General features: G+C 36.1%; 4 protein-coding genes and 1 long non-coding RNA gene across 13 annotated transcripts; 1 reads left to right on the top strand and 4 right to left on the bottom strand.

Moving 5' to 3' along the window:
• Positions 1-18,697: 18,697 nt before the first annotated feature.
• Positions 18,698-26,892, top strand: LOC110916551 (ATPase 9, plasma membrane-type). The gene is made up of 13 exons (XM_022161256.2): positions 18,698-18,811; positions 19,064-19,162; positions 19,718-20,170; positions 21,248-21,574; positions 21,660-21,779; positions 22,645-22,767; positions 22,864-22,968; positions 23,109-23,418; positions 23,832-24,346; positions 24,855-25,028; positions 25,385-25,567; positions 26,163-26,347; positions 26,419-26,892. The coding sequence occupies exons 1-13, from the start codon at positions 18,698-18,700 to the stop codon at positions 26,513-26,515; spliced, it is 2,805 nt and encodes a 934-aa protein (XP_022016948.2). The 3' UTR covers positions 26,516-26,892.
• Positions 26,893-27,454: 562 nt separating this feature from the next.
• On the bottom strand, positions 27,455-29,175 carry LOC110917329 (ribonuclease 3-like protein 1). Its single transcript, XM_022161905.2, has 3 exons — positions 28,959-29,175; positions 28,738-28,849; positions 27,455-27,773 (listed from the first exon to the last, which is right to left on the bottom strand). The coding sequence occupies exons 1-3, from the start codon at positions 29,068-29,070 to the stop codon at positions 27,596-27,598; spliced, it is 402 nt and encodes a 133-aa protein (XP_022017597.1). The 5' UTR covers positions 29,071-29,175; the 3' UTR covers positions 27,455-27,595.
• Positions 29,176-33,997: 4,822 nt separating this feature from the next.
• On the bottom strand, positions 33,998-35,254 carry LOC110918877. Its single transcript, XM_022163157.1, has 2 exons — positions 34,353-35,254; positions 33,998-34,277 (listed from the first exon to the last, which is right to left on the bottom strand). The coding sequence occupies exons 1-2, from the start codon at positions 35,252-35,254 to the stop codon at positions 33,998-34,000; spliced, it is 1,182 nt and encodes a 393-aa protein (XP_022018849.1).
• A 242-nt stretch (positions 35,255-35,496) lies between these two features.
• LOC110915861 (probable receptor-like protein kinase At1g80640) lies at positions 35,497-39,376 on the bottom strand. 5 transcript variants are annotated; one of them, XM_022160603.2, is made up of 10 exons: positions 39,085-39,376; positions 38,716-38,880; positions 38,157-38,401; positions 37,945-38,077; positions 37,800-37,863; positions 37,051-37,147; positions 36,881-36,980; positions 36,681-36,799; positions 36,198-36,287; positions 35,497-36,118 (listed from the first exon to the last, which is right to left on the bottom strand). In XM_022160603.2, exons 1-10 carry the CDS (start codon positions 39,284-39,286, stop codon positions 35,996-35,998), a joined length of 1,338 nt encoding a protein of 445 aa, XP_022016295.1. In that variant the 5' UTR covers positions 39,287-39,376; the 3' UTR covers positions 35,497-35,995. The 5 variants fall into 5 exon arrangements, with proteins under 5 accessions (XP_022016295.1, XP_035841885.1, XP_022016296.1 ...); XM_035985992.1 differs by having other exon boundaries at positions 36,681-36,808; positions 38,157-38,281; positions 39,085-39,366; XM_022160604.2 differs by having other exon boundaries at positions 36,681-36,808; positions 38,157-38,389; positions 39,085-39,366.
• Positions 39,377-42,102: 2,726 nt separating this feature from the next.
• LOC110915863 lies at positions 42,103-45,715 on the bottom strand. 5 transcript variants are annotated; one of them, XR_004884677.1, is made up of 7 exons: positions 45,177-45,715; positions 44,910-44,973; positions 44,359-44,436; positions 44,101-44,185; positions 42,992-43,444; positions 42,645-42,768; positions 42,103-42,543 (listed from the first exon to the last, which is right to left on the bottom strand). It is a non-coding gene; the product is annotated as an uncharacterized LOC110915863 (long non-coding RNA). The 5 variants fall into 5 exon arrangements; XR_004884678.1 differs by having other exon boundaries at positions 42,103-42,768; positions 42,992-43,168; positions 43,301-43,444; positions 45,177-45,676; XR_002579317.2 differs by having other exon boundaries at positions 42,103-42,768.
• Between the last annotated feature and the right edge of the window lie 18,204 nt (positions 45,716-63,919).

The following is a 63,919-nucleotide window of genomic DNA, read 5'->3' on the forward strand; positions in this document are numbered from 1 at the left end:
ACATTTGTTTAAGGCCAAACATCTGTTTATGGCCAAACAACTGTTTATGGCAAACATCTGTTTAAGGTTAAACATCTGTTTAAGGTTAAACATCTGTTTAACTCCAAACATCAGTGTTTGAATCACTGTTGGCTATCCACTGATAGTTGGTTTAAGACCAAACATCTGTTTATGGGCAATCATTTGTTTAAGGTCAAACATTTGTTTAAGGCCAAACATCTGTTTATGACCAAACATCTGTTTAAGGTCAAACATTTGTTTAAGTCCAAACAACTGATATAGAACGCCAAACATCTGTTTAAGCCCCAACATCTATTTAAGTCTAAACAGATGTTTAAACATTTGTTCAAAACACTGTTCAATCTAACATGGGTTTCCATCCAACTGTTGACTAAAAGTCAAACAGATTTTCAAACCAGTGATTGAGTTATTCAAATTTCTGTTGAATACTAAATGAGATGTTGACCAAAACTCAAACTGGTGTTGACCAAAAGTCAAACAAATGTTGACGAAAAACTAAATGGGATGATCCGACCTGGTTACATGGGATATTTTTAAACCTTCTAACTTTTTAAAGATCCTCACAAAATCTCGGTTCCTTTCTCTCTCCACGTTTCTTTGTACACTTTCTCCAGGAAACTCTGTCATCTTCTTCGATTTCTTCTGATCTTCATTAATATCTTCTTGTATAATAACAAAGGTATTGTTAAATAATCTGATTTGTTTTATATTTTTTCATGTTTATTCTTTTAGTTTTGAATTCCATAGCCGATTATGGTTTTTGCTGTTTTAATGAAGAAGTTGTAAACGACGGTGGTGTATTCATGTATCTCCCTGTTTTTTTTTCAATCCATTGTTGGTTATGATTGCGTTTATTGTTGCGGCTTATACTGGAACAACTTCTGATAGTCCTAATTTTTTTGTATATCCGATTACTATGTAGTTATTATGCATGTTATGATAGACATATATGATTCTAAAAAAAGTGATTTGCATTTCGTGTATCTACCATTTGTCTTATTTTGATTAGTAGTTGGTATACTGTTATTCTGAAGTATAATATAAATTTCCGGTTTTAACTGATGTATTCTTATGTGTATTTGAAAAGTTGAACTTATTTTGATTAGTAGTTGGTATACTGTTTTTAAGTTTTTGTTTGATATAGATACCAGTCACTATCCTGTCTTTCTATACAATTTATTCAGCTGATGATCCTGCATATCTATTTGTGATACTTAATCGGAAAAGTAGGTTTTAATTTTTAATTATATGATTTGCTGTAAAAAGTATATACATTTCGATATGATAAGAAATTACATGTATTCTCACCTTTTCGATGTTGTCTATTGTTATTTTGATATATATTAGTTGTATAATCTTTTATTTAGATGTATTGCATACCCTAATGGATTGTATTCATTTGTTTCTTAATGTTATTTATTTTGATTCTATATGATTGATATTGTTACAATTTTACGTGAGAATTATTTATGGATTTCCGTGTTACCTTGAAGAAAGTAAAAGGAAATGTTTGGTTAGTACTTTTATCCGATCTTAGTGTAACACTTAATTTTAATTTTTTTTGTATGATGTCTAGCAATAAAAGTGTTTCTTTTATTTATGCTTAGATTTTGCCAAAACAGTATCAAAATTGGATTCAACAGTTTAATTATCCAACTGGAAATACAAACATCCGGACCACAACTGGAAATGTTTTTAAAGTCAAGATCTATCCTCTAAGCAATGGCATATATTATTTCTATAATGGTTGGTGTCAGTTGGTAGACAGTTTGAAAATACCTTCAGATTCATGGTTGATATTTCATTATGAAGAAGCATTAGAAAGTTTCAGAATATTGTATGTTTATCAAAACATTGCTCTTGCTCCTTGTGAAGATTTTTACTACAAACCATCTGGTAACGAAGATTATGTGGTATGTAACTTCGAAGATTATTCATCATGTAATTTTTTGGAGATACAGTCGTTAAATTGTTGTTTTTTATTTATTTACTTAATTTTTTGATATATTTTTACTAATGTACTATATAATGTGTTTTATTCTGATTGTAGAGTATTAATCGTTCTTTTGTTCATCACAAAATGTTAAACACTATTCCTTCATATCCGGTTCTTATTAAAGGATCTGGAAACCAGAACTGATCTGTATGGATGGAAGATATCAACAATGAACTTTACATAACTACCGGATGGAAGGAGATAAAGAATGAGTTGTCATTAACTGTTGATCATCTCATTGTCTTTGAGATGATAGATCTTCAGACTTTTCATATCACGGTTTTCAATTGTGCTACATGTGATTTAGTGCTTCCACCAGAGGTCTGTGCTGTTGTTAAAGAAAAGGTGATAGAAGAGATTGTCTTGAGTTCAAATACTGAAGCTGTACAGGACATCGTTAATGTCAATGAACGTGGTATGGTTGTTGTGAATGAAGATAATCAGATCGTACCTATTTCTTTCCATGTTGACGGTCATTTTGTAAGTTTGTGATTATGAGTTTACTAATATATCATACTTTAGCAATATTTTAAAGATGTGTTAATTCTTTGTTTATTGAATTGTCCGTTGTTTGTTACAACGCCTTTTTAAAAAACAAGCTGAAGATCTTGGACTGGATCGTAAGATAGGTTTGAAGATTGTGGAGTGGCAGGTGATGCTTGGAATGTTCAAGCTGCTATAGGTTCATCTCGAGGTCAACCAAGATATTATCTGCAAGGAATGAGAAAGTTTGTGAGAGATAAAGGCATGGCTCCAGGTGAAGCATTTACACTAAACTTTGTGAAAGATAAAAAGCTTTTTATGTTCGGATGAATGTTCATGGGATTGAAAAAAGCAAATGCAGAAGCATACATTGAACCAAGTTTTTGGGTTGTAGTTCTTTGCTTTTCGAAACTGATGGTAGACTTATTTGTTTAGTTTTGAAGTTGTGATTCTAAAACTATATATGTACATGTAAATTATTAGGTCCATGTCTAACGGAAACAATGCAGAGATGTAAGCTAAAGACAATATACTCGGTTACACACTCGAAACGATTCCTTAACTGAAAATATAGTACAAACTAATAGCAAAATCATGTTCAAAGTTATAAGCGCTATTCTTTGACAATGATAAGCTGGTTAATTATGCCATTAAAGGAATAAAAACATCGAGTTCTATTCTCTGATAATCATTTCAAGCAAATAGAAACATATACAGTTTCAATTATATTAAGAAACATATCGCCTTTTGCTTGGACTGGTGTCCACAATTTCCAAACTAAAACTGAAATGGATCAAATGAGACATGTTAAATATGTATAAGAAATCATGTATGGGTCACTTCATTTGACTTTTGGTGACATTTGCTTGACTTTTGGTCAACATCTGATTGACTTTTGGCCAACATCTCATTTAGTATTCAACAGACGTTTGAATAACTCAAACAGTGGTTTTAACATATGTTTGACTTTTGGTCAACAGTTCATGGAAACCCATGTTAGGTTGAACAGTATTTTGAAGAGGAAAACAGTGCTAAAATATAAGAAGACAGTGGATCTAGTTGAACATCCGTTTCACTTTTGGTCAACAACTGTTTGACTTTTGGTCAACATCTGTTTGCCCGATCAGATTGGGTGTTAAACTATAGTTCTTTAAGTCATTGTTTTGTTTTCTTGAATTCTATTTAATTTTGTTAAGAAGTGCAAGAACAAACATTTTTACAAAATCCCAAATCACCCGATCACGTAACTGCATTGAAGTAAAAGTGGAAATGATGTTATTCATGTGGTCCTGTTGTGCTTTTGTTTGACCTATAATATGGGTTTATGATCTAATCCGGTGATGTGAAGACATTGTTGTTGAATCCAATGAGATGCTTGATGTAATAAGGTCGTATTAATAACAAATAATAATTGATATAACTAAGTTTCCCGAGCCCGGGGAGCAATCCCGGGTATTAACCTAGTGATATATATATATATATATATATATATATATATATATATATATATATATATATATATATAGGTTACGATGAACCTGTCAAACGGGAAAAAAATAGACGCGGGTTCATCGTAACGCGTGAGTCCTAGATCAACTTAGTTATTTTATTCTATATTTTACGTTTCGGCTTCGCATTAACATTGCAACTTTAGTGTCGGTGGTCGCTGGCAGTAGTGTAGCATTATTGTTCCCCGCAACGCAAGAGTTTGCTTAATACTAGTTATTTTCAATTTTGTGGGGGTAGGTCTAGAAAACATTCCATTTTCTGTCATATTTCAAATGTCACTAGTTAATTTGAATTTGAAAAATAAGATTCGAAAAAGTTGCAAGTGTGAAACCGATTACTAATTAAAACATGTCTAATTTAAAAATCAGTGAATTTAATAGATTGGGAGTTAAATAAAATATATAAACCATGCACATATTCAACATTCCTCGTTATTATTACGAAAAGTAAAGCACATGACTTATATGTATGTAGATTAAAATGTGAAATTAGTGAATTAAAAAAATACATAAGATATTTATTTAATAGTATGATGATATAATTTTAAAATACTTTTGTAAATTAAAACTGATAATTATCATGTTAATTTAAATTTGATAAATTAAATAGGGATAAATTAATAAAAAATATTTTAGACGGGAAAACCTAATGGAGATCACTCTATAGAGTGTCATGTATCATTGATTTAATTTACTTTATTTTTTTTTTTTGAAAGAAAAATTTCATTCAGCAAAACGCCACAAAAGGCCCTCAAAACAAGGACCCCCGGGCAGAAAACGACCTTACATCGAATCCAACGGATAATTACACCAAACATTCCAATCTATTCCTTCCAAACTAGATCTATACCGAATCCAAAAGTACGAATTTAATTTACTTTATTATATATAGTATATATAGATAACCAACTTGGGTAGCCCAGTTGGCCACCGACACCCACCTCTTCCCAGAGGTACCGGGTTCGAGTCTTGGGAGTGGCATATGTCGCACAGTGTTGGGATTGAACCCTAACAGAGGAACAGATAATGTAAAGCCAAAACCGGATCCCATCAGTGGACTCCTAATAAGCAGCAGTTTACTCTAATCTCTCCCCTTGACAGTGGTTATCTAACAGCTGATAAATGTTAAGTGCTGCTCAACTACAACAACTGATAAACCAAACTCTGATGATTACCTAACAACTGCTGAAGACAAACTCTGTTGCTCTATCTACTGCTGTTTCCTAAATGCTGCTGAAGATTCAAGCACTGCCCTCTCAAAGACTGATCACCTTTGAAGAAAGCACTGAAGACTCAACATCTGTGCTAAGGCTACAACAGTGGAACGTGAAGCAGTAGTTTTTCCTTATGTTTTGTATGTTAGTGAATATCAGATGTTACATAACAGTAGTTTGTATAGGACAGTATTTGTAGTTTGTTAGGTCGTTAGATGTCACTATCATGGTGACGTCAGCTAAAGTATATCAGTAGTTTGGTTTGCCTATAAGTATGACAGTACTCTGTACTGTTACACTTGATCGTTTTGAGTGAGTTCTTCTCCTCAATTCATCCTTTCATCTTGTGCAACCAACTCTGGTGTATCAGGCTGAGGGGGAGTTTAGATTGTAAGCTTTTACTGTAATCATTTGCTTTGAATTTCAATCATTTGACTCAATGAAAAGCAATTGTTTATCAATCTATACTTTCCTTTGTTTGTGTTTACTTTGTTTGCAACTCATTTCCGCTGCACTTATTAGTTTTATGCAAACAAACACGAATCATGACAGCCTCAGATCCTAACAATTGGTATCAGAGCCTGGACAGTCAAATTCGATCTTACAATCAATTTGACATAACAGTTCAGCTCAAAATTCATTGATACTAAGGTTGGTTGTATTTAGTTGAAAAACAGAGTGATGAGTGAATCATGTTCAAAATGGTTATTCAAAAACTTTGTTAATCAACCAAGATGTCATACGACACACAAATCTCACACAACGAATGTTTTCACACATATGTCACTCATAGTTTTTAAATCTGAAAAATATCTGATAAATTATGGGTTCGTTCGATGTATTCAATATTGATTTCATTTGTTGTTTCGATATTTGTGATGTTTTCAATAAACACTAAAGTATGTACCTCAGATCAGCAAAACTTGTGTTCTTCTAAGACACTAGTATACCGCTGACATAGAATAGAGGGAAATAAAACTTTAGTCAAAAATTTCTCATGTGTTCAAAAGGCAAGGTTGAGTGTCTTCAAAAGGACCAAATCTACTTTGTCCAAAACACAATGAGAAAATAAAATGTCAAAACAGTCCTAATCATAAGTAATATGAGATCTGAACTAAAACATGCTTAACCATGGTCAGATTTCTTAAAACATTGCTTCAAAGTGATTATGGACAAGGTATGTTCAAAATAAAATCTCCTAGTGAGTATTTCTGAACATATGAATAATAGGGGTAAAAAGGGAAAAGGGAAATAAAAATCTCAAAGTGTGGCTATCTCAAAACTTTTGAAATCAAAAGAAAAGAGTATTAGCATAAAACACTTGTGAGGTTAGAATTAGATCTTCAGTGGTCATCATACAACTGTGTGCATTCATCAATACAGAAATTGTTCTGGTAACAATGGCATATCCAGTGATTGTGCTTAAAAGAAATTTACAATCAATTGACAAGAAAATGACCCAAATAATGGTCAGAATAACTTGAGAATAATTTGATCATTTACTTGAAAAGAGTGTCAGATCCTTTTGATTATCTCCAAAACATCCTTGAATTTTTTTTAAGGTGTTTTCCTTTTAATAAAACCAGATGCATTTTAATCTTTATAAAATGTATTTTGTACTTTTACTCTTTTTTAATAGTGAAAGTTCATCTCTGGTCTGGATGTAATCTCCTTATTTTTGTGTGAAATTACTATCCTTAAAACTGGTCAAAAGGAAATGACTCACACATCAAGGTCATGTTAAGCTCAAGTTTAGTTTGTCACAGATCAGAAATTGATTGTAAATTCATTTTTGAACTACTAAGACACTCATGTTCTAGTAATTAGACATAAAATGAGTTGTTCTAAGTAAAGCAAGACTTCATTATCTGGGATGCTAAACCACTGTCTGAAATAATAGACAGATGGCAAAACCTTGAACAAAATTTCTGAAGATGACTGCTGACAACTTAATCTTGATATGATACATCTAAAATGTATCTTGTTAAGAATAGCATTTCTGTAAACAACAGATGATAGATAAGATATTGTGTTTTCACAAAGACAAAGATCAATATCTACATCTAAACCAACAGATGCTAAAATTATTTGTCAAAAGTCAAAACACTGCTGCACAAACAGTTGCTAAACATATGACCTTCATTTGTTTTTATCCACTGCTGTATCTAAAATGCTGTTGTGCCTTAACATCTGCTCTCTAACGTCTGTCCACTGCTAAAGTGTCAACCTCTGTTCTTCAAAAACACTGATGCTCAAAATCATTGTTTCTTCCACTGCTTCATTTTATTACCGTTGTAACTACTGATGCTTAATCCATCAATAGTTGTCAAAAACAACTGTCCTCCATCATTTACCATTTCATCAGATGTTCGACACGTGGTCAGTTTTTAGCCTTCAGATCAAAATAACCGCTGCCACATCAGCAATCACTTTTTCCTTGAATAAAACCCTGGTTAAATCCAAACAGAGGATTACACTGTCGAATTGAATTCCAAACATTCTCTTCACAAAAACAGTTTCCCTCTCATAACTTCAAAAATTTTCTTCGATATTCATCATCAAAAATGACGAAGCCAAAATCGAAATCAAAATCAAAACCTTCATCATCTTCCTCCAAAACAGCAGAAGCCACTGAAATGGCCGCTGAAACCACGGAGATTCGCTTCAAGTCTCCACACAACTATGTGGGTATACTCACAAAACCCACCGATAACCACACATTCGACTCCATCCTTGACATTCTTTCTGCATCAAAGTACAAAACTTTGATAACAGCAGATGCACCCATTTACCTTGATACCCAGAGAGAGTTCTGGAAAAATGCCACCCTTGAAAAACAAGGAGATGTCACCGCCGTTATCAACTCCTCGATACAGGGTAAGAAGGTAAAAATTTCTCCGAAATCCATCTCTGAAACCTTTAAACTCGATGATTTAAATGGAAAAACCTCTTTTACAAAAGACGAGTTGGTAAAGGATTTCATGAACGGGGGTTATGCAGAACAACCAAAGGTAGATACCCTTCAAAAGGGTTACTTCCCTTCTGCACCCAGATTTTTATTTCACACACTGCTCATGTGTGTTTCAAATAAAACAACGTCCTTCAATGAGATACCAACAAAAATTCAATGCCTGGGGTATGCAATTTTAAACGATAAAAACTTTAACTACTCCCAGGTAATATTTGATGATTTGGTAAAGAACGTTGATAATAAGGCTTTTCTGCTCTTTCCGAGATTTCTAAGCTATTATTTTGAACAAACATTTGTAGAGAAAGATGCAGAACTGCCCAAACAAGGTGTCTCATTCAAAATAAACTGTTTAACAATAGAAACTTTTTCAAGAATGATGGCACCTATAAAATTAAAAACAAAAGAGGCAGAGCAGATTTTAGAAACTGCCACTGACCCTCAAGAAACCACTGCTGAGCCCACTGCTCCAGGTGATCAGAGTAGCAGACCCACTGCTCTGAAACCCACACCTGCCACCACCAAAAAGACCAAAAGAAAACCATCCAGAAAACCCACCAAACCCAAAACAAAGGCAACTCTGGAAGATGAGATCCCAGAGCAACTGCCAGTGACAACACAAAAATCACCGGAAACCACTGCTGCTACTTCCTCACAGCAGTTGGTAGAAAGATCTCAACCCCAGCCTCAAACTCCTCTTGCATCCTCACAAAAGGATCAAGTTGTAAGCACAGTGACACCACAATATGAAGCTCTAGGTCCACTCGGATCTATCTTCCACAGTCCTGATCCCAAGGACATGTCTCTTTCAACACCCATACCCTCACCAATAATAATGCCACAATCAATAATACCCCTGTTGCATGCAGTTGATATTGCACAGACAAAAACCAGTTCCTCTCAATCACCCATTACTGAGAGCATACCTCCACAAGTGACTGGGTCTGATGTTAATACCTCTGTTATCCAAGCAACAGTTGAGGAGGTTACACCCCCTGAGTTACAAGTAACTCTCGGTGGTAGTTCAAGTGGAGCAGCAACTACAACTGATGGATCAACAGATCTTCAGTTGGACAGTTGTTACATTACTAAGACTCCCTTGAAGGCAATTTCTTCCATGGCAACATCGGTAACCACCAGCAAGTTATCTTTAGCTGCTGGTAACATCAAAGGTTCATCGGTTGCTGAAGAAAGAAGTCCCCAGTACCAAGAAAAAGGGGCATCAATGGATGACTTTTGGGCTACAACTCCTAAGTCACACATTGATACAACCACTGCTGGTGGGGATTCAGATGATCCTGTTAATTCAGGTGATGATTCAAATACAATGAATTGACGGCCAGAGTTGAAAATCTGGAATCTACAGTTGCAGAAATAAAAGATATGGTGCAGCAGCTGTTAGAAGCTCATATAGCCCAATCTTCTGCTCCTCCTGCTCAAGCACCTGCTCCACAAGCATTTGCTGCAAATGAGCTTTGGAATGTCTTCCAACCCATGCTTGAACAACAGCAACAAATGGCTGATAAAAAGCATGCTCTTCAAGTAAAAATGCTGACCAACATGGTGGAATCAAGGTTCAAAGACACTCAAGCAGATATCAAAGCTATAAAGGCTAGTATCCAAAAGACTGCTCAGAGTGAAAAAGCTCCATCTACCATTTTCTTCATGGATACACCCCTGGCAGATAATGCCAAAAAGGGGGAGAAAATCAGGTTGAAAAAGAAAGGTATAGATGATGGGATGCACATTGAACCTGAGAAACCCAAATCCTCAAAAACTTCAACAGCTGATACAACAGTAGTTACAAAAACTGCTGTCAGTAGCCAAACAGCTGCCATCTCATCAACACACACACCTCCAACACACACCTCCAACACACACCACCACAACTACTGCTCCACCACCATCATCATCTGTGTCTATAACACAAAAACCTCCACTATCATCATCTAAAATCATATCACCACCACTGCCTCCTGCCATAAAGCAGAAGACAGCAGATGTTACAACATCTGTTGTAATGACAACAGTAGTTGAAACACCAGTTGTTTCAACTACTGTTAGTCAATCACAGTCACAAACCACTGATCCACCCAAAACATCATCAGCCTCCCCTCCATTAAAAAGGAGAAGGGTCTTCATTCCTGATGATGAGTCACCACCACCATCATCACCATCACATCTTTCATTTCCTGCTCAAAGGCAGAAGACATCTGCTGACACATCAGCAGTTGTAACGACAGCAGCAGTTGAGACACCAGTTATTTCAACAGTTGTTAGTCAGACATCCACAACTGCCCTAATTCTTCCTATATCACAACCACAGCTTCTAAAAAGAAAAAGAAAGCCAATCACTGCTGATAAAGGTAGTCATGATCCTAATGCTGCTAAATATCCACTTGAACTTGAAGCCATCAAAAATGAGATGAGGCAGTTTTATACAGAAGCAGATTCCTCAAAAAGAAAATTCTCCTCTCTCATTGGCTACATGTCTCCAGAAGATATAAATGACTATCTCAGAATCAAGGCAAGGCAGGCTAAAATAAAAGCTAAGGTTGATAGTGAAAATGAAAGCTTAAGTGAAGAAACCATTGCTCAAAGACTGGATTTCTACCTTACAAAGGTAAAGCAGATAGAAGAATTTACACAAGAACTAGAAAGGGAAAAGGCTGATCAAAAGAAGAAATTCAAAGAACAACTTCTAGCCTACATCATGAAAGAAAAGTTCTATCCTGCTGAAGAACAACAGTTTGAGGAATGGCCTTTAGTAGCTTTAAAGCGTGAGGCAGAGAGAATTCAAAAGGTGAAGAATGATCCTTCAAAGAAGAAAACTGCTCCAAACTGGAGTAAGTACAAAAGACTCATTGCTGATCTCACTGTTGAGTATAAAAGAAAGAAAAGGGAGTTGATGGATGCTAAGATAGGCACTGCTGAAGCCATATCAAAATGGTCTAGGCAACAAACTGATGAAGCTTATGAAAGACTTGAGAAGCAGAGGATGAAAGCCTCTAACTCTCCTAAAAGGTCCGACTACAAAAAGCTTCAAGAGCAAGTCAAACTTTTCGAAACACAGATCAGCACAGCAGAAGATTTTGTCACAAAGCTGAGTAAAGAAAAGAAGGAAATGCTATCTGCTGGAGTAGATAAGAACAAAGAAGCTGAACAGATTGAAGAAGCTATGAAGAAAATAGCTTCAGATAAAGAAAGATTGGCTAAACTACAAGTCCTTGCCAAAAAGGTTAAAGTAGTAAGCCAAAAGTCATCAGCGGGCATCACAAACAGTGAGCTGATTGACAAAGAAGTTGAAGCAGATATAGCTGAAGCCAACAAGATCATTGAACAAGCATTCATACGAGTGTCTGAAGCTCATGATGCTGCTCTTCACTTCTTCAGGCCAATCACTTCAAGTTCATCAGATAATAAAGCTCTCCCAAGAAACCCATTGAGTTCAAAAATACTAAAGTGGATGTCTGCTCAAAAGACCCACGTATTGACTTTGCTCAGATTCAATGGTGAAGTGAAGCATATATCAAGGAATCAGGCACTAGGCCTAAGTGCTGAAGATCTACAGGATCTCCTTGAGCTTACACTGTGCAGGGATGAGGATGATACAAGTTCCAAGGGTTTTGAGAAAGAATTTAAAAGAAAAGCAATGGAACTTCTGATGAAAAATAAAGGTCCTGAATAAGGAAGGGTTTTGGCATTATCTGTTCCAGGGGGAGATTGTTGGGATTGAACCCTAACAGAGGAACAGATAATGTAAAGCCAAAACCGGATCCCATCAGTGGACTCCTAATAAGCAGCAGTTTACTCTAATCTCTCCCCTTGACAGTGGTTATCTAACAGCTGATAAATGTTAAGTGCTGCTCAACTACAACAACTGATAAACCAAACTCTGATGATTACCTAACAACTGCTGAAGACAAACTCTGTTGCTCTATCTACTGCTGTTTCCTAAGTGCTACTGAAGATTCAAGCACTGCCCTCTCAAAGACTGATCACCTTTGAAGAAAGCACTGAAGACTCAACATCTGTGCTAAGGCTACAACAGTGGAACGTGAAGCAGTAGTTTTTCCTTATGTTTTGTATGTTAGTGAATATCAGATGTTACATAACAGTAGTTTGTATAGGACAGTATTTGTAGTTTGTTAGGTCGTTAGATGTCACTATCATGGTGACGTCAGCTAAAGTATATCAGTAGTTTGGTTTGCCTATAAGTATGACAGTACTCTGTACTGTTACACTTGATCGTTTTGAGTGAGTTCTTCTCCTCAATTCATCCTTTCATCTTGTGCAACCAACTCTGGTGTATCAGGCTAAGGGGGAGTTTAGATTGTAAGCTTTTACTGTAATCATTTGCTTTGTATTTCAATCATTTGACTCAATGAAAAGCAATTGTTTATCAATCTATACTTTCCTTTGTTTGTGTTTACTTTGTTTGCAACTCATTTCCGCTACACTTATTAGTTTTATGCAAACAAACACGAATCATGACAGCCTCAGATCCTAACACACAGGGTAAGAACTCGGTAAGGAGAATTCACCGCGGAGCTAGCTTGGTCGGGTAGCGGCTCCCGGAGTGAGATCACTCCGGCGGTTGGGAGGACCGTGCACTATCCCCCCCCCCCAGTATATATAGATAGAGGGGGTGGTTCATTTGAGAAGAGAATTTAATTGAGAAGAAAAAGAACAAAGGGTACAATTGTAAAAGATTAAGTAGTTTTTCTTTTATCTCATTTATTACTATCATTAAATAATTAATTACTCATAAAGACTATCATTCTCTACACTAATTTTTTTGCCTACACACATAAAAACTTATCCTACACATTTCGATATTTATCCTACACATACTTAAATTTATGCTACACAACTCGTAATTTTCCTACACACCTACTAATTTGTCCTACACTCTAAATTATTATTTTTTTATTTTTTTTGAAAAAATATGTATTTTGAAAATAAGTTACAAATTTAATATAGTTATCTATTAAAAAGGAAGACTAGAAATTAATTATCTATATAAGTTTACAAATATACCCTTATATGAAAATTAAATGCAAATATTAAATGAAATAAAATGAAGCATTCTTATTGGTTGAAAGTTCTTCTTTTTTGTTCTTATAAAAAATTTCTTCTCATTTGAAACTCCTACTCTATATGAGTAGGGATCCTGCGGAAAGTGTGTTTTTCCTAGAAAGTCTAGGAAGCGATCTGGGCCATCTAATGGGTGTATTTAATGGTTGAGATGAAGTCAATGGCAATCTTGTAATTTTTTAGTTTATTTAATTTATTGTTTTAAAAGACTATGGGCAATTTTGTCAATGTACCGTCAATCAAACCCCCACCCCTTCTAATCACGATTTTCCCTCTCTCTCTCTCTCCATTATTCATGTCATTCTCTCTCTCTCTCTTTCTCTCTCCAAAAAACCCACTTCTGTTAAACCTAAATCATACCAAAATTAGCTTGAATCCATGGATGTAGATAAGAAATATGGACTCCAATACAAGCGTAAGATGCTTTTTAACTTGATAATTGTGTTTTAGATCTCGATTATTCATCATCAATGTGTTTTTTTTTTGTGATTTCTTTTATAGGAACAAGATTCAAGAATACTAAAAACAATGGAGAATAATTACACTCTGATTTATCCCAAAAAAAACCTTAAAAGAAGGAATCGACCGGGAAAGGTGTGTTTTTTGTATATATTTCAAGTCTAGATTTCATAACTTTGTTTTTTCAGCTATAAACACTATTTATCCAAGTGTGTTATACGAGAACTTGAACGGTGTCTTTGTCGTTACGTTTTTGTTTAAAAGGTGTTGTATTTTACATTATAGGGAAGATATTCAAAAAGCATGATGGTAAAACACGACGTCAAGAAATCTGTTGCTGTTAAAACACAGCGTCAAGAAATCTGCTGCTGTTAAAACACAGCGTCAAGAAATCTGCTGCTGTTACGTCAAGAAATCTGCTGCTGTTAAAACACAGCGTCGAGAAATCTGCTTGCTGTTAAAACACAGCGTCAAGAAATCTGCTTGATGTTAAAACACAGCGTCAAGAAATCTGCTGCTGTTAAAACACAGCGTCAAGAAATCTGCTACTGTTACGTCAAGAAATCTGCTGCTGTTAAAACACAGCGTCGAGAAATCTGCTTGCTGTTAAAACACAGCGTCAAGAAATCTGCTTGATGTTAAAACACAGCGTCAAGAAATCTGCTTGCTGTTAAAACACAATGTCGAGAAATCTGCTTGCTGTTAAAACACAGCGTCAAGAAATCTGCTTGTTGTTAAAACACAGCTTCAAGAAATATGCTTGCTGTTAAAACACAATGTCAAGAATCCTCCAGCAATCTGCTTGCTGTTAAAACACAGCGTCAAGAAATCTGCTTGCTGGTAAAACATAGTGTGTCTGTTTGCTGGTAAAACACAATGCCGATTAGTCTGTTTGCTGGTAAAACACAATGTCAAGAAAATAAGAAATCATGCATCAAAAATCATTGCTGAAAAGATGTTGTATGATTTAAATTGAAACTGTCAATTTGAATTAAATGAGATATTTAGTTTCCATAATTTTCTAATTAGTTAGTTATTAATAATATAATCCATAATTAAAATAATATTCAAATTACACAAATGCCCTTTTAGTTAAAATCCTTCAATGCCACATGTCGCGTTCTTATTACTTCCTAGACTTTCTAGGAAAAACACACTTTCTACCCAACTCCTACTATATATATATATATATATATATATATATATATATAGATTAATAATATAATAAGGAGTAAACTTCAGTTTTGCTCCTTATGATTTGGTCGTTTTAACGGTTTTGCCCAAATCTTTTAAAAATAGTCATTTTACTCCATGATGTTTCGGTTTTGCTCCCCGCGCACAACTTTCTCTTTATTGAATGATTTAACTGAGCTAAGAGTCGGGGAGCAAACTGGTGACAAAATAGAAACATCAGGGAGTAAAATGACTATTTTTAAAGGATTGGGGCAAAACCATTAAAACGACAAAATTAAAGGGAGCAAAACTGAAGTTTACTCTATAATAAGTTATTTGGGCATGTCTTTGCTTGCAATATGTTAAACGTGAAAATGGAAAAATATTAGCTTATATATGAAATGAATCCAACAAATTAAAAGTTGTTTAATGTGTACGGATGATCAGATTACATCCTTTTAAATCATTATAAAACAACTCAACAAGAAGAGTTGGGACGACTCAACTAACTAGGTTAACATTAAGGTAGCGTTCGTTTCATGTAATGGAATGGAATTAGGAAGTTTTTCTTTGTAAAATTGATCTTGATTGGGGGAGGGAGGAATTTGAAATCCTTCACTCTAATGAAATTTGTGACTATTTCAACATTCCTTAGAAATCATTCACTCCAATGAAGGAATGGAATGGAATGTTGAATAGTCACAAATTTCATTGATTAAAGAAATTCATTGGATTTCAAATTCCTCCCTCCCCAAACCAAGATCAATTTTACAAAGAAAAGCTTCCCAATTCCATCCCATTCCATTCCATGAAACGAACGCTACCTAAATTAATTGTTTTTTAATTACATCGAGTTTGGAAGAAGAAAAATTAGTGCAATAATCAGGTTGACATGACCAACTAAATTACCTAAATGACCATTTGATCGGAAAACTAGTCCTCTAGCATTTTGACTTTCAATGATACACGTAAATCAGACGGTTATCAAGCAATAACAAAATAGTATGTCGCAAAAACGATGTGACCTTGTCTAACATGAAAGACATGACCTTCTGAGATCTCATGAAAGTGCTCGATCCCACCACGTCATGATTTTGTCTTTTATTAATTTTATACGGAAAGAGAAAAAGTAGAATCGCGCATCTTGTGAGATCTAGGAGTCACTTTGTCCGAAAGCGCAAAATCATGTGTTTATATACGCGTTGTAATGTTAAAATTATAGATATACAAAATTACAAATATACAATCTTGATGCATTATTTAGCTTGATTTATGAAAGCTACCACATCATTAATATTTTGTCTTTATTTTTTATTTATTTATAAGGAGACATAAAAATGTAGAATCACTAGTAGATGCCCCGCCCGCGTTGCGGGGCGATTGGGCGGGGCGATGACCGAATAATTCTCAATCAATTACAAAAAGACTACTATAATTTTGCTATGGGAAAAAAACGATGATATGACCGTAATTTTGGGCCTCTCTCTGTATCGCTGTACATAGGGCAAAATCATAAATATATTTTGAACCGGAGGCGAAATCATAATTTTAAACTGATAGCAAAATCATAATTTTTAGCTAGGGGGAAAAACATATTTTCATTTTGAACGGTGGGCAAAAGCGTAATTTTGAGCTAGATGGGAAAACAATATTTTATTTTTAGCAGGGGGAAAACGTAATTTTAAACAAAGGACGAAACCGTAATTTTAAAGTGGGAACAAAAGTAAAAGTTAGGTTTTCAATCAAGGGCAAAAGTGTAATTTTGAGCTGGGGGCAAGAGTATAATTTTATTTTTAGCTGGGGGCAAAAAGGTAATTTTAAACAAAGGAGGAAAGCGTAATTTTAAACTGGGAATAAAATTAATTTAAAAATAGGTTGGTCCAATGGGGAAGTGCAAGGCAGCTGGCTGACACTATTCCCCCATTTGGATAAATTTTAAATTGAGAGGAAAATCATAATTTTTAGCTGGGGGGAAAAACATATTTTCATTTTGAACGGTGGGCAAAAGCGTAATTTTGAGCTAAGGGCAGAATCGTAATTTTGAGTTAGAGGGAAAAACAACATTTTATTTTTAGCTGGGGGAAAACGTAATTTTAAACAGATGGAGAAACCGTAATTTTAAACGGGGAACAAAAGTAAAAGTTAGGTTTTGACCCGAGGGCAAAAGCGTAATTTTGAGCTAGGGGCAAGATTATAATTTTATTTTGAGCTGGGGGCATAACGGTAATTTTAAACAAAGGACGAAAGCGTAATTTTAAACTGAAGATAAAATTAATTGAAAAATAGGTTGGTCCAATGGGGGAGTGCAAGGCAGCTGCCTGGCACTATTTAGCTGGGGGGAAAAACATATTTTCATTTTGAACGGTGGGCAAAAGCGTAATTTTGAGCTAAGGGCAGAATCGTAATTTTGAGTTAGAGGGAAAAACAACATTTTATTTTTAGCTGGGGGAAAACGTAATTTTAAACAGATGGAGAAACCGTAATTTTAAACGGGGAACAAAAGTAAAAGTTAGGTTTTGACCCGAGGGCAAAAGCGTAATTTTGAGCTAGGGGCAAGATTATAATTTTATTTTGAGCTGGGGGCATAACGGTAATTTTAAACAAAGGACGAAAGCGTAATTTTAAACTGGAGATAAAATTAATTGAAAAATAGGTTGGTCCAATGGGGGAGTGTCAGGCAGCTGCCTGGCACTATTCCCCCATTTGGTATATTTTAAACAGATGGAGAAACCGTAATTTTAAACGGGGAGCAAAAGTAAAAGTTAGGTTTTGACCCGAGGGCAAAAGCGTAATTTTAAGCTAGGGGCAAGATTATAATTTTATTTTGAGCTGGGGGCATAACGGTAATTTTAAACAAAGGACGAAAGCGTAATTTTAAACTGGAGATAAAATTAATTGAAAAATAGGTTGGTCAAATGGGGGAGTGCCAGGCAGCTGCTGCCTGGCACTATTCCCCCATTTGGTATTTGTAGTAGTTAGAATAGAATGTGTTTTAGGCTGGATGGGCATATGAACATTTATTGATATACACATTGTAAAGTTAACAATATAGATACACAAAGTTACATATACACCATTTTGATGCATTATTTACAACTTTTGTTATAGTAACGTTTAAAATCATGCACTTTCACTAGAAAAGACCGAGTCATTCATTCCTAAGTTAAGAACAAGTCGTGACGGGTCATACAATAAAAATGTGAATCCTTTTGAACGAAACGACCCACTTTTGATCAATCATACACGGGTGGGTTTGACCGAAAAGACTTGAAGTAAAAGTAACAAGTAGAGAGGAAAACACGGTAACGAATATATATAGAAAGTAGTGAATTAAGGCGAGATAGTATGTATATGTATGATAAAAGTGTTGGCACATGCGTGAATATAGAGTCCTAAAGTGTTGGGTCTTCTCCTTAATAACATCCACAAGTTTGAAATGGTAACTAAACAAGTACATATATAAATAATATACACATGCATGTAAATTGTGATGGTAAAATTTATATTACTTAGCTTCATCTCCTAATAATACTTCTACCTTTGTATAATAATAATAATAATAATAATAATTGTATCATAGTTTTTGTTTACTATCTCTTCCAATCCTTTCTTCACATACAAACTAAACAATGGCAGAGAGTGAGGGCATCACATGGGATGATATCATGAAGGAGACTGTAGATCTTGTATGATTTTTATATAATTTTATTATTTTTTTTTTAAAAAAAGGCATTTTTTCTTTTTTTTTTTATATATATGATTTTGATTACAGGAGCATATGCCAATGGATGAGTTATTTGATCAATTGAAATGCACAAAAGAGGGATTGACAAGTGAAGAAGGCAAAAGAAGGCTTGGAATATTTGGTCCAAATAAATTGGAGGAGAAAAAGGTTATTTCATTTTTCTCAATTTAATTTATACTTTCATAAAACTATCTCCGACGTTAACAAGGTGGAAGGCGCCCGTGGCTTGTAAAAGAGAGGAGGGCAGACGGGCCGGGTTCTAATGTGGCGAGAGAGGGAGACCGCCATAAGGAGGGGTCGGTCATCAGACGTGGGACCGGGCGCCTGGGCAGCCCGCGCGATGGAGATGGTCTAATTTTAATGTTTTTTTTTTTAATTATGTCACTTTCATGCATGCAGGAAAGCAAATTTCTCAAGTTTTTAGGTTTTATGTGGAATCCTCTTTCATGGGTTATGGAAGCTGCTGCTATCATGGCCATTGCCTTAGCAAATGGAGGGGTCAATCTCTCTCTCTCTCTCTCTATATATATATATATAGGGAGAGAATCATGAGAAAACTACATCTAAATGAGAAAACTCGAAAACTAACTAAAAAAAGCTAAAAACCATACCATTTTTTTTACAATTTTTGTATATATAAAAAAATTAAAAAAAAAAATTTGTTGTACTGTACATGTGCATTATATGTGTACTACACATGTGCACTATATCCGTAATAGTGCACATGTGCAATACAACAAAAAAAAATTTAATTTTTTTTTTTTTTGAAATTTTTTTCCATGCATAAAATATAGCGATTTTTTTTTATAAAAAATGTAAAAAAAATGGTATTTTTTTTTGGCTTTTTTAGTTAGTTTTTTGGTTTTCTTATTTAAACTAGTTTTCTGATGATCCATCCCCTATATATATACACTTGTAATTATACAAACGCATATACCATCGTCTAAAATACATGTCTCACGTACCCGAAACTTCGTACTAAAACCACTTAATACATAAACCGGGCTCTATGTTGATTTCTAAATTTGTTTATATATTATGAATATATTGCAGGGGAAGCCACCAGATTGGCAAGATTTTGTAGGAATAACAACATTGTTATTAATCAATTCAACCATAAGTTTCATAGAAGAAAACAATGCAGGAAATGCTGCAGCAGCATTAATGGCAGGTTTAGCTCCTAAAACAAAGCTTTTAAGGGATGGAAAATGGGCCGAAGCCGAAGCTGAGTTTCTCGTACCCGGAGATATCATTAGCATTAAGCTCGGTGATATTGTACCCGCTGATGCACGTCTCCTAGAAGGGGACCCCCTCAAGATTGACCAGGCTGCGTTGACCGGTGAGTCATTGCCGGTAACTAAGAAACCTGGGAATAGTGTTTTTTCGGGTTCGACGTGTAAACAAGGTGAGATCGAAGCTGTTGTGATCGCTACTGGGGTCCACACTTTCTTTGGTAAGGCGGCTCACTTAGTCGATAGCACAAATCAAGTCGGCCACTTCCAAAAGGTACTAGTCAAAATGGATCGGGTCAGTTTGACCTAGAAATTTTATTTAGATACTTTGTACATCAAATATGATTACATAATTAAAAGTAATTAGTGCGCCAAATTTGCTTCCGAAACTAGGGGTGTTCAGAATTCGATTCGAATTCGAAAAATTCGAAATTCGACTCAATTCGATTCGATTATCAAGTATTCGATTCGATTATCAAGAACTCGATTCGATAATTTGAATTCGAGTCCAGTAAATCAAATACGAATTTATAATGATAAATTCGATTCGAAATTCAAATTATACATATTTATTTATTATATTTATATATAATTCACACAAATAATTTTAATTTGGGTTATGGTATAAAATTTTATATAAATTTGATCTACGTCCCAAAATAGTTCATTACCAAGCCCAAATAGCCCATAACGAATTTGCATATGTTAAATGAATTTGAATTAAAACGAATTTATCCGAGTTTGAATTCTTAATCGAATACGAGTTGGTGTTTCAATTCAAATACGAATTGACCACTTTCTAATCCAATTCGAATTCAAGCAAAAAAAAAATTATTAAAAAAATCCGATTCGAGTAATTCGAAAATTTGTTATTCGATTTGATAAACACCCCTATCCGAAACATATTATTTCAATAGCCATTTAACTTTTGAAAAACCGATTAAGAGATTCAAAGCATTCAAAATACACTTAGGATGACTTTCGACATGTTCAACCCATTTGCTACGTTTGATTTAAGCTATGTCAAATTTTAGAGGCTGTTTGGGAACATCTGAATGGTTAAGTACTGAACCAGTAAGAGGTCTGAACCATTAAGAGCCTGTATAATGCTTAACCGTTCAGAGGCAAATGTCTGAACCATTCAGACATCTACTCGTGAAACAAACAGTCTAAACCATTAAGTGTTGAACCAGTAAGAGGTCTGAACCATTAAGAGGCTCATTAAGAGGTAAACAAACAGCCCCTTAGTGGTTTAACCCGCTAGAGATATAAGATAACCGGAACCAGTACATTCATAAGTAAACATGTCAAAATTATGCATGTGTTGATATCTTTGGTTTTTGTTTGTTAGGTATTAACGGCTATCGGTAACTTTTGTATATGCTCGATTGCTGTCGGGCTGATAATAGAAATAGTGGTGATGTACCCGATTCAGAAACGAACCTACAGAAACGGAATCGATAACTTGCTGGTTTTACTCATAGGCGGCATCCCAATCGCAATGCCAACCGTGTTGTCGGTTACAATGGCTATCGGGTCCCACAAGTTATCACAGCAGGGAGCGATTACCAAACGGATGACAGCCATTGAAGAAATGGCTGGGATGGATGTTTTGTGCAGTGACAAGACTGGCACTCTCACACTTAACAAGCTCACAGTTGATAAAAGTCTTATTGAGGTACAGCCAAAAGTCAAAAGTCAAAAGTCAAAACTGAAGCATGAAAGATTCAAGTGTTGACTTTTTTTTTTTTTTTGGTCTGTAGGTCTTTGTAAAGGATATGGATAAGGACACAGTGATTTTAATGGGAGCAAGGGCTTCAAGAGTGGAGAATCAAGATGCAATTGATGCTTGCATTGTAGGAATGCTTGCTGATCCTAAGGAGGTAATGATACATAAAAATATAATAATATTTATATTAGTATTATTAAGTTATTAACCAAAAGCGGTTAATTGTTTTGTTAACTAGTAAATTGCCCTGATCGTTGCCGCGACGTTTGGTAAAATTTTTACGTCAAAACGTAGACCAACTGAACATCATCATCATACTCAGTAAATCCCACCAATAGCAAAGCTAAGTTAGGGTCTGAGGAGGGTAAGATGTAGACAGTCTTACCTCTACCCCGTAGGAATAGAGAGGCTGCTTCCAGTGAGACCCCCGGCTCGATAGTAGTTTTGCATCAAGCCTTGGACATAAGGCACATAACACTCAGCAATTGAGACAACTGCCGATTAGTGCATGTGCCCCATCGTCTTTCGGCTATCAACGCCACCACATAATGCATGATTAACCATCCCCCTCTTTTAACGTTATTTTCACAAAATTAGTAAAATAACGTTAAAATTAGTGCACTTTCACTTTTGCCTCCCGAGCGCCCACACATATATACATTATATGCGCATACCGCATGCTTCCAGTAGACCAACTGAAAAACGTACATAAAAATAAGCACGGAAACATATTATATTGACCAGACTCATTTTTTCAGTCGTAGTATTCATATTCATATGAAGAATAGCGATATTGGTTCTTTGCCATAACGCCCATTCTGGGACGAGTTGGAAGAGGAATTCCTAATTTTTTTCCGGAAAATTTTACGTTGATTACAAAGTCGGTAGAAAGTTAAAGGGTTGTGTAAGTGTCAATGCTGAAATTTGAGGGGTAAAAGTATTAAAAAACCAAAAAAAAGACAAAAAAATAAAAAATAAAAACACTGTTCACAAACTTTGCTAATTGTATATATATTTAGGCAAGGGCGGGGATCAACGAGGTACATTTTCTACCATTTAACCCTGTGGATAAACGAACAGCGATAACATACACAGATCAAGATGGAAATTGGCATCGAGTGAGCAAAGGTGCACCCGAGCAGGTAGATTATTATTTGATTTTTTTTTTTTTTTTTTTTTTTTTTTTGCGTTTGTTTTGTTTGGTTTAGATACTAATATAATAACTTGAAAGCTATCAGATTGTGGAGCTTTGCAACCTAAAGGGTGATACTAGCAAAAGGGTTTTCGACATTATTGACAAATTTGCTGAACGGGGTCTTCGTTCTCTTGCTGTTTGTCAACAGGCGAGTTTCAATATTTCTAAAAAACGACACATTTCAACCCGACCCATTTTGACATGTGACTGATCTTGCCACCTCTATTTCTCGTATATGGCGGTTTAGTCATTTGATCTAAGAAAGTGGTTTTTGGTGGTTATACGCAGACGGTACCTGAAAAAACGAAAGAGGGTCCTGGCGGGCCATGGGTATTCGTTGGTCTCCTACCATTGTTTGACCCGCCAAGACATGACAGTGCTGAAACAATTAGGCGGGCCCTACACCTTGGTGTGAATGTGAAGATGATCACCGGTGATCAACTAGCCATTGGTAAAGAAACGGGCCGGAGGCTCGGAATGGGGACAAATATGTACCCCTCTTCATCCCTCTTGGGCCAACACAAAGACGCATCTATCGCTAATATTCCTATCGAGGAGCTAATCGAGCAAGCTGATGGCTTTGCTGGCGTTTTTCCTGGTAAGTACACGAATTTAATTTTAGAGTAAAGTACGCGGATGGTCCCTCTGGTTTACCAAATTTTGGATTTGGTCCCCAGCTTTTCAAAAGTACACGGATGGTCCATATGGTTTGCAGTTTGTAACACATTTAGTCCCCAACCAACAAATCTAAAGGATTCAGCAGGTCCAAGTTAGGGACTAGATGCGTTACAAAGTGCAAACCACAGGGGCCATCCATGTGACTTTTGGCAAAGTTAGGGGCTAGATTCGTTACAAAGTGCAAACCACTGGGACCATCTGTGACTTATAGAAAGCTAGGGACCAAATCCAAATTTTGGTAAACCACAAGAACCATTCGTGTACTTAACTCTTAATTTATTAATATTTTAAATGATTTAGAACTAAAATTATAGAAGGGGTTGAGAAATGCAGAGCACAAGTATGAAATCGTGAAGAAGTTACAAGAGAGAAAACATATATGCGGAATGACAGGAGACGGTGTAAACGACGCACCAGCACTAAAACGGGCCGATATCGGTATCGCGGTTGCTGATGCAACCGATGCAGCCCGAGGTGCATCCGACATAGTCTTGACTGAGCCTGGGCTAAGCGTGATTGTAAGCGCGGTACTTACTAGCCGAGCCATCTTTCAGAGGATGAAAAACTACACCATATATGCTGTCTCCATCACCATTCGTGTCGTTCTTGGTTTCATGCTACTCGCACTGATCTGGAAGTTTGATTTCTCGCCTTTCATGGTTCTCATTATTGCAATTCTTAATGACGGAACCATCATGACCATATCGAAGGATAAAGTCAAGCCTTCACCGATGCCGGATTCATGGAAATTGAAGGAAATATTTCTCACTGGGATCGTTTTCGGGACTTATTTAGCGGTCATGACCGTAATTTTCTTCTGGCTAGCACAAGACTCTGACTTCTTTCCAGTAAGATAAACTGTAAAATTATATACTTTATGACATGGTTGTAAAAATCACGCCTAGCCTCCGATTAATCCCTAGTCGGAGTTTCACCGAGAAATTTTCTTCTGATCGGCCGATTAATTGCTAGGTGATCAACAGTGGTTAAATCCAGTCCTAATCTGCCAAAAATCGGTCACAGTCTAGCGATTCTGGCCAAATTCCGGCCGAAACCTGTAATTTCCGGCCAGATTGCGGCCAAAACTTGTAAATTTTGGCAATTAATCCTATGTACTTCATTAAAACATGTCTACTTAAAAAGTTACATATAGAAATATGTGTATATACATATAAAACTGAAAATTACATACATAATCTCAATCCGATTAATCCCGACTAATCGCTAGTCGGAATCCCACAGGCCGTCTAGCACCTGGCAGTTCTTACAACACCGCTTAACGATGATGAATGAATTGTTGTGATTTTTCTAAATTTGATAGTGATTGTAACACTGTATAGTGGGGTTTGGTCACAGGATAAATTCGGTGTAAGATCGATTAGAAACAAGGACTACGAGCTTACGGCAGCTTTGTACCTCCAAGTCAGCATTGTTAGTCAAGCGCTTATTTTCGTCACTAGATCAAGAAGTTGGTCGTATGTGGAACGACCCGGTCTTCTGCTTCTGACAGCCTTTTTGATCGCACAGCTGGTAAGTTTTTTGTTACACATTCTAAAGTAAACTTCCGTTTTGCTCCCTGTGGTTTGGTCACTTTAACGGTTTTGCTCCAAACCTTTAAAAATAGCCATTTCACTCCCTGATGTTTCGGTTTTTTTGCCAGTTTGCTCCCCGCCTCTAACTCCATCCAATTTGTTTGTTTTTCCATTTTGCTCCCCGCAGGGAGCAAACTGGCAACAAAACCAAAACATCAGGGAGTAAAATGATTCTTTTTAAAGGTTTGGGACAAAACCGTTAAAGTGACCAAACCACAGGGAGCAAAACGGAAGTTTACTCTTTATAAAATGTTGTTTTGTATTCTAAGTTTGTTATTCTCATGTTTAATGAAGATAGCTACCCTGATCGCGGTCTATGCACACTGGGATTTTGCGAGAATCAACGGAATAGGTTGGGGATGGGCCGGTGTGATTTGGTTATATAGTATAATCTTCTACATCCCGCTAGATATTTTCAAATTCATCATACGGTATGCAATGGCTGGCAGGGCTTGGGATAATCTGCTCCAAAATAAGGTACAATAAATCTTTTCGGTTAGGTTATAAGTAGGGGTGCAAACGAGCCGAGACTTATCGAGCCCGAGCTCTAGCCTGACGTGTGAAGGCTTGTCAGGCTCGTCGAGCCTTCGTATAATATTGTAATATTAGTTTTTATTAATATTTAATAAAATTTATCCCTTATTTGAAGTTGTCTAGTAAATGAGCCGAGCCGAGCCGAGGTTATTTAAGCTTGTTCACAAGCTGAGCCCGAACCTAAAAATAAGCGTGTTTAGTAAATGAGCCCGAGCTCGAGCTTCACTTATCGAGCTCGCAAGCCTAAACGAGTCTATTATTTATATTATTTTTATTTAATACATTAATTAATTGATAATAAACGAGCCGAGCCGAGCCGAGCCGAGCCTGAGCCGAGCTCGAGCTTGAGAAACTACCAACGAGCCGAGCTCGAGCTTTGAAAACAAAGCTCGAACTGAGCCAAGCTCGAGCTCTCATAAGTTAATCGTCGAGCTCGGGCTCGGCTCGGCTCGTTTGCACCCCTAGTTATAAGGATTGTTAACTTTCTTAGTTGTTGACTGAATGAATTTTTCTTTGTTCTGATCTTATGAGAAACTAGACCGCTTTCACTAGCAAAAAAGACTACGGGCGGGGCGAAAGGGAGGCCCAATGGGTCCAGGAACAACGGACGGTCCACGGTCTCCAGCCGCCAGAGCAGCCAGAACAGTTCGTGAACGACAAGACGAGCTACCGGGAGTTGTCGGAGCTTGCCGAACAGGCTAAGAAGCGCGCTGAAGTGGCTAGGTGGTTTCCAAAACAAATAATTCATCATTATTTGTATTTTTAATTTCTTATTATTATATCTCTTCTTACAGATTGAGGGAGCTTCATACAATAAAGGGTCACGTTGAATCGGTAGTGAAGCTTAAGGGTCTCGATATCGATACCATTCAACAGCACTATACGGTGTAAAATCGCTAAGGTGGAAGTAGTTTAGTACGCCTACGTAAAGATTTTGGCAAAGAGAAATAAATCATGAAGGTTTACTTTACTTTACAGCTTTAGTTTCGTCCAATGTAATGAATGGACGAGACGTTGGAATAAGTCCTCCAGCAGACGAGATCGATTACACAGGATCCGCAGTTGGTGAGATAAAATTTAGGCAGAGTGTTTGTTTATATTTAAATTTTATTTCATGTTACAATCATTGTATCTAATCTCAGTTCTCACTGTAGATATGTACCTTACTGTTCATATTGTAACTATGTGCTAGTTCTTGAAGCGCTTACGTTTGTGTCATGCATGTATATCCTTCATTGGGACTAGGCTGCAAACGAACCAAACGTTCAGCGAACAGTTCGTGAACCGTTCGGCTGGAAGTTCGTTTGTGTTCATTCGTTTAGTAAACAAACGAACACGAACAAGTAATTTCGTTTGTTTTATTTAAATGAACAAACATGAACAGAGGCCGCCGCGTTCGTTTATTTATGTTCGATTGTGTTCAATAGTTCATTAGTGCTTTTAGTTTTTATATTTTATTTAAATCCTTCAAAATTTCAACAAATAAAATATTTAATAAGTGTCAGTGTATTATATATTCTGCTCATGAACGTTTGTTTGTGTTCGTTTGTTTCCATTTGTGTTCATCAACGTTCGTTTTCGTTCGTTGCTTAAAATTAACAAACGAGCACGAACACATTCATTTCCTTAACAAACGAGCACGAACACGTTCATTTCCTTAACAAACGAACATGAACATAAAATCATGTTCGGTAAGTGTTGATGAACAGTTCGTGAACACATATATTTCTTAACAAATTCGTTCGGTTCGTTTGCAGCCCTATTCATTGCAATCTCAATTTTAAGAATGACCGACTTAAATCAAAGTCTAAATGTCTAACACGTACAAGACGAAGGAAGTTACACTAAAATAATTGAACACATATTTAAACTACTCCAATCGTATTGCACTTGCAAAGAGAGCTTCATAAGGTTTTCACACAACATGCACATTATAACACAGCACTAGATAATCTATAAAATGAATCACCTTTATTTCTTGCGCCGGTTAGGCGTTTTGGGATAACCTAAATGCACGAGGTACCACAAAATTCCCTCGGCAGCTGAATCCGCTGCGGTTTTCTTGCTGAACTGAGGCTTGCCAATGCACTCAATGGCTAACGTTGACTCTGATCCTTCTTTCATCTCAATACTAGCCTTGTAAGTAAACCTGCTCCATGTGTATAAATATTATAATATACAATAATAATCTAAGGCTTATGTTGAACATTGTTAGGATTTATGCAGTTAATGCGGTAAAAATCGGATATCGGTCAAGGACGGGTATTTGAGATATCGGTAATCACGGTGGGATATCGGTAATTATAATATAATGCTGAATTTATATATATAGCAATTTAACACTAACAATTCAGTATACTCTCCTACCATTAACAAATTAACCTTTTGCAACTTGCAAAACACTAACAATTGTAGCAAGTAGGAACTCATTAAGACTTAAAAGTTAAAACACTAACAATCAACATCTAAGACTTAAAACACTAAGAACAAAGGTACTGATATCAGGAAAATCGGTGATATATGGGTCAAATATTGGTCAATATCACCAGGGCCGGCCCTGAGAATTCATGTACCATGTTCGAGCTCGAAAAAACGTGCCCTTAGGCCTTAACGAAATTGGGTATTGGGCTCATTAAAGGTTTAAACCCAATACCAATGGACTAATAACCAGTGGCGGACCCAGGAATTATTTTCTGGGGGTGCGAACTAAGGTTTTAACCAAACTCTCAAGGGGTGCGGTCGAGATTTTTACCTATAAAATTCACTAAATTTCTTTTTTCAAGGGGTGCGTCCGCCCCCCCCCCCCCAACCCATCACCTAGGTCCGCCCCTGCTAATAACTAATCTAAACCATAAAAATAGTTTTGTAAGTGGGCCAATGTTGGTGTTTGTATAAGTATACCCTATTAATTTATTTATTTTTACATTTACATATCGGATTTTTTTTTAAATAACGTGCCCTTCGAAGTATTGGGTCCTGGCCGTGGTCGACCATGAATATACTGACCGTTATTTTGCACACCGATAACCGGTATATCGGTGATATATCGCGATATTAACTGCATAGGTTAGGATCAATTACAAATAGTTTTTATCATACTAAAAGGAACTTACGATCTCTGATTATCGGGACCTTGTTGGTTGCAACAATCGAAAACAGGACGATTCCAATGGCTTTGGGCACATAGCTCGTACAAGCATGACCTAGCTGTTAATTTCACCGGACCTAATTTCAGGAACCACATATATTGTCAAGGTTAGGGTTATGGAGGTTAAAGTGTAAAACAATGCAGCAAAATTAGGTTAAGTGAGGTAGATGCATTACAGTAGTATACCTGGAGGAATAGAGGTGGAGGAAGAGGATGAAGTGATTGGTTGAGAATCGAGTGACGGCGGCGGAGTTCGGTTGTCGTCATCTCCCCCGGCAGACGACGGCAGCAGGGTCATGGTTTCCGGTAGATTCTAGAAAGTGGTACGAAAACAGCCTTTTGTTTAAAGAAAAAAGTTTTTTTATTTTCGTTCGTTTAATAAATGAAAATACACAGAAAAGATGTTTCGAACGAACATGAACAGAAATTGTGTTCATTTATGTTTGTGAATGTTCGATAATGTGTTCATTTATGTTCGTTCATTTGTTTTCATTTATTTATAGATATTTACATGTATTTTTATTTTAAAAACATGAAACTCTAGTCATACTGCATGTCTTTTCCCGACATTCATCATTTGATTATTTTAATTTCAGTTTGTATTAAAACATAACAAACTTCTTAATTTTGTGTTAATTATGTTTCTGATAATTATGTCAATTGTATTCGGATAGTTATGTTAAGTTTCTGATTTATTTTTTGTGTGGATTATTCGTAATCTTTGTGAAGAAAAAGTAGATTTCATTCAAAAATGAATGTTCGTATGTGTTCATTTGTATTCAGAAACATTATCTGTGTCCATTTATGTTCATGAACATTTGTTTAAGTTCATTTGCGTTTGGTAATCGTTCGTGAACAGTTCATGAACATGTTCATTTCCTTAATGAACGAAGACGAATAAAAAATCTCGTTCGGTAAACGTTCGTCAACAGTTCATGAACAAGTTCCTGCTAAATATTACTCGTTCTAAGCCGTTCGAGAATGATTTTTAATAAAAGTAAATTGAATTTTTACCACCCCATTTTTACACTATAAATACACTTCTAATTTTTTTACTTTTTAGACGTTCTATTTCTAGTTTTTTACAATACTTGAAGAAAACTATTCATATGGAGGGAGCAAAAGAAAAAACACATCTTCAAAGCGAGAAGAACATATAAGTTGAAGGTTTGAGCTTAGGCAAAATGAACCATTTGCAACAAACCTATGCAATATCCATTATACTGACCCATGATTGCAAAAGTCGATAGACACTCTCTAGTCGGATTCGGGAGTACTCGGGATGTACTCGGCTTAGGCGGAGATTACTCGGGGAGTAATTGACCTGGGAGAACAGTACTCGTGCCTCGGCAACCTACCTTGTAGTGAGTACTCGGGGAGTACTCGGAGTCTACTCGGAGCCTAGGCGGAACTTTTACAACCATGTACTGACCTCAACCTCCATGTGAAACATGTCAACCCAAGTAGTATTGGGTCATTTCACTATAGAACCAGAAGAACCAACCATTGATTGTTACACGCATCGTGACCCATAGCGCCACTACCAAAACCTACCATACATTGAACCAACCTATGTAGTTCTCGAATCAGATGATGAAGTGGATGAAGAGGAAGAGGTTGAAGTATAAGAATTTGAAAATGTGTTTTTATTGAATCTAATTAATAAAAAATGTTATAGTTGAAGTGGATTCCAAGATAGGTGTCCCATCTCTTTAGGGTCGAATTAGGCTAGAGTGACTTTAAATAAAGTGATATCATCCTATTAGTTGGGAGGGTTGAATGGTTGAAACTTCTCATGATATTACTCATATCCGGTGGTAGTGTTCGAGAACTCGCTAGTCACTAGTCGGCCGGTGACGTGGGGACCAGCGACTAGTCGGGATTAATCGGGTCGGGTTTTTATATGTAATTTTCAGTTTTATGTATACATATACACATTTTTATAGGTAAATATTTTAAATACCTAGCTTTTAACTCTTACTCAGCTCATTTTTTAAGTATACAAGATTAATTTTGGAATTCACATGGTTTGGTTGGAAACTGACCGAAATTTAGAGGTTTTGGCCGGAAAATACAGGTTTTTTGCCGGAATATGGCCTGAATCGCCAATTTTTGGCTGGCGGACTAGGTCCGACCAGGCCCGACTAGCGATTAATGGACTGATTAACGAAAAATTACTCAGTTACTAGCCGACTAGCAATTAGTCGCCCACAAGTCGCGATTTTTATAACATTGTCCAATGGTTAGACTTGTTTTTTTCCCTTCATGGGGGACCTATTTTATACTATTAAGAAAAAAATATCTCATAAATAATCATATACATACATACTAGGTTATAACCTCATGTATTACACGGGTTGAATAAATGAATTTTATATACCAAATAATAAAACATTGTCTTTTTAAAAGTATCCTTTATTGCACGGGTTGAAAAAATGTAATTTTATATATTAAATAATAAAATAATTTATATCTATAATAAACATATGTATTGTACGGGTTGAATAAATGTAGTATTATATACCAAATAAGAAATAAAATTATATCTTTAAAACCATTGTATTACACGGGTTGAATAACTGTAATATTGTTTATCAAATAATAAAAAAAAGTTATATTTTTAAAAACCCCCGTGTATTACAGGGTTGAATAAATATGATTTTATATACCAAAGAATAAAAAAATATATTTAAAAAAACTAACGGATCTTTTTTATATTTAAAGTATGATAAGATCGAATATTAAAAAATTTGTATTAGATTTGATTGAATATTATTAATAATAAAAATTTGTATTAATTTAGATTAAATATTATTATTATTAGAATTATTAATAATTTTAATCAATTAAATAAGAGAATGACAAGTGTCCCAAAACAGGTTTCTTTTATTATATAGTATAGATATATTTTTTTTTTGAAAGGAAAACTTCATTAGAACCGACCAAACCCGAAAACCGGGCGGCCAAAACAGAAAACAACAAACGAATTACATAATAACAAATTTACACCAATCCAACCACGAGATAGGATTGTTCTTAATCCTATTTTTGTACCATAGAAACCCTAACGATCTAACTTCGCTGAAAATGACCTCCACCTTGACGTCTTCCCCTGAGAATATGGACTTGTTCCGGGCCGACCAGATGCACCAACACGCAGCAACAATAATACCATGAACGACCGGTCTGATTTTAGCCGTAATACTTCTATCCAAGTGGATTTCCAGCAGGTCCTTGAAAGAAAAGGCGAAGATCGGAGCTAACCCACACCAACGGCTGATTTTATGCCACAACTGAACAGCCGTATTGCAAGAAGTAAAAATATGTTCAGCAGTCTCGAGAACCTCCTTACAAAACGGACACAACCCATCCCCAATCTGAATATTCCTTCTAATAAGAGCGTCCGACGTCGGGATACGGTTCATCTCGGCTCTCCATACCAGAATATTACATTTTAACGGCACCCAAGAACACCATTCCATTACAAATAAACTCCTGTTAACAGCAGCTTCATCGAGAATCGACCTAGCCGATTTGACAGAAAACGAGCCCGCAGGATCTGGCAGCCACCTCCAATCGTCCTCCTTATTGGCTAACACGACCGTAGATAAAGCACCCATCAGTTCGACCAGCTCTCTACGTTCCTCATCTAAAACAGGGTCATGTCTCCAAAACCAATTTCCTTCCACTCGATCACGAACAACGCACGTCTTAACCACCTCGAGCGAGAATAATGACGGAAAAACCTCCTTAAGAGGCACATCTCTTAGCCAGGGATCCAGCCAAAAGAGAATGCGGTCCCCCTACCCACTTTACCACTGAAAAACCTCCGAAGGCATAAATTGCCGGCCAAAGATTTGTTGATGACAGATGCGATATTGACCCAAACACCTCCAACAGACTTGTTAACAGGAATCAAAGACCAATTTGAGCCGCCCGAGTGGATAGCGTCCACCACTCTGACCCAAAGATTGTCCTTCTCCTTTTTGTACCTCCACCCCCACTTGCTCAGCAAGGCCCTGTTAACATTGACTAGATTACAGATACCCAAGCCCCCCAGTTTAACCGGAAGGGTCAGTCTCTCCCATGCCACCCAATGAGTTTTCCTAACATCACTAGACCCTCCCCATAGGAATTTTTTAATCAATCGTTCCAAGTCCTTGACGACCTTGACCGGAGCCTTATACAGCGAGAAGTAGTAGATGAGGAGGCTGGCCAGAACAGACCGGATGAGCGTAACTCTCCCTCCGATTGAAAGTAAAGCGGACTTCCACAAAGCGAGCCTAGACTCGAAAATATTATATACGGGTCTCCAGTTACTAATTCGATTCATGTTCGCCCCCACCTTTAGGCCAAGATATTTAAACGGAAGAGACTCAGTCTTGCACCCGACAAGGTCCGCCAGGGTTTTCACTTCTGACGTATCCACCCCAATGCCATATAAACTAGACTTCCCCAAGTTAATTCTCAGCCCAGAACACACATGAAAACATCTTAAGATCCTCACAACATTGAGCGCATTTCCCATATTCCAATCCCCTAAAATAATGGCATCATCCGCGAAGAACAAGTGAGAGAGAGCCGGGCCGTCATTGGGTAATTGGACACCCGAAAGAATACCCAGCTCCGAAGCTTTGTCAAGCAGACACGACAACGATTCCATAACAGCCACGAACAAAAAAAGGCGAAATCGGGTCGCCTTGCCTCATCCCTTTATCACATTTGAACTCGAAAGTCGGAGCCCCATTAACCAAGACAGACGCCCTAGCCGAGGATAAGATCCCCCATAACCACTTACACCATCTTGCACCGAAGCCCATCTGACTGAACACATCCACCACAAACCTCCAATTGATGTTATCATATGCCTTTTCAAAGTCAATTTTGAAGAGGAGAGCTTTTTTCTTGCCTTTTTTCAGCCAAGAGCACACTTCGTTGATGATAAGGGGCCCGTCCAAGATCAGCCTATCACCCAAGAAAGCAGACTGATTGAAAGATATAACCGACCCCAGGACCTTCTTAAGCCTGTTGGCTAAAACCTTGGATATGACCTTATTAACAACCCCAACCAGGCTAATGGGCCGATAATCGCTCAGCCCCGAGGGATCTCTAATTTTCGGAATCAGAGCAATAAATGAGGATCCACAACCGTCGTTAATCTGCCCGGAATCAAAGAACGCCGACATAAGAGCCAAGAAGTCGTTCTCAAAAAGACTCCAGTATTTTTAAAAAAATCGGAAGTTAAACCCATCCGGGCCAGGGGCCCGGTCATCACCACAGCCAAAAACCGCCGCTTTGATTTCGTCCCTCGAGAACTGGGCTTCCAACCATGAAGCATCCGAGGAAGAGATCTTTTTCAAGTTAGCACAAATAAGAGTGGGGCGGGCCTCACATTCCTCCACAAACTTAGATCTGAAAAAATTAAAAACGCCCTTTTTGACTAACGAGGGTTTAGAAACCCAATTATCACCTATACTTAGCCCGTGGATTACATTGGACGCCTTCCTGCAATTAATCATGGAATGAAAAAATTTTGTGTTTTCATCGCCCTCTCTGGCCTATCTGACCCTAGACATTTGCCTCAAATCCATAGCCTTAGAGAACTCCATCTCGGCTAAGATCTTTTTGTTCTCCGACATAACCCATTCCTCCTCTTCAGACAGGTCTCTGGACTCGAGAATAAGCTCCAGGTCTTCTAGCTCATTTTCAGCAACCTGGCGAAACTCACCTTCCTTTTGGATCATTTTGTCTCTCCATTCCCTAATCCTGCCACAAATGAAGCCCAACTTTTTAATAAGAGCAGTGTCAGGGTGATATCCGGAACCGGCGAACTCTAAACAAGCATTTTCAACAACCTCCGAGAATCCCTCTTTGTCCAGCCACGAATTAAAGATCCGGAAAGGATGTGGCCCGAAGTTAACCGCTTTAGCAATCAAGATGACCGGGCAATGGTCCGACCACTTACGGGGAAGAGCCTGAACACGAGCCTCCGGCCATTCGTTAAAGAAGTCCGAGTTGACCAAGAACCTGTCGAGCTTACTAAGTTTATTACCGTTATCCGATCGCCAAGTGAACTGCATACCTCTCAAATCATACTCAATCAAGCCCGATTCAAACACGAAAGCATTCAGATTATTAGCACAGGAAGGCTTGAAGGAGCAGTTCCTCCTTTCCTCGCGGAAACGGACCGCATTAAAATCACCCCCGACGATCCAAAACCCATCATAATTACTGATCAGAGCCGATAATTCCTCCCACAAAGCTTTTTTAGCCGGAATACCTTGGGGGGCGTAAACGTTCAGGTAGTTAACAACTGAATTACATCCCACAAGCTGACCCCTCACCATAATGAAGTGCCTATTCTTAACCGACGACACCAAGTGGAATAAACTATCATCCCATAAACAGATTAATCCCCCTGAAAGCCCAGACGCATCAACCGACTCCATACCAAACCCTTGACTGCCCCAAAAATTCGACATCACATTTCTGGAAACACCAGACTGTTTCGACTCCTGGATAGCTAGAAAATTGATACCATGGTCCCGAATTAAAGACCTGATCCAACCGGATTTACCGGATTTAAACTATTCACCTCTTATTGAATGACACCAATTTATTATAAGCATTATTTAAAGTTAAATTGAAAAGAAAAAAAACTTAGGTCCACACTTTTAGTCTCAACTTTATTCTTAAAATATGAAAGTAGTTTTAACACAAAATGGAACCACTCAAGCACAAAATACAATTTGCACACTAGATTTGACAACAATAGAATCATATCATAACATGAAGCTTTCACCCTATCACTTCAATAACTTGATTAGTGATTACCACCAAGTCACATAATGAGTATGTTTTGTATGTACATAAAACAAAGAATGAAAACAACCCCTCATGTCCTCTCCTCTTTACACTAAATGTTAACTCATGTACCTCGTACCTTTTGTCCCAAAAATAATCATGATCCCTCTTCTTCACTCTCATCCACATTCTCATTCTCATCACACCCTAAATTCGAATTTTGTATCCGCTCACATAAGTAGGCCCGTACAGACGTACAATCACACGTTAAAACCATGTAATATAGCAATCCGCTATCGTAGCATCCTCAAAACGTCACGATAAACCATAACTTACGGACCCGTAGGAGTATTTAGGGAATATGAATATGTAAGAACACAAGAAAACCCGAGACAACCTAGTTTAAAATTTGAATATTGTTAACTTCTTAATGACCCTCCAAGATCAACAGGCACAAGTGGGATGAATGAATGTAATACATCCGTAATCAACGGTCGGTAACTTGGTTCGGGCTGCACACACAACACCGCTACAGCCGCAACCTGCCATAAAAGTGTATGATTTTGTTAAAGAATTGATATTAAATCGAAAAATAGTTATAGAACGAATTATTGGACTAACTTGATATAAGTGCTTCAAGTCCATTGTATCTCTAATCACCGGGTCAACAACGTGTGGAAGCTTTGACCGGTCGGTTAGCTGAGGTATTGCCTGTTCAATGTTTATGCATTGATTAGTTTTTTAAAACTTTTTTTATATAACTAGAGTTAATTACTGTTTTCGTCCCTGTGGTTTGTCAAAAATCACTATTTCAGTCCATTAGTTTAAAAATTGCGATTTCAGTCCCTGTGGTTTCACTTTCGTAACCATTTCAGTCCAGCTCGTAACCATTTCAGTCCCTGTACTTAACAGAATAATGGATTGAAATGGTTGCGAAAGTGAAACCACGGGGACTGAAATGGTTACGAAAGTGAAACAAAAAGGGATTGAAATCGCAATTTTTAAACTAATGGACTGAAATAGTGATTTTTGACAAACCACAGGGACGAAAACAGTAATTAACTCATATAACTATTATAAGATGTAACCGAATTAAACGCTTACCCAAGTGACAATTGATTGATATAAAGATGGCGACATTTTCTCTACGGGTTTTCTACCTATTAAAAGCTCAAGAAGTACGACTCCAAACGCGTAGACATCACTCTTATCGGTAAGTTTACCTGTAACATCTAACAATCTTAAACTTCAAGAAAGAATTAAAAAAATGCAATCTTTAATTAACGGAAATAAATCCCCGCTACCTTCGGATAGGTATTCCGGAGCTACATAACCCGACGCACCCGAAAGCTTAACTTTGTTCTTGGCATGAAGCTCAGTGGTGGCAAGTGCAAAATTAGAAATCTGATACGAGTTTATGCAGTTAAGTAAAGCAAAACATATTGGATTTTTGTTAAACGATAAAGGGTCTTACTTTAGCAGTGAAATTAGAATCTAGCAAAATGTTCGATGATCTAAGATCTCTATGAATCACAGGGGGATTGCATCGTTCGTGAAGATACTCTAGTCCTCTGGCAAACAAATAAACATAATATAATATAATATAATGTATATGCACGTGACTAGGGCTGCAAACGAACCGAACGAACACGAACAAGACCTTGTGATTGTTCGTTTGTTAAGGAAATATATGTGTTCACGAACTGCTCATGAACACTTACTGAACGAGATTTTTGTTCGTGTTCGTTCGTTAAGGAAATGAACGTGTTCGTGTTCGTTTGTTGTTAATTTTAGGTAACAAACGGAAAAGAACGTTCATGAACACAAATGAAAACAAACGAACATAACAAGCGTTTATGAACAAAATATATAATACATTGATACTTTTTAACTATTTCATTTGTCATAAATTTTAAGTATTTAAATAAAATATAAATATTAAAAACACTAATGAATTGTCGAACACAAACGAACATAAACGAACATGTTCCCAAATGTTCACGAACATAAATAAATAAATAAACTCGGCCTCTGTTCATTTTCGTTCACTTAACTAAACGAACGATATTTCTTGTTGGAACATCGTTCATTTATTAAACGAGCGAACACAAACAAACTTCCACTAAACGGTTCACAAACTGTTCGCTGAACATTTGGTTCGTTTGCAGCCCTACACATGACATGATAGTTAAAAATATTAAAAAAATCTAAGTAATATTATACCGCGCTATATCAAGTGCAACTTGCATCCTGCGATGCCAGGTTAACGCTCTTCCATGAGATGGCCCTAATCGTACGGAATAACGTATGTTGATCACCAGATCTTGAACTCAAATAATTATTTTTAAGATATATGAATAAAATTTACCATGCAATTGGGACTCCAAAGAACCTTGATGCATCATTTCATAGACCAAAAACCTTGTATCATCGTGCACGCAATAACCAAACAGATTTACGATATTTTGATGCTTGAGTTTACCTAACCAATCTACTTCATTCTGTAAAAAACAAAAGAATCCGTAAGCTAATCGGTAAATGCTACGATTACTGTTTTTAACGGGTTAAAACTAAAGCGACCTCGAATCCTTTTCGGGCATCATGTTGTTCTCCACCGCTGTGGAGTCTTTTTACAGCTGCGAAGAAATGATCATTGAACCGAGCTTTGTACACATTCCCACACGATTCCACACGAACGTTATTATCTTCATGGAAATTGTCGGTTGCGGTTATCAACCACTCGTAGTCGATGACCGTTACCGACCCTCTTTTACCCGCGATTCTCGAAGCGGTGAATTTATCCAAGGTTGGACCTAATGACAACCCTTTTAAACAATCTTTATTAACATCAACACAATATGTTCATAAACAATCTTATTAACCAACTGGGGTAGCTCAGTTGGCCACCGACACCCATATTCCAACACTTGGATCGTTGGGGTCTCGGGTTCGAGACGTGGCAACCCCACCTCTCTCGAACCCCCAAGTGTTGGGAGGGTATTTGCCGCCAGGGATCCTTGTCGGGTGGTGAACTGGGAGGGGATCCCCTCCGCGTTCAGGTGTACCGTGCACATACCTTTTTTTTTATGTAAAAAAAGTTTAAACTTTAAAGTATAAAGAATTAAAGATAGTAAGATACCTTGGCTTTTTGGGATTTTTTTTGTATTCAGGGGTTTTAGATGCCTTTGTTTAAAGATCCAACAACATAATAAGAAGAGCAAGATTCCAACAAGGAGAGTTGAAGCAACAATAAGTGCAACAAGAATCTTCATGTTCAAATCCTCATGGTGGATCACTTTGATTTCTGTCAACAAAGAATCAAAGTAAATAATCCATTTTGGTCAAAACTGAAGTAAAAGTTCATGTGAAAAGTCATCACAGTTTCAGTGAGGCATATCGTCGAACAGGTGGAATGCACTTAAACTCTGACATTATCATGCATTATCATATGATCCATTTGAGATTTGTTACTTTTTATTGGTTGAAATAAGAGTGAGATGTATGTTACCTGGAGAGTGAGCTTTGTTTTCTGTGGGTATTTGAGAAAATGGAGGGTTTTTCTCAGTGGGAAGAGTAGGATCATCAATGGAGGAAAGAGGAGGGTGTGTTCTGCTAGCAGTGATTGCCATTGGAGCTAAAACAAGAGATAAACATGATAAAACTACCCATATGGGAATGATCCTATGCTTCAAATGAAGATTCATTCCCATAATTTGCTGACAGAAATCAAGAAGCTTTTTTTAAGTAGAAAGGAATGAAGAGTTTTGTGGAGACTAGAGAATGGAAGGTAATCATTTAAGTTTTAAGATATCCAAGGATTTTTTTTTTTTTTTTTTTTTTTTTTTTTTTTTTTTTTTTTACGAAAATCTAAATACTCGTGTAGGTGCACCTTGTTATGTTCTCGGTGGTTCGGTTTTACTGCTTTAGTCTGTAAGGTTAAACGTAACGCGACGCATTTGGTTATTGATGCTAATTTATGATAAAAGATTGATTAATATTTTATGAAATTACCACGTGATCCGATTTTTTTCTTTATTAATTGATAAATAGATTAGTCTTTAATTTAGCTTATTAAAACTTAGTTGTACTTTAGACCATATGGTGTGGAGTAGCATCCCATGCCATATCACTCTTATGTTAGTTGCCTCAAACACCACCCTGTAGGCGATATGGAGGGGCTCGTCAGATGGATCACGGGCGCTATAGAGGGAGACTTGGTGGGGCCACATGCATATCCAATCAGATCTTTTTATGTTTTTTTAATTTCTTTTTTCTTTTATTTTTTATATATGGTTAAAGGGGCGTTATCCCACGCCATCAAACACCAAAACACTATTGTTAAAGGGGGCGTAAAAGGGATGCGTTACCCCTTCAACGAGCGCAAAAATACAACATGAGGTGAGACAGAGAGATGGTGAGGGAGAGAGAGAATAGAGAGTTTTTTTTTTTTTCAATAATCACGTGGCACCATCGTCATGGCCCACCTTTTTCGGTTAACTCACAACACCTTTATTAAAAGGTATATTAATTAAAGACTCACCTATTTAACATAATGTTATTATTTTGCCCATTACATTATAGTCTAATGACATCTTGAGAGTAAGATAAAACTTATGGACCATTAGGTCCTGAGTTTGATACCTACAAGGGGGAGTCTCAGATTTATTGGGTTTCCGTCTGAATTAATGTATGTGCATTGTTGCTTAGTAAAGTTGGATATGATCAGATGATTCAGCTGGTAGAACGATAATACTCAAATAATTTGTGAGTGGTCTAAATTTGCCGTTAAAAAATGTCATTATTTTTTTTCTAACCAATAAAGCATAGCCATAATCCTTAAAAGGTTGGGAAAGCATTGGAGCTTTTTAATTGTATGTAAATGATAGGTGTACCCTTTCTCATGTTGGGTAGACGTCTATGTAGATTGCCATTTGACGGTATCTTGATAGGATCAATTATTCAAATATAATAACATTAATAGCAAACTTTACCTTTTTATAAACCAATAATTTTGCTTTGAATTATTATGTACTTTTGAGCAATCTAAATTCAAATAATAACGTCAATATAGCAACCTTTACCATTTATTATTAGACATATTACACTTTAAATTATTACTTTTGAGCAATCTAAATTCAAATAATAACATCAATATAGCAACCTTTACCATTTATTATTAGACATATTACGCGAAAATGTAACTGTATTATTTAAAAAAATAAAGCGAGTTAAGTTTGTAAATCTAAAACATTATAGAATATAGATGTTCTCATGTTCATAAAGTGAATAAAAAGATTTGTTCCCTTGTTTGATTACCACGGAAGTACAATTTGATATGATATGCTTACCGACAGATAATTATACTAATAATTTTACAAATAGAAAAAAATGTTTAAAATAACTATTTTATGAAACATTTATATGTCAGTGTATATAGTATATACTAGCCTATATCCCGTGTGACACACGGGTTTAAAAAATACAATTAATAACTTATTATTTAATATGATCTTTTATATCTTAACAATCAAAATAACATCTAAGAGCATTGACATTCGTGCCTTTATATTCATTTAGATAATTTAATATAAAATTTATTTTTCTCTAAATTATCTTTAGTTTTAAATAACGTATCACGTCCATCTCTATATCTATATCCCGTGAGCTTCACGGGTTATCGGTTGTGTTAAAAATTTCTATATCTATAAAAGTATTTTTTTTATGATTTAACCTGATAACTCTTCAGCACAATAAAAGTGTTAACTACATGAATAGTTAGAATCAGCACAGGTTTGACTGTCAAGTTGCTATAGTAATTCTTTCAAACTGGCTATTACCTACATAATAAAGACATGTTCTTTAATATTTTGGACGAACAATCAATCGTAGAAACAATAGAAATAACAGTATATAAACAGCGACAACTTTAAACATGTGTGAATGAGAAATATAGTTGGCTTTTTCTAAATTGCATTACCGTTTTACCCAGTGACCCATTAGCCAACCTACATGACCCGCTATCCAAAAGAGTAGTCAAAAGTTCTTCAACATATTTTTGCTCACGTAAAATTACTAAAACACTAATTATCTTAAAAACTCAAAAAGGGGACATGAAAATTGTAACATGTATAAATATATCTAACTAATCCTAGGACAAAGTAGTAGTACAAACATGATTTGAACCTGCAGCATTCAATATACTTGCTTGTATGCAGCAAAAAGGGCGGGGTCAAATGAGTTCGGGTCATAACATGTAGTTTCAACAGGTTGGGTTACCCATTTCACCCACTTGTCTTGTCTGCCTTTCCGCTAATATGTGGTGTGAAAGGTTATGGTGTCAACCAATAAACTATTTATCCGTGCATATTTTTTATTAATATTCAAGTAAGAACGATTTAATCGTCTAAACGCAAAATAGTATATTAATATCACACTTATTAGCTATATAAACAGTAAACAAATATGTATGAGTCATACATGTTCTTGACAAAAGACCAGCAAGTCAAAACTGGTGTAGGTCATGTAAATATGGTTGGGCTTAACCCATCAACCCTTTTTGTTTATTTATTTACTTTCGTAAATTATTGATACGAAAAATATGAATACAAAACTACATATAATAATCCATATAAAAAAAGTTAATAGTCGGTCGTCTTGTTACATCCTTAAAAAGAATAAAAAAGACATTGTTAATATAAAAAAGCCACCTTAAGTAACATATCTGGATCACCGCAAGGTAGAATAGGCATAGATGATCCTAGATTTGGAACATCACCCACTGAATTAGGAAGGCCATCTTTACCCATGCTTATGCTTCAATTATTAAGAAGCATTCTCAGCATTCTGCTTTCATTGTTAGAGGGTGCATACACAAATTCATGCAGCAATAATTAACTCCAATTCATATAAACTGACGGTACAGATACAAATTCACGGTAGTTGACACTAAGCCTTTGAACTAAGTAAACTGACAAAACGGATACAAATAAATAGATTATAAAGCTAATATGAGGATCAAAATTTAAGTTATAAATAATCTGAAAACAGCTGCAAAATGAACACGCTAACCTTAAACCCCAATAACCGCCGGAGTCATGACTACCATCACCAAACTCTGATGTCCGCCACCAAATCGCCATTACCAGTTTCGGTTATTGATGCGGATAGAGGTCACTATCCAAACCACATGTCCCTAATGGGGTGTAGTCAAATGGGTCCAAAGGTTTAAAGTCAGCCAAAGTATATTTTTAATTAATAAAACCACATTAATCATTCTACATAATCATATAGATTATTCCAAGGATACAGGTTTGTTAATCCCAATGGCCATCAAATAAAAAAAAACTAATCGAAGAATAATTTTTTTTTTACTAAAAATAGCTATAATAAGACGATGAACGAAAGCGAGAATGTACCTAATTGAGGCACTTCACATGCCACACATTGTGTTTCAAAACTACAATCTGATGGTCATAGAGGTGCAAACTATGAAGTTCTTCTCTAACAATGTTTTAACCGACAGTGGTTTCAAACACACAATGAACCGTTTGGCAGAACAATCATCAAACCACAACTAAAAACCAGAAGTTTCTCTATCAGATGCATACAATATACACAAAATTAGTATAAAAAATAGCATAAGTTCGCAAAAAGGGAAATAGGACAACTAACATGCATAACAACCATCGATAAATCTTATTTACGTACACAACAGACAAACATACCTCCTCTCTCAAACAAACGGGATTCATCATCGCCAGGTCCATTTAGTGAATTATCTTCTTCACCTTCTAAACACCCAAAATCAGCCTTGCCTAAACTATCTTGACTGAAAAAAGCATACTGTGATGCATCAAAGAGTTTGCCATCTGCATCACAATCGAAAATGAATTAGATGCAAAAATAAAAGAGTTGAAAAATTCTCAAAGTAAATATCAATCTTTAAATATATGAACAGAAAAACAGTTGCTGGAAACAACCATTCATTCCCCACAAAACAAAAAATTACAAGCGCCTAAAACATATAACGAATTTTAGGGCTTGACTGATGGTATTCACTTGTATGTATCTAAGTAAAAAATGCATATTAAGCTTGGGATATGTATCTTTAAATTGCGTTCAGGTTTTATCATTTCGTCATAAAAAACATTTATTCCATTTCTATGATCAAAAGCTATTGCACTTGATTTACATTAATCTTGAATATGAGAGAGACACATGTCCCTAAGAATAATCTTTTATAGTTTTATTATAAGAAAATATGGATTTATAAAGCACTTGATTCAATTTTAATGTTCAATCAAACATAAATACTTGTACATCAACATACCATGTAATTATAATTTAAAAGTCGCTTGATTTACCTTCAATATTTCATAAATATGTATTTATGTATATATAAACAGTTTTTTAACGTGACATGATCAACAAAACGTAATAATATATTCCAAACTCTTTTATAAATAAAAAACTAAAAACCAAGTAAATCAACAAAACGTAATAGTAAAAAGCGTACTGGGGTTACCTCTAGCAGCCCAGTCTCGTGAACTTTGACTTTCATATTCAACTCCAGCCAAAACAATAGTATTGAGTCCAACTTCTTTGTAACTCTGTTAGCATTCAAATCATAAAGATTTTTAGATCTCGTTCGACCCGTTAGTAATAAAACATTACTTCTTTGTAACTTGTTGAACATTACTATCTTTTTTTATCTTGCATGGCATAAGGATGCGAATGGATGATAAACTGGTTACTTACTTTAAATGATAAACTGGTTACTTACTTTAAATACGGAGGCTGATGTTGACACAGTTATTGGCTTCTAGCCATAACACCATAAGTCACCATGCTTCTACCCTGCCTGAAACCATGAGTAGTGATATGATTGAAGGAATATGTTATAATGAGATATAGTTAAGTATTTATAAAACTTAACCCCACTTTCAACATGAAGTTATAAACTTCTAAAAGCAATATATATCTGTAAACAAATAAGGAAAACTCCATCGTAAAGTCGCAAGCCATCGTTACGGATATAGATATTATACTCAATTAATCCTTAACCTCTAGAACAGCAGAACTAAAAATTACTAAATATGCATTTATTACAGATAACCAATACCTAGAAAATAGGCATCTACATTTATTCCTATAATAAAGAACAGTATTAAAAACACAGCACAAAGCCTAAACAAAACGAAATGCGCGACGACTCGACCTAAAAACCGTAGAACAACGCCAACAACTCAACAAAACAAATTGCTCAACAATGACGAATAATCAATCATCTACTCAACAACAAAATTAAACTCAGAAAATCAAATTCTTACTCACCTCTCTACTCCTGCTTGATAATTCCTCCATCTCAGGCCTTATTCTCGCGTTTCCTGAACCAAAACTGATACGAAAACGAAGCAAAACATCACAAAACAATATACAACAAAATGTATTCGTTGCTTCACGAACTAACCACATAAACCCTAGGTTTTCGTTAATGGCGAAAATTAAAAGCAGAGCTCGGAAATTTTATAATAATTACTTAAAATAATACAAAATAGAGCCGATTGAAGGTTAAATGTTGAAGAAATAGTAAGTAAATACCTACAAAGTGTGCAGCTCTAGCTGTAATGGCAGTTGAGGATGAGAATTTGAGAGAAATTTTGCAGAGGTTGTGAGGAGAAGGGTTAATATGATGATTTGGAAGCATAGAGATATGGTGCCTCTTGAGGCTTGACTGCAGAAATCGTCTGTGAAGGTGGTTCGTTATATAGGGAGGGGTGTCACATGTGTATATGCAAGCTAGGGTTACGATCGTACTTACAAAGAGACAGCCATGCCTTATCGAAATCGTTCAGATTCCGGCTCCGGTCGTCATCGGGGGCTGAATTCGTGTTGTTGATCTCCAACGGCCCGCCCCACGGATCTCTTCCGTACATGTTGTTTTAATCTCAAAACCCAGATGAGATTATGATGTGAATGGGTGTGAAGAGAGTGGGGATTATGTGAGTTGATTTTGATGTGAAGAGAGTGAGGGTTTTAAATTTTGAATTCTTGGATGAGGTGAAGGAGTTTTCAGAGATTTGAATTTTGAATTCATGTGAAGAGACAGACTCCTTTTGATTCAGAGATTTGTCTTTTTGTCTGCCCTCTTTCATCTTTACCAATTGTTTAAAAAAAAATAATAATAACTGAAAAAATGGAGGAATGGACACGTGGACTTGAAGAAAGCTAGGATTGACACATAAGAGAGAGACAAAGGTGGTTGCTTGTGGTGATGACACCTGGCCCAACCTTGTTCTTTTATTAGAGATAGAGATATGTAAGACCAGGTTATACCACCATGGCCATAGAATATGCGAACAATTTCGAGTGTCCAACATAGGTTTGTTTAGCATTATGAAGTTGTGTAGTGTAATACATAGCCTAGTTTTTAACAAAATAAACCGAATACACATAAAAAGTCAATAATAGAATAAAATCACATAAAAACAAAAAAAATAGTAAAAAAGTTTTTTTATACACTATGTGATGGTAAATAAAGTAGATAAGTTTACATCTTCATAGTTATATAGGTAATAACTCATCTGAAATGCACACTTAGTACAAATATATTGATAATAAGCAGTTATATTATTATTATTATTATTATTATTATTATTATTATATTTACTTTTGAGTGAGATTATAATCAATGATTCCACTATTATTATTTTTAATTACAATAATTAATCAAGTAGTTATTATATTATTATCTTAAAAGAAGAGGATCATATTATATGAAAAAGATTGAAACAAAAGAGGAAGAAGAAAGCACCAAAAACAAAAGGAGATCCTTCGTTTTCTGAAGAAATGAGACATTATTTATCTCCTCCATAATTATGCATAATTACACTACCACCATCAACATAAAAAAATACTAAAAATTATATTTTACAATATTAAAAAAAAAAAAGCCGATATACCTCTTAGCCTAACGAAACCAGTGGTTTATCCCCCATCAAAATGGTACGAATTTAAGTCTAACAAAGTGCGTAATAGGTTGATTTCAGGGTCGGCTCAGAGTAATTACCGGGTGAGCGACCGCTTTGGGTCCAAATTGAAATAGGGCATCGAAAAAATTTATAAATATTTTATATATATTTAAAAAAATATGTATGTTTTTAAAGAAAAAAACTTAAAAAGCCTGGATTTATGAACTAAAATGTTAAAGCTCAACTATTTTAGTGTGTTATGAATTAATAAGTAGGCCCAAATCAATAAACAAACATAATGGATTAATGAATAGTGCCTAATTTTTTTTATCTCGCATAGAGCTAAGGTTCTTTGTTATGATTTTCGAAAACGGTCCTGGTGGATTTTAAAGTGGCCTTTGTTAGGCCGGGCGGGGTGGATAAAGAATAACGCGTGGAACATTGATCATAACGCGTGGAACATTAAAAATCCCACCCCCACTAAAAAGTATAACGCGTTATTTTATCACGGAAAACAATTTTCGTTATTTTTTTAACGTGTGATGGTATTTAATTGTGAGTGTAATTGTTGGTTGGGGGGAAATTGTTGGGTGTGGTGGTGAGTGATGACCATCCCTACTAAAAAAGGTTGTGAGTGATGGAAAAATGGTTGCTGACATGGCAGAATATGATTAGATATTGTGAATGATAGAAATTTTATCACTAGTGACCACCCTCCCTCCCCTTAAGAAGATATGAACTTATTTATTAATGAATATCCTTATCTTTCCCAAAACAAAATCCTTATCATTTCCCCGAAAATAATAATAATAATAATAATAATAATAATAATAATAATAATAATAATAATAATAATAATAATAATAATAATAATAATAATAATAATAATAATAATAAGAGTAAACTGCCATTTTGGTCTCTGTGGTTTGGCCAGTTTTGCCACTTTAGTCCAAATCTCAAACTTATTACATCTGGGTCCCTGTGGTTTGCATTTTGTTGCCATTTTAGTCCAAAATCCAAAAAACCTATTTTTTGACTGTTGCAACCTCCTATTTTGTCCTGTAGTGCAGGGGCATTTTGGTCCATGTTAATTTATTATAACATTTCAGTAATTAATAACATCTATCTCCAAGAACATCATCAAACTTCATCATCAAAACCCAGAAAATCAAGAACATCATTAAACTTCATCATCAAAATCCAGAAAATCAAGAACATCATCTTCAAGAAAATCAAGAACCCAGAACAAAACCAGAAACCATCACAAAAATCAAAATACAGACAACAAATCAAAACAAAAACCGATTTGTAAAAAGAAACGAGGCTCAGATCTGTATCTTCAAGAACATAATCAAACATCATCATCAAAACCCAGAAAATCCAGAAAATCAAGAACATACTCAAACATCATCAGAAAATCCAGAAAATCAAGAACATCATCTCAAATGTTGACCCGATTTTGACTCGGATTAGGTGAAATCATCACAGCCTCATGGTGAACAAGCATAACAGAACAAGTAACAACACACACCACGAAAGAACAGTTGTCTCTCTGTCTCTCTCTCTCTCTCTCTCAATACATATATAACGGAGGGTTGTTGAAGATAATCAAAATCACTGGCGGAAAGAGGCGGCAACCACCCTCAGAAACCCTTGCTCCTCTCTGCCTCATAGAGTAAACTGCCATTTCGATCCAGATCTGCAGTGCCACCACCGTCACTCCACCCGCCACCGCCCCACCACCTGCCCTCTCGCTAAAACCATCCAAAAAAGACGCACAGCCGCCGGAGCTTCTGCTTCATTCTTTCACCGCCACCACCGTAACCACCGCCACCACCAATCTCTCTGATCTCTAACCCCCACAAACAATCAGATCAAAATATTTCTGATTTCGATTCAGATCTGAAACTCAAAGCTTTTCTCTCCAATACACACGAATGAGAGAGAAACATGAGAGAGAGAGAGAGAGAGAGAGAGAGAGAGAGGAACGCAAAGATGACGATGACGATGGTGGATCTGAGTTTCGGTAGGGACGACGCCGGAGTGGTGCTCAGGTGGGACGATGATGATGATTTATTTGGGGATTATGTTGATCAATCTAGGTCTCAACTTAACTGATCGATTTAGAGAGAGAAGAGAGATAGAGTCTGTTAGGGTTTTATGATGATTTATTTGGGGATGAAGTTAATTAAGAAAATGTAAAATGAAAAGCAAAATGATCAAAATGCCCCTGCACTACAGGACAAAATAGGAGGTTGCAACAGTCAAAAAAATAGGGTTTTTGGATTTTGGACTAAAATGGCAACAAAATGCAAACCACAGGGACCCAGATGTAATAAGTTTGAGATTTGGACTAAAGTGGCAAAACTGACCAAACCACAGGGACCAAAATCGCAGTTTACTCTAATAATAATAATAACAATCAGTAATATTTGAGCCAACTAAACAAGGAAATAAGATTAGCTTTGTAAAATACAAAAAGTGAATTGACCAAAGCACTGAACACTGAATAGTGAACCCAAGCATGCGTACCTGGGTTGCAGGAAGTTGTTCAACTTTAGTTACTTTTGTTTTACTTTTTTTGTTTAATAAAATAAAAGAGTTAACTGCCATTTTCGTCCCTGTGGTTTGGTCATTTTGGCCATTTCAGTCCATTTTTCAAAAATGCGTCATTTTCGTCCCCCACATTCTGGAAAGGTGCCATTTCAGTCCAAAAATCATAACCCAGTTAAGTCAGTTTGTAAATAAGGACTGATTGTGTAAATTTGTAACATAAAGGACTGATTGTGTAAATTTAAAAAATGGACTGAAATGGCAGTTAACACCACCACCACTAGCCTTGCCACCACCACCACTCCGCTGCCACCACCACCGCCACCACAGCCACCACCGCCACTCCACAGCCACCACAGCCACCCTGCCACCACCACCACCACTCCGCTGCCACCACCACCACCACCGCCACCACCGCCACCACAGCCACCACCGCCACCCTGCTCATTTCTGCAACTCGCCGGAGTTCGGAGTTCATCGGAGAAGACGACCGGAGAAGACGAAGACGTCCCCGTAACCCGCAAGCTTTTCGTTTCGGTATACCGTTCTCGTTCCTTTGTTTTGCTCGTAAGAAACTGATTCGTCTTCTCCGGTCGTCTTCTCCGAAAAGCTTTCTGGTTCACCCCTAAAATCTTACACAACCCACCGAAATACGTACACGTTTCCACCCCACCATCATCACTCTCCAACTGACACATAAAATCCCGCTCGGTTTCCGGATCAAGCAAAGGTGCCATCGACTTAAAAGACTCATCCTGAGGCTCAAACCGACACTGATAAACCGGTCTCTTCACGTATATAATATCGGGTCTCATCCACGTTGCGCATTTCGTAATCAACGATCGAGATGATGGAGATGGGGTCAGATCTGATGCAGTAACAGGACAATTGTATTATATTGATCACATTACTAGGAGTACCACCTAGATAAAACCACTTCGTTGCTTTCCGTGTTCTGTTGGTTTCGATCAGGAAGCTAACTGGATTAGGAGCAGCTGTACAGTAAATTGAGCAACTTATAATCAACTGAATTGTTAGAAGTCAAGTGATTTAAGCAATGATTCTTGAAAGGTCCAATGAATTGAGCAAACAGCTGCTATTATATTCATTAATTTTGTGAGTTAATGCTTTTCCTGTTTGATGAAAGGTCCAAGAAGTTGTCAATGGAAATTACGACATGAGTGTAATGGGAACTCTGATTAAGGTGTAATGGAAATTACGACATGAGCATCCGTGTGTCAGAAATCATATGGACTGCAGAGTCCAGGAGGAACACAGATGGTGAACCATAATTTAATCTCAACATGGTAACTCGCTAATAAAAAAAAACCCATAAAAACGATGACAACATGCTATATGGTGGTGGTGGTGGCTGTGGCGGCGGTGGTGGTGGTGGTGGTGGCAGCGGAGTGGTGGTGGTGGTGGCAGGGTGGCTGTAGTGGCTATGGAGTGGCGGTGGTGGCTGTGGTGGTGGTGGTGGTGGCAGCGGAGTGGTGGTGGTGGCAAGGCTAGTGGTGGTGGTGTTAACTGCCATTTCAGTCCATTTTTTAAATTTACACAATCAGTCCTTTATGTTACAAATTTACACAATCAGTCCTTATTTACAAACTGACTTAACTGGGTTATGATTTTTGGACTGAAATGGCACCTTTCCAGAACGTGGGGGACGAAAATGGCGCATTTTTGAAAAATGGACTGAAATGGCCAAAGTGACCAAACCACAGGGACGAAAATGGCAGTTAACTCAAAATAAAATGAAGGCAAGAGGGGAAAGCAGTTCAGCTTTAGTTTTTCTGGTTGAAAATTGTTTCCATTTTGTCGTGTGTTTCGTGTGTTGTCCCTTTTGTTTGTAGCAAACAGCATTTGACACTTTGTCTCTACATATTCTATATTTATCCATTCAATTTCTTGGTTCTTGTTTTATCATCGCCCTTGTTATTTACTTCTTAACTAAATTGATGCTATTGCATCTTTACTATATTTACTTCTTAACTACTTAGATCACCCATAGTAGTGAGGTTTTTTAGCGCCCCCCCCCCCCCCCCCCCACACACACACACACACAAAAAAAAAAGGCTCATAACGCTCCTCTACCGCCCTAGGGGAGTTTTTCTTCAAAATTTGGCTTGGGCCGTTCCAAATCAAACGCCTTATGAGATTCTTTTGGCCAATCATGTCACTACACTCATTTTAAACATTAGTTTTAATTAAAAAGAACAAAATATAATAATGGGACGGATAATACCCAAAGTTGGGGCATTATCTTCCTCCTCACACTACACATCTTTCTTAACTAAATTGATGCTATAGCTAGTGTTTGTCAAAGACAAAGTTGCAACATATAGAAAACCCGTTAGAAGGGCTTTATAAGTTCGTAAATAAGTATATGGGAGGGTTATCATATAAACGCAAAATATTGCGAGAAACGTGAAAACGAATGAAAAACCTAATTTAAAAAAAAAACCTCATTGTAATTAAAATATAACATTAAAAAGAATTTACAACATTAAATAATTCATTTCCTCTCTCAAATCACTCTTATTAGATTTTTTACACATGTGTAAATATAACAAATTTACACATGTGTAAATATAACATGGATCCTCTACCGGGGTGATTTGGACCGCTTTCTCTAAGAGGCTGACAATCATAGCTCGTTCTTCCTTTTGAACCTAGATCTGCAATGGAGAAGAGATAAACATGGGGATGTAGAGATGGTCGGTAGGAGAAGAATCCCCTGTTTCCAGTAACAAAAGTGTGGTGGCTCTATATCTTGTGCCCTAATAATGAGGTGAACACCTCTTTATATAGGAGACACGGGCGTCCCCTAACCTCAATGGGCCAGGCCAGTTAAGGGTTATCTCTACAAGTCCCCAGCTCACTGTAGTGTAAACTACATCGCGTTAGGCCTCGCGGTTGAGTTAGTAAGCAATAATAATAAATATTAATATAAAAAGCGATAAGTAATGGAAATGTCCGACCGTTCGGGCCGGGTCCAATACCATACCCATCATGTCCCCCAGTCTAGTGTTACTCCCGCGTGCAAGCATGGGAGGAGCACTAGGCTTATTAGGAGTGCTCGGAAGTTAAGAGTTTGAGTTTTAGGCTTATCTGTCGCCTGGGTGCAGGAAAGTTGTTGGCCACGCTTGTTGCGTATGTCTTTAGTTGTGAGAAGAGATAATGGGGTAGTGAATAACACATGATTGTTCATTGTGGGAATTGGTGGATAGAGTCTCGTGCGCATTGATCGACTGCAAGTTACTGTCATTTGTACTGACACACTTTCATGAGCTTATCACGGTTGCGCTTATGCGGATAGGTCCCGGGCCTAAGCCTTGGAACAGGCTGAGTTTTGGCGGTTGAATGTGGGTATGGACATGTGCGCATATGGCTTGCGCGGCATTTGGGACCATACCCCTTACATGAGAGCACGTAAAGATGAAGGCGTATGGTCCCAAATGCCGCGCAAGCCATACGCGTGCATGGCTATACCCACACTCAACTGCCAAAACTAGTTCTCATGGTTCTCTCCTTAAAGCTATTAATCGCATGAACCCTACCCTATATATATATATATATATATATATATATATATATATATATATATATATGTAATTATGCATATCAAATATGTGACAACTCGAATTTCCAAGATTTCTATTTCGCATTTATTGCACATTCATTGTTCGTGTAGTTAATTATTTGCACAATTGATTGCTATGGAATGGTATACGTTTTAATGCAATAAATCGTATTGTGTGATTGTGCATGGTTGTTTGATTAATTGTGATAGACTTGTCAATTATGTGAACTTGGTGGTGAAACTGTGAAATGCTCGTAAGATGGTATGCTTGTGTAAAATATAATAATTCAGGGTGTATTGAGTAATTAGTGAAAATTTAATTATACTTAACCCTAATCCTTCACTAAACCACACACACAAAAATCCAAGCACGTAGTTCATATTCTCTGGCAATCATCACCAAATCATTGGCAAGACTTTCATCACTTTTGTTTCCACATTCTCTCTAGAATCATCCAAGGTAATTGTTTATTGTTATTGCGATACTTGTATACCCTAATTGATTGGTTGATCGTATCAATTCTTGATTCTTGTAATACTTGAAAAACCCTAGCTTTCATATGATGGTTCTGTGCTTTGGTTGATTCTTGGTTATTGTGTTATGATGATGTTTGGTCGTGAAATCAATTGCTTGAATGATGATGATATCTGTTAAATTGTTTCGTGCCATGTATTGTATGAACTAGGGTTTCTGGATCGTAGAAAAGTAAAAACGTAACTGTTGGATGTATATGCGTAACTGCTTCAATCGCAATGAACGCATGATTATTTGTTAGTCAGAGTTTTATTGAATGTTAGTTGTCTGAGTTTTAAACCATGAAATCTTGTCCGACTTTTGAATATGTCCGAGTTTTATAAAGCGAACATTGTCTGAGTTTTATAACATTATGAATAGTCCGAAGTATATATATAAGACTTGAAGTCCGATCTTTACAATATACAAAGGTCCGAGCTTTATGAATACCATAGATGGTCCGAGTTTCAACCACTTCCCCTTAGTCCGACTTTTGGCCAAAGGAATGAGTTGGTCCGAGTTTTAACCTTTAGCATTGGTCCGACCTTTATGAGATAGTGTAACATTCTCAAAGATTTTATTTATATAAAATATAAAAACTTATGTTATTAAAAGGATGCATCATGGGTAAGTGGACCAATGGAAATATAAGGTACTTTGAGCAAGCGTAGGAACCATTTAATAATTAAATGGTATATTATTGAACCTACTCTGTTTTTAATGAAACTTGGTTCAAAATGTAGATAAAAATATGCTCGTCCTAATGGCATATTCATTATTTTATAAAACGTCATATTTTATAAGTTATAAGCGCCAAATAAATGAATTAGTTAAATTAATTATAATAAATAATAATATAATAAAGAATTTGTAAAATGAAAGTTTAAAAGTGCATGTGTACGTGTACATTATATCCAATTATAATAATATAACTAAACTTAGAAAAAAGATTTAAATGGGATTGTAAAGGATTTCTTATGGATATGAATGAATTCAATGAACGTGTATTACGTGTCTAGATAAAAACGTGGCTTCCAAGACAACTTCAACTATATATAAGAGCTCATACTTGACATTCAAAGGTGCTTGCTGTGTCTCGGCATCTTTCTCATCCTAAGATATTTCCATTTCTCTTCACCTATAATAACTCCAAAGCCATGCCCCGTTTTAATTGTTTTAACCCTTGATCACCGATACCCTGTCCGACTGACGTAGGGCCCCGTAACGTATGTCAAGGCTCTGCCTAAATTCGTTGGGGTTCTGTCTCGTGACGTAGGGATAAAGTAGAATTGGGTTACTATACTTAATGTAAGTGCACTATATATTTTATTAAATAATCCAGGAGTTGTACCCAAAATGTAACAACCCTTCCGAATATTTTTCTGACACCCTACACTTCCTAAAATACACCCCGCATGTGAAAACCGACCCTGAAATACAATATAGCATTAACAATAAGTGAAAAACAAGAAATAGTAAGTTGAGGCGGGCCGCGTAGGCCCACCGCAAACTTAATGCGGGCCGTGTGAGGGTGTAACCGGATTCCTTTGATTTCTTAAGTCCAGGCGGGCCGCGTAAGGCCACACCTTTAGTTTACGCGGGCCGCGAGTGTCCCGATTGGTGGCGCAGCCCGGTGATGACACGTGTCATCATCGTGGCGGGTCTAGAGGGTGAGCCGGACAAGCTAGTCCATTGACCAGGGTTGACGCGGGCCGCGTAACCCCTGTTCTTTCTTTATGCGGGCCGCGTGGGAACCAGAATCAGCACCTATATAAGCAGGCATCGGGTTTCAGTATTCCTCGTTCATTTCTTTTCTTTCTAAACGAATTCTGAAGTAGTAGAAATGATACGCGGGTATTATACCCCCTAATTAGCGAAGCTCTGCCTCGTTGTAAGTATCATAACCCCTGGATACGTATTAGATACTCTGCCCGATTGATCTAGGGTTCCGTAACGGCTGTCGTGGTTCTGCCCGACGTAGTCGTTGGAATGCCGTCTCGGGGAGGGTATTACTAATGTTAAAATGGGTTATTATACTAACGCGTGTGCATTGTTTATTTAATTAGATTATAACCAGGAAGTCACAAAGGAAAGCTCTATAATAGCAATGTGAGTTGATCCTTCTTTTTATATGCTCATTTTTGTGAGTAATCTCCTTTTTATTAACTGTTTTTACAAAACCTTAAATACCTTTCCATGCAAATGACAGTTATTGAGTATTTGTGAAGAATACAATTATAGTGGGTATGTTGGGGTTTTGTATACAAAATTGGTTACTGGTGTGGTAACATCCCATATGTTGAGTATGACCGTACCACTGATGTTAATTGTGATGTCTTGGATACAAATGTAATTGCGGATGTGCCCTCAATACTGCAAATTGGTTTTTAGTTAAATTTGGTTAAACTGGGATTCACTCACCAGTATTTCCTGCTGATAAAATGTTTTTAAACACGTGTTTCAGGTAACTTAGTGTAAAGCCAATAGAAGCCAGCTGGAGAGCACTGAAGGCTTGGAAAAGTGGCAATAAAGTTACCTAAAATAAAATAGATGTTTTTATTAAATAAAATAGGATTTACTCCTATGAAAATGTGTGTACTGCAAACTTGGGTTTTATCCCATGTGTTTAATATTATGAAAATATGGTGGTTTTACTCTGATAAAATATTTCCTAACTACGGTCCTGATGAAAAATTCCGCTGCCAAATTAGACAATACCCGATACCACTGAAACTGGATCACGACCGCCCGTTCCTGTGTTTGTGTAAGGGATCGGGGGTTGTGACAGAAGGTGGTATCAGAGCTATGCCACTGGCTCAAGCCAAAGAAGTGTTCTGCTGACACTTAAGTTTTAAATTCTGTGTTAGGAAATTAATATAACAATTTATGTGTTATTCTGTGTAGATAAATCTTAATATTTATATTATGATTTTTATGTTTTGAGTTCAGAATATGAGTAACCAATATGACTAGACGTGCCCATAGGCTACCTCGGCAGATGTATTATACTACACTTTTATACAATTAGTAACTTAAGGTATCACCTTGAGTGAGATCTCTTCTTAAATAAATGAATATACCGTAATATATATATATATATATATATATATATATATGTGTGTGTGTGTGTGTGTGGGTGTGTATATACTACTATGTATATCAACCTTACTGGGAAATATTAATACACGTTCATTTTGTAAAAATATTCATAGATCATGGGTATAAATTTTAGATATTAAATCTAAAATCATAATTTATGATAAACTTACGTAAGAAATCGAATAATATTATGTATCCACCTTAAATAAATAAAAGTATGTTATTCTAATTGATTCATAGACTTCATGATCTATACCATGATCTATCCTTATGAATGGTGGTATAGATTATGGCAAATTCCTGAATTGACCTTAAATCCAGAAATCGTGTTAATATACAATATTAATTGTATGTAAAATAATATACACGTTGTAGTGTAGTATACTTCTAATAAACATACGTTATAATACACCATTAAAAAAAAATGGGTCTGATAGTTTGTACAATCGGTATAAAAGAGAATTAATAGTTAATATTTTTAAGAAGTAAAAATAAAGGAACATCACTTCAACCAAATCCCTCAGGATACTCAGCAGATACTGAGAAGGGAATTTTTATTCGTAAGGCACAGTCTGAGAAATTATTTACCACTAAAAAGAGAAGTAGGATTACTAAAAAAAAAAAAAAGATCAAGAGAAAATAAAGAAGTCACAACCAAAGGAAGTAATAATTAATAAGGAAACAAATGCACAAACTCAGGAAATAGGCAATAACCTACCATGGGAAGATAAACAATGGGTAAATCTCCATATGTTTGCCATTACAGAACTAATATTAAATAGTTGAACCGCAAAACCAGTACCAGCACCCATGCAACCTATGAGCCAGAAATTTTAAAAGAAATTTTGCCCATTAAATAAACAACCTAGTAAGAGAAAAAGATAGAATAAAACCATACATAAAAGTATGTTGAGCATAATACTCCTATAACCTAGATAGACTAAAATAAGTTATGAATGCATAATTCCTAGTATATTTTGAACCCCAGTGGTAGTTGCAATAAATATACATATATATATAAGTCGCAATGTTCGCCGTTTTTAATCAATCCATTTTTATGACGGTACCCAAATATTTATACTAGAAATTTGTCTGTGATAATTAATACCACCTACTCAAATAACATTATAATATACATCAAACTAAGTTAGTTGTTAACAAAGCAGTCATGTTTATGACTCTCTTTTGAAACCAATCATTTACTTTGGTTTAAAAATATATATTGAAATATATGGTATAAAACTTTAAAACTTTATGGTTTTAATAATAATGTTTCAAAATAATTTATATTCCAATAAATAAAACCGAAGCTATTAAATTAACCGAAAGGATTTTAAGAAGTGATAAAATCTTTAAAAGATTGCTTTAGTGGATCTAGCCAAAGCAAGTTTTGAAACCCAGGTGTACCAATTTCTCACTCTATTTTATCATTTTTGGTTTATAACTAGTTGACCATAAGACTTCATACTTTCATAGTTTTATGAAATAACTGATGTTGGGATTACTTGTAAAAGTTTCTATTAAAATAATTAGTAATAAAATAGATGGTTAAATGAATATGATTGGTATTCATGATTTAATAAAATCATTTAAAATTTTTAGAGATTTGGGTTGGTTAGACTATGTAGAAAGGCCTAACTAAACATTGAAAGCATTTCTACAAATCTCTAATATTAAGATATGTCCAAAATAGGTCTTATGCCTGGAAATAAGATTAACCAGTCATATTAGTGATAGGATTGTGTATCCTAAAGAAAAGTATTCGAGTCACTTGGCTGATATATAATAGCTAAATAATACAATATTGGTAAATGAGTTGAGTTGATAAATTGAATGTTAAACTTACCCTAAGTAGTCTCGAAGTTCTCATACTTTAAAAAGATTATAGCGAAGATAAAAGAGAAGAAATTGAATTGTGATTGGTTAAATAATGGGGATGGAAATTCTCATAAAATAACTGTAGTAATAAAATATCAGTGATGTACCCGTGATACAAATAAATTTTTATAAAGCCGATTACGTGAATCTATAAAAGATCTATTTAGTTAAATACTTGGAAAAAAAATGGATCTCGAATATATACAAAGTAAAGTATTAATCTTAACATATTCTAAATATAAAATAGACATACTTTGATAGTATGGGATGAAGTACGCTACATAAGGTTTGAAAAAAAAAATTGTGTTATGTGTTTTAAGTTTATACTATATATTAATATTTAATATATACCCGTTACATTGCTATAACTAAAGTTTTCAATTACAGAAAGTAATTTATATATCGTATATATATCTATGGGTAACCAATAAATACCATGTCATGAGTCACATATGCACATAGTCTTTTAAATATTGCTTTTCAATCTTAAAAGTATATTATAATGGATTCTTATAAAGGAAAAGGTAGAAATGTGATAATTGAAATAGATGGTTACTTGAGGAGAAATTATTAATGTGATATAAATAGTAAGTCTTGTACAGTTTAACTCATTAGTTAAGAATGAAATTGTTTTTATGAGTCCAGAAAATTATACTTGGATTAATTTATTAAACTTTTAAATTCCAAAATATTATATTTGACAGAAATTTATTTCAATATACTACTATTATAAAAGGAAAAATAAAGTAATGGGAATAAGCTCGATGATTGGTACCATCGATTATATAGTTGTATTGTTATAAATTAAAGATATTATAAAATAATATCATACATATATGTGTGTGTATTACATAAGTTTAAATATTAAACTAGAGATTTGAAAATTTCGTTTGTTTCCAAATAATAAATATACACATATATATACATAATAGAATCTCTTGATGGTATACAAATATCTTCTGAAGATAAACATAAGAGAAAATAGCACTGGTAATTCTTATAAAGACATGAAGCCATTATAAGAATAAATCATGAAACCTACTATGTTTTAAAAATACCATCTGTTTCAACAAAATATTCCGTGCATCGGAATCTCATAATATATAAGCATGAACAGAGTTGACTGTAAGCATACTTATTACATTGAACCTAGCTATAGTATCAATGGAGACAATGATATATTTAAAACTCCATTCTCCAACCAAAAGAAAACTACAACCATAATAATATCTATGCTTAAATGAAAGAGTTACGATATTGATATTCACTGGTAACAACCAGGACAATATTTAGACTTGAATCTAAGAAAAATGCCTTAGTATAAAGCTTTGAGATAAGCTAATTACTTGCGTGGATAAAGTGTGATGGTTATTGGTATCCCGTGAGGATGATGACTAGAACAGTGCAAGTATGATAAATAAGCGATAACAACTGGCCACTGTTATTTCTTGTTTATTAATACTACTCGGTTCTAGAGTATGATCCATCATGAGAATACTAATTTCCTTTTTCCTTGATACAAGCCATGATAAATGATGTCCTTCTGAAATCATTATTTGAGAAATTCTATTTATGGGAAATACTATGATAACTACCTCTCCGGCAAGCCTGGGTATGATGTGGTATACACTCCAGCTTGTCCGGGTGAGATGGGGGTACCTCTCCGGCGAGACCGGGTGAGATGGGGTATATGTTATGATAATGAAATTCCCTAAATAGTACCATGACTTGATGTCTGATTTTGGAAATATGAATCTGTTGACCTGATGAATGGTGTGTATATTACAGTATGTGAAATATATGATTATATAGATATGTATATCTATGAGGAAATCCAAAGACCATATTGATTGACAATTAGGGATAAATCACGAACAAGTATGTCAATGATAATTTGGTTTATTAAGAATCTCCCGTATACGTCTATAATTCCAATATCAAACACTATTTCGTTTGATCATCAGTCTCGAAACTCGTGCGACAAGATGAACGACGGGAATCCTATAAGTTGGGACGCCATGGAAAGTATAAGATTTCCCTTTGTGATTATTAATGCATTAGGAAGCCTTTAACCAAAAGTTGTGCTAAGACACAAAACATCTAAAAATTTATAGAGAGTCGTTTTACCTTTATTAAGAGCTATTGAGAAGATAAGAATAACCACGACTAGAACTCCCTTCCCCTATGATTCTACTAAGATTTATCATTCGGAACCCTTAAATTTATTTGAAATGACCGGAATACATACCTAACTGATAAATCTTAAGTTGTACCTCTTCAAAGTTATAGAGGTAAATGAAGAATTTAAATCCATTAAAAGATCATACAAATTAAAAGTAAGAATCTCCAAGCATAGAGAATAGTTCTGGTCAAAGTAAAGTGAAATTCAAAAACAAAGAACGGAATATACCTAGAAGCTAAACTAACTAAAAATATTAATCCATATTTCAGGGAATCTCGAGGACGAGATTTAAAACAAGGTGGGGAGGATGTAACATTCCCAAAGATTTTATTTATATAAAATATAAAAACTTATGTTATTAAAAGGATGCATCATGGGTAAGTGGACCAATGGAAATATAAGGTACTTTGAGCAAGCGTAGGAACCATTTAATAATTAAATGGTATATTATTGAACCTACTCTGTTTTTAATGAAACTTGGTTCAAAATGTAGATAAAAATATGCTCGTCCTAATGGCATATTCATTATTTTATAAAACGTCATATTTTATAAGTTATAAGCGCCAAATAAATGAATTAGTTAAATTAATTATAATAAATAATAATATAATAAAGAATTTGTAAAATGAAAGTTTAAAAGTGCATGTGTACGTGTACATTATATCCAATTATAATAATATAACTAAACTTAGAAAAAAGATTTAAATGGGATTGTAAAGGATTTCTTATGGATATGAATGAATTCAATGAACGTGTATTACGTGTCTAGATAAAAACGTGGCTTCCAAGACAATTTCAACTATATATAAGAGCTCATACTTGACATTCAAAGGTGCTTGCTGTGTCTCGGCATCTTTCTCATCCTAAGATATTTCCATTTCTCTTCACCTATAATAACTCCAAAGCCATGCCCCGTTTTAATTGTTTTAACCCTTGATCACCGATACCCTGTCCGACTGACGTAGGGCCCCGTAACGTATGTCAAGGCTCTGCCTAAATTCGTTGGGGTTCTGTCTCGTGACGTAGGGATAAAGTAGAATTGGGTTACTATACTTAATGTAAGTGCACTATATATTTTATTAAATAATCCAGGAGTTGTACCCAAAATGTAACAACCCTTCCGAATATTTTTCTGACACCCTACACTTCCTAAAATACACCCCGCATGTGAAAACCGACCCTGAAATACAATATAGCATTAACAATAAGTGAAAGACAAGAAATAGTAAGTTGAGGCGGGCCGCGTAGACCCACCGCAAACTTAATGCGGGCCGTGTGAGGGTGTAACCGGATTCCTTTGATTTCTTAAGTCCAGGCGGGCCGCGTAAGGCCACACCGTTAGTTTACGCGGGCCGCGAGTGTCCCGATTGGTGGCGCAGCCCGGTGATGACACGTGTCATCATCGTGGCGGGTCTAGAGGGTGAGCCGGACAAGCTAGTCCATTGACCAGGGTTGACGCGGGCCGCGTAACCCCTGTTCTTTCTTTACGCGGGCCGCGTGGGAACCAGAATCAGCACCTATATAAGCAGGCATCGGGTTTCAGTATTCCTCGTTCATTTCTTTTCTTTCTAAACGAATTCTGAAGTAGTAGAAATGATACGCGGGTATTATACCCCCTAATTAGCGAAGCTCTGCCTCGTTGTAAGTATCATAACCCCTGGATACGTATTAGATACTCTGCCCGATTGATCTAGGGTTCCGTAACGGCTGTCGTGGTTCTGCCCGATGTAGTCGTTGGAATGCCGTCTCGGGGAGGGTATTACTAATGTTAAAATGGGTTATTATACTAACGCGTGTGCATTGTTTATTTAATTAGATTATAACCAGGAAGTCACAAAGGAAAGCCCTATAATAGCAATGTGAGTTGATCCTTCTTTTTATATGCTCATTTTTGTGAGTAATCTCCTTTTTATTAATTGTTTTTACAAAACCTTAAATACCTTTCCATGCAAATGACAGTTATTGAGTATTTGTGAAGAATACAATTATAGTGGGTATGTTGGGGTTTTGTATACAAAATTGGTTACTGGTGTGGTAACATCCCATATGTTGAGTATGACCGTACCACTGATGTTAATTGTGATGTCTTGGATACAAATGTAATTGCGGATGTGCCCTCAATACTGCAAATTGGTTTTTAGTTAAATTTGGTTAAACTGGGATTCACTCACCAGTATTTCCTGCTGATAAAATGTTTTTAAACACGTGTTTCAGGTAACTTAGTGTAAAGCCAATAGAAGCCAGCTGGAGAGCACTGAAGGCTTGGAAAAGTGGCAATAAAGTTACCTAAAATAAAATAGATGTTTTTATTAAATAAAATAGGATTTACTCCTATGAAAATGTGTGTAGTGCAAACTTGGGTTTTATCCCATGTGTTTAATATTATGAAAATATGGTGGTTTTACTCTGATAAAATATTTCCTAACTACGGTCCTGATGAAAAATTCCGCTGCCAAATTAGACAATACCCGATACCACCGAAACTGGATCACGACCGCCCGTTCCTGTGTTTGTGTAAGGGATCGGGGGTTGTGACAGATAGGGGGGTCCGAGTTCTTGATGGCATGAGGTCCGACTTTTAATATCAATTAACCACGTCCGAGTTTTAAAAGGGAGCCCCCTTAGGTCCGAGTTTTATATTACATGTACTCAGAGGTTTATAAATTTATAAGTGGTCCGACTTCCTTTTGATGTGTAATGCGATCCGAAGTTCATAGATGTTATATGTAACCCGACCTTCTTATGATGTGATAGTGGTCCGAATATTGATGGTTATATTACTCCGACCTTGTGATTGAATATAAATATGATCCAACTTCTGATAATGAGCACATGATCCAAGTTTGCTGATTTCATATGCTGAATAAGTGAATGAGTGTTCTGTGTTAAGGCAAACACCAGTAATTAAGCTTTCTGTACGCTTCTGTATGTAATTGCATGCAACTGTTCCTTCCTGCATATAACGGTATGATTCGATACATGATTGTATGACATTGATTGCAACTGCATGATCCTGCATGTGTGAACATTTTATGTAATATCATCGTGTACACAATAAACACACAAAGCACCGTTGCTTGAATATCGAGGATTGTAAACCCTAATTGAATGAATCATGTGCAATATATCCTAGGTCGTGTGTAACGGACTTAGAGATTAATAAACCCTAGAAGCAATAACATACCGAGCAAACCAAGGTGAGTTCACACAGCCAAGGCATGAGGGGGCGTTTGGTTCGCAGGAATTCAATGGAATTTAAGGGAATTGGAATTTGAATTCCATCTATTAAGATGTTTGGTTCACAGAATTTGATGGAATTGGAATCCCAATTCCAATCATCGTGTGTTTGGTTGACAATGGAATTGGAATTGGAATTAGGCATGAATTCCTTCAAATTCCTTTAACTAAAGGAATTCAAAATCCTTCCTATATGTGAAGGAATTAAAGTAAATTCATTGGAATCTTCCACCGTTTGACCACACCATTTCGACCCGCACCGTTTCAACCCGTACTGTTTCGACCCGAACCGTTTCGAATCGAACTGTTTCGACGGGAACCGTTTCG

This window comes from Helianthus annuus, chromosome 16 (assembly GCF_002127325.2).
Source record: "Helianthus annuus cultivar XRQ/B chromosome 16, HanXRQr2.0-SUNRISE, whole genome shotgun sequence".
Taxonomy (NCBI): Eukaryota; Viridiplantae; Streptophyta; class Magnoliopsida; order Asterales; family Asteraceae; genus Helianthus; species Helianthus annuus.

What these genes read in the sequence shown, in the direction of transcription:
- LOC110916551 (XM_022161256.2), top strand. Translation starts at nt 18,698, where the DNA reads ATGCCAATGGATGAGTTATTTGATCAATTGAAATGCACAAAAGAGGGA. An exon ending in CCTTTTTGATCGCACAGCTG is followed by an intron (nt 25,029 to 25,384) that starts GTAAGTTTTTTG and finishes TGTTTAATGAAG; the next exon opens with ATAGCTACCCTGATCGCGGT. An exon ending in AAGCGCGCTGAAGTGGCTAG is followed by an intron (nt 26,348 to 26,418) that starts GTGGTTTCCAAA and finishes CTCTTCTTACAG; the next exon opens with ATTGAGGGAGCTTCATACAA.
- LOC110917329 (XM_022161905.2), bottom strand. Translation starts at nt 29,070, where the DNA reads ATGACCCTGCTGCCGTCGTCTGCCGGGGGAGATGACGACAACCGAACT. An exon ending in CTCCACCTCTATTCCTCCAG is followed by an intron (nt 28,850 to 28,958) that starts GTATACTACTGT and finishes TCCTGAAATTAG; the next exon opens with GTCCGGTGAAATTAACAGCT. An exon ending in GGTCCCGATAATCAGAGATC is followed by an intron (nt 27,774 to 28,737) that starts GTAAGTTCCTTT and finishes CACATGGAGCAG; the next exon opens with GTTTACTTACAAGGCTAGTA.
- LOC110918877 (XM_022163157.1), bottom strand. Translation starts at nt 35,254, where the DNA reads ATGTCGAATTTTTGGGGCAGTCAAGGGTTTGGTATGGAGTCGGTTGAT. An exon ending in TCTAAGGCTATGGATTTGAG is followed by an intron (nt 34,278 to 34,352) that starts GCAAATGTCTAG and finishes GATTAATTGCAG; the next exon opens with GAAGGCGTCCAATGTAATCC.
- LOC110915861 (XM_022160602.2), bottom strand. Translation starts at nt 39,286, where the DNA reads ATGGGAATGAATCTTCATTTGAAGCATAGGATCATTCCCATATGGGTA. An exon ending in ATGCCCGAAAAGGATTCGAG is followed by an intron (nt 38,078 to 38,156) that starts GTCGCTTTAGTT and finishes TGTTTTTTACAG; the next exon opens with AATGAAGTAGATTGGTTAGG. An exon ending in TCCGGAATACCTATCCGAAG is followed by an intron (nt 36,809 to 36,880) that starts GTAGCGGGGATT and finishes TAAGATTGTTAG; the next exon opens with ATGTTACAGGTAAACTTACC.